General features: G+C 47.2%; 1 protein-coding gene and 1 pseudogene across 3 annotated transcripts; one reads left to right on the top strand and one right to left on the bottom strand.

Annotated features, from left to right (window-relative positions):
- Positions 1–10,513: 10,513 nt before the first annotated feature.
- LOC139266166 (interferon-inducible GTPase 5-like) lies at positions 10,514–11,698 on the top strand (annotated as a pseudogene).
- Positions 11,699–38,603: 26,905 nt separating this feature from the next.
- On the bottom strand, positions 38,604–71,724 carry LOC139265236 (interferon-inducible GTPase 5-like). Of its 3 annotated transcripts, XM_070882165.1 has the most exons (3): positions 71,307–71,724; positions 50,640–50,872; positions 38,604–40,519 (listed from the first exon to the last, which is right to left on the bottom strand). In XM_070882165.1, exon 3 carries the CDS (start codon positions 40,318–40,320, stop codon positions 39,328–39,330), a length of 993 nt encoding a protein of 330 aa, XP_070738266.1. In that variant the 5' UTR covers positions 40,321–40,519; positions 50,640–50,872; positions 71,307–71,724; the 3' UTR covers positions 38,604–39,327. The 3 variants fall into 3 exon arrangements, with proteins under 3 accessions (XP_070738266.1, XP_070738264.1, XP_070738267.1); XM_070882163.1 differs by lacking the exon at positions 50,640–50,872; XM_070882166.1 differs by lacking the exon at positions 50,640–50,872 and having other exon boundaries at positions 71,466–71,724.
- Between the last annotated feature and the right edge of the window lie 365 nt (positions 71,725–72,089).

Below are 72,089 nucleotides of genomic sequence, written 5' to 3'. Positions count from 1 at the left end.
TGTCTCTCTCCGCCTTAAATATATTCAATGACCCAGCCTCCACAGCTCTCTGGGGCAGAGAATTCCATAGATTTACAACCCTCAGAGCACAAATTCCTTTTCATCTCAGTTTTAAATGGGTGGCCCCTTATTCTGTGATTATGTCCCATAGTTTTAGTTTCCCCAATGAGTGGAAATATCCTTTCTGCATCCACCTTGTCGAGCCTACTCATTACCTTATATGTTTTGAAAAGTTCACCTCTCATTCTTCTGAACTCCAATGAACAGAGGGCCAGCCTACTCAACCTATTTTCAACCTAGTGAACCTTCTCTGAACAGACTTCAATGCAAGTATATCCTTCCTTAAATACAGAGACCAAAACTGTGCGCAGTACTCCAGGTGTGGCCTTACCAATACCCTGTACAGTTGTAGCAGGACTTATCTGCTTTTATACTCTATCCCCCTTGCAATAAAGGCCAACGTCCCATTTACCTTCCTGATTACTTGCTGTACCTGTATGCTAACCCTTTGTGTTTCATGCACAAGGACCCCAGCTCCCTCTGTACTGCAACACTTTGCAATTTTTCTCCATTTAAATTGTAATTTACTTTTCTATTTTTTTTTCCAACGTGGACGACCTCACATTTTTCCACATTATATGTCATCTGCAAGTTTATTGCCCACTCACTTATCCTGTCTATATCCCTCTGCAGATTTTTCATGTCCTCCTCACAATTTGCTTTCCCACCTATCTTTATCATCAGCAAACTTGGCTACATTACACTTAGTCCCTTCATCCAAGTCATTAATACAGGTTGTAAATAGTTGAGGACCCAGCACCGATCCCTGCGGCACCCCACTAGCCACTGTTTTCCAACCAGAAAATGACCCATTAATCCTGACTCTGTTTTCCGTTCATTAGCCAATCCTCCAGCCATGCTAACATATTATCCCCAACCCCATCAACTTTTATCTTGTACAGTAACCTTTTATGTGGCACCTTATCAAATACCTTCAGGACCTAATACTGAGCCCAGTGGAACCCCACTGGTAACAGTCTGCCAGTCACAACAACACTCATCAAACATTACCCGCTGCTTCCTGATTCTGTGCCAATTTTGGATCCAACAGGCCACTTTGCCCTGGATCCCATGGGCTTTTACTTTTGTGACCAGTCTGCCATGTGGGCAGCAGGGTGCCTAATATGACAGATGATGCTCATGTTGCCTGGAAGGAGGCTGAGCCATAAACCTTTAGCACCACGAGTTGCTGAGTGAGTTTATCACCTGGCGAATCAGGGACTGGGACAGCCCAATTTACAGAAGTGTAGGACCCTTATTTAAATATGTTAATGAGGTTTTTAAATAACTAAGGAGCCCAATCCAATCAGATTGAGAGCACAGACACACCCTGCTGGGTGTAGATTTCTCAGTGCTTTTGATTTGGAGACTTTCAAACATGGGAATGGGTTTCTGTGTTTGGCCGATACTCAAGAGAATGCTGAGGATGACGTGAATCGCACGTTTAGTGAGTTGGTCTCACCACAGGTAAAGGGTACACAGCCAGATAGCGAATGGAAGACCAGCAGGAAGAGCAGTGCAAGGAAGGTAGTGCAGGGATCCCCTGTGGTCACCCCCCTGCAAAACAGATACACCGCTTTGGGTACTGTTGAGGGGGATGACTCATCAGGGGAGGGCAGCAGCAGCCAGGTTCAAGGCACCATGGGTGGCACTGCTGCACAGGAGGGCAGGAAAAAGAGTGGGAGTGCTATAGTGGTAGGAAATTCAATTGTAAGGGGAATAGATAGGCGTTTCTGCGGCCGTAACCGAGACTCCAGGATGGTATGTTGCCTCCCTGGTGCAAGGGTCAAGGATGTCTTGGAGCGGGTGCAGGACATTCTGAAAAGGGAGGGTGAACAGCCAGTTGTCATGGTGCACATAGGTACCAACGATATAGGTAAAAAATGGGATGAGGTCCTACGAGAGGAATTTAGGAGCTAGGAGCTAAATTAAAAAGTAGGACCTCAAAAATAGTAATCTCAGGATTGCTACCAGTGCGAGTGCTAGTCAGAGTAGGAATCACAGGGTAGCTGAGATGAATATGTGGCTTGAGCAGTGGTGCAGAAGGGAGGGATTCAAATGCCTGGGGCATTGGAACCGGTTCTGGGGAAGATGGGACCAGTGCAAACCGGACGGTCCGCACCTGGGCAGGACCAGAACCAATGTCCTGGCGGGAGTGTTTGCTAGTGCTGTTGGGGAGGAGTTAAACTAATATGGCAGGGAGATGGGAACCTATGCAGGGAGGCATAGGGAAGCAAGAGGGAGACAGAGGCAAAAGATAGAAAGAAGAATAGTAAAATTGGAAGGCAGAAAATCCCAAGGCAAAAAACAAAAAGGGCCACATTGCAGCAAAATTCTCAAGGGGCAAGGTGTGTTAAAAAGACATGCCTGATGGCTCTGTGCCTCAATGCGAGGAGCATTCGGAAAAGGTGGACGAATTAACTGCGCAGATAGCAGTTAATGGATATGATGTAATTGGCATCACAGCGACATGGCTCCAGGGTGACCAAGGCTGGGAACTCAACATCCAAGGGTATTCAACATTTAGGAAGGATAGACAGAGAGGAAAAGGAGGTGGGGTGGCGTTGCTGGTTAAAGAGGAAATTAATGCATTAGTAAGGAAAGACATTGGCTTGGATGAACTGGAATCGGTATGGGTGGAGCTGCGGAATACCAAATGGCAGAAAACACTGGTGGGAGTTGTGTACAGGCCACCAAACAGTAGTAGTGAGGTTGGGGACAGCATCAAACAAGAAATAAGGGATGTGTGCAATAAAGGTACAGCAGTTATCCTGGGCGACTTTAACTTACATATAGTTTGGGCTAACCAAACTGGTAGCAATGTGGTGGAGGAGCATTTCCTTGAGTGTATTAGGGATGGTTTTCTTGTCCAATATGTCGAGGAACCAACTAGAGAGCTGGCCATCCTAGACTGGGTGATGTGTAATGAAAGGGACTAATTAGCAATCTTGTTGTGCGAGGCCCCTTGGGGAAGAGTGACCATAATATGGTAGAATTCTTTATTAAGATGGAGAGTGACACAGTTAATTCAGAAACCAGAGTCCTAAACTTAACTAAAGCTAACTTCGACGGCATGAGGTGCGAATTTGCTAGAATAGACTGCCAAATGATACTTAAAGGGTGGACGGGTGGATAGGCAATAGCAAACATTTATAGATCACGTGGATGAACTTGAACAGTTGTACATCCCTGTCTGGAGTAAAAATAAAACAGGGAAGGTGGCTCAACTGTGGCTAACAAGGGAAACTAGGGAGAGTGTTAAATCCAGGAAGAGGCATATAAATTGGCCAGAAATCGCAGTAAACCTGAGGACTGGGAGAAATTTAGAATTCAGCAGAGGAGGACAAAGGGTTTAATTAGGAGGGGGAAAATAGAGTACGAGAGGAAGTTTTCCGGGAACATAAAAACTGACTGCAAAACCTTCTCTAGATATGTGAAGAGAAAAAGATTAGTGAAGACAAACAGAAGTTCCTTGCAGTCGGACTCGGGTGAATTAATAATGGGGAACAAAGAAATGGCAGACTAATTGATCAAATACTTTGGTTCTGTCTTCACAAAGGAAGACACAAATGACCTTCCGGATGTACTAGGGGACTGAGGGTCTAGTGAGAAGGAGGAACTGAACGATATCCTTATTAGGTGGGAAATCGTGTTGGGGAAATTGATGGAATTGAAGGCCGATAAATACCCGGGGCCTGATTATCTGCATCCCAGAGTACTTAAGGAGGTGGTCCTAGAAATAGTGGATGCATTGGTGATCATTTTCCAACAGTCTATCGACTCTGGATCAGTTCCTATGGACTGGAGGGTAGGAAATGTAACACCACTTTTTAAAACAGGTAGGAGAGAGAAAACGGGTAATTATAGATCGGTTAGCCTGACATCAGTAGTGGGGAAAATGTTGGAATCAATTATTAAGGACGAAATAGCAGCGCATTTGGAAAGCAGTGAGAGCACCGGTCCAAGTCAGCATGGATTTGTGAAAGGGAAATCATGCTTGACAAATCTTCTGGAATTTTTTGAGGATGTAACTAGAAGAGTGGACAAGGGAGAACCAGTGGATGTGGTATATTTGGACTTTCAAAAGGCCTTTGACAAGGTCGCATGTAAGAGATTGGTGTGCAAAATCAAAGCACGTGGCATTGGGGGCTAATGTACTGACGTGGATAGAGAACTGGTTGGCAGACAGGAAGCAGAGAGTCGGGATAAACGGGTCATTTTCAGAATGGGAGGCAGTGACGAGTGGGGTGCAGCAGGGCTCAGTGCTGCGACCCCAGCTCTTTACAATATACATTAATGAGTTAAATGTAGGAGTTAAGTGTAATATATCCAAGTTTGCAGGTGACACTAAACTGGGTGGCGGTGTGAGCTGTGAGGAGGATGCTAAGAGGCTGCAGGGTGACTTGGACAGGTTAGGTGAGTGGGCAAATACATGGCAGATGCAGTACAATGTGAATAAATGTGAGGTTATCCACGTTGGGGGCAAAAACACGAAGGCAGAATATTATCTGAATGGCGGCAGATTAGGAAAAGGGGAGGTGCAATGAGACCTGGGTGTCATTGTTCATCAGTCATTGAAAGTTGGCATGCAGGTACAGCAGGTGGTGAAGAAGGCAAATGATATGTTGGCCTTCATATCTTGGAGATTTGAGTATAGGAGCAGGGATGTCTTACTACAGTTGTACAGGGCCTTGGTGAGGCCTCACCTGGAATATTATGTTCAGTTTTGGTGCCCTAATCTGAGGAAGGACGTTCTTGCTATCGAGGGAGTGCAGCGAAGGTTCACCAGGCTGATCCCGGGATGGCTGGACTGACATATAAGGAGAGACTGGATCAACTGGGCCTTTATTCACTGGAGATTAGAAGGATGATAGGGGATCTCATGGAAACATATAAGATTCTGACAGGACTGGACAGGTGATGTGGAAAGAATGTTCCCAATGTTGGGGAAGTCCAGAACCAGGGGACACAGTCTTAGGACAAGGGGTAGGCAATTTAGGACTGAGATGAGGAGAAACTTCTTCACTCAGAGAGTTGTTAACTTGTGGAATTCCCGACCGCAGAGAATTGTTGATGCCAGTTCATTGGATATATTCAAAAGTGAGTTAGATATGGCCCTTATGGCTAAAGGTATCAAGGGGTATGGAGAGAAAGCAGGAAAGGGATACTGAGAGAATGATCAGCCATGATCTTATTGAATTGTGGTGCAGGCTCGAAGGGCCGAATGGCCTACTCCTGCAACTATTTTGTATGTTTCTATGTTTATCCCATATCCACTCTACTAGTTACATCCTCAAAAAATTCTGGAAGATTTGTCAAGCATGATTTCCCTTTCATAAATCCATGCTGACTTGGGTCCTGTGACTGCTTTCCAAATGTGCTGCTATTAAATCTTTAATAATTGATTCCAGCATTTTCCCCACTACCGATGTCAGGCTAACCGGTCTATAATTCCCTGTTTTCTCTCTCCCTCCTTTTTTACAAAGTGGGGTTACATTAGCTACCCTCCAATCCATAGGAACTGATCCAGAGTCCATGGAATGTTGGAAAATAACCACCAATGCATCTATTATTTCCAGGACCACTTCCTTAAGTACTCTGGGATGCAGACTATAAGGGCCCTGTGGAATTACCGGCCTTCAATCCTATCAATTTCCTGAACACCATTTAGTGACTAATAAGGATTTCCCTCAGTTCCTCCTTCTCACTAGACCCTCGGTCCCCTAATATTTTCGGGAGGTTATTTGTGTCTTCCTTCGTGAAGACAGAACCAAAGTATTTGTTCAATTAGTCTGCCATTTCCTTGTTCCCCATTATTAATTCATCTGATTCTGACTGCAAGGGAGCTATATTAGTCGTCACTAATCTTTTTCTCTTCACATATCTTCAGAAGCTTTTGCAGTCAGTTTTTATGTTCCCTGCAAGCTTACTCTCATACTTTATTTTCCTCCTCCTAATTAAACCCTTAGTCCTCCTCTGCTGAATTCTAAATTTCTCCCAGTCCTCAGGTTTGCTGCTTTTTCTGGCCAATGTATATGCCTCTTCCTTGGATTTCACACTCTCCCTAATTTCCCTTGTTAGCCATGGTTGAGCCACCTTCCCCGTTTTATTTTTACGCCAGACAGGGATGTACAATTGTTGTTGTTCATCCATGTGATCTTTAAATGTCTGCTATTGCCTATCAATCGTCAACCTTTTAAGTATAATTAGCCAGGCTATCCTAGCCAATTCACGTCTCATACCATGGAAGTTACCTTGCTTTAAGTTCAGGACCCTAGTCTCTGAATTAAATGTGTCACTCTTCATCTTAATGAAGAATTCTACCATATTATGGTCACTGTTCACCAAGGGGCCCCGCGAGACCAGATTGCTAATTAATCCTCTCTCATGACACAAGACCCAGTCTTGGATGGCCTGCTCTCTGCTTGGTTCCTCGAAATATTAGTTTAGAAAACCATCCCGAATACACTCCAGGAAATCCTCCTCCACCGTATTGCTACCAGTTTGGTTAGCCCAATCTATATGTAGATTAAAGTCACCTATGATAACTGCTGTACCTTTATTGCACGCATCCCTAATTTCCTGTTTGATGCCATCCCCAACTGCACTATTACTGTTTGCTGGTCTGTACACAAATCCCACTGGCGCTTTCTGCCCTTTGGTGTTGCGCAGTTCTACCCATATAGATTCCACATCATCCAAGCTAATGTCCTTCCTTACTATTGCATTAATCTCCTCTTTCACCAGCAACACTACCCCACCTCCTTTTCCTTTCTGTCTGTCCTTCCTGAATATTGAATTATCCTGGATGTTGAGTTCCCAGCCTTGGTTACCCTGAAGCCATGTCTCCGTAATCCCAATTACATCATATCCGTTAACAGCTATCTGCCCAGTTAATTCATTACAAATGCTCCTCGCATTGAGACTCAGAGCCTTCAGGCTTGTTTTTTTAACACTCTTTGTCCTTTTAGAATTATGTTGTAATGTGGCCTTTTTTGATTTTATGCCCTTGATTTCTCTGCCCGCCACTGTTACTTTTCTTCTTCCTATTTTTTGCTTCTGCCCCCTTTTTACTTCCCTCTGCTTCCCTGCATAGATTCCCATCCCCCTGCCATATTAGTTTAAACCCTCCCCAACAGCACTAGCAAACATTCTACCTAGAACATTGGTTCCGGTCCTGCCCAGGTGCAGACTGTTCGGTTTGTCCTGGTCCCACCTCCCCCAGAACCGGTTACAATGTCCCAGGAATTTGAATCACTCCTCCATGCACCATTCCTCAAGCCACATATTCATCTGAACAATCCTGCTATTCCTATTCTGATAAGCAGATGACACTGGTAGCAATCCTGAGATTATGAACTTTGAGGTCCTACTTTTTAATTTAACTCCTAGCTCCCTAAATTCAGCTTGTAGGACCTCATTCCATTTTTTACCTAGATCTTTGGTACCTTTATGCGTCACGACAGCTGGCTGTTCACCCTCCCCCTCCAGAATGCCCTGCAGCCGCTCCGTGACATCCTTGACCCTTGCACCAGGGAGGCAACATACCATCCTGGAGTCTCGTTTGTGGCTGCAGAAATGCCTAACTATTCCCCTTACAATAGAATCCCCTATTACTATAGCTCTCCTACTCTTTTTCCTGTCCTTCTGTGCAGCAGAGTCGCCCCTAGTGCCATGAACTTGGCTGCTGCTGCCTTCCTCTGATAAGCCATCTCCCTCAACAGTATCCAAAATGGTGTATCTGTTTTGGAGGGAGGTGACCACAGGAGACCCTGCACTACCTTCCTTCCCTTGCTCTTCCTCAGCATTGCAGGTGCTCCAGAGTGAGTCCATGCGCAGCTCCAATGCCGCAATGTGAGCTGACAGGAGCTGCAGCTGGACACACTTCCCACACACATAGTAGCCAGGGATACTGGAAGTATGCCTGACTTCCCACATAGCACAAGAGGAGCATGACATGGGTCTGGGCTCTCCTGTCATGACTTAACCCTTAGATTAACTTAATTTGCAACAATGCCAAAGGTTTCCTGCTGATATGGAAAAAAAAGGAAAAATAAAAAGAAAAAATACTCACCAATCAACCAGCCAATCACTTACCCATTTGGCTGTGACATCACACTTCGATTTCTTTTGACTTCTATTTTGCTTTCTGACCCTGCACCAGCTCGCTGCTCCCGACTGCTCCTCCACCGACTGCCACTGGCCTTGTATTGGCCTTGAGCCTCCCGCTCTTGCATTATCGGTTCCTACTCGTCTACAAAAACTGCTCACTATTGCAGGATCATTCTGGATTGCAAAAATAACCCCCACTCCTATTTTCTACTGCTAACCATCTCCTTAAACCCCTCTCCCCTGTCTCCACCACACTCACCTCCAACAACAAGTGTGAGGAGCTCATGGACTTCTTTGTTTCAAAGATTAAGACCATTCGATCAGCTGCCTCTGCGAGTTCCCTTCCTTCCCCGAGCCCATTGGGCCAAACTTCATCTGAGGCTCCCACATGCCCTAGCCCTAAACTCCCATCTTTCTCTAGTTTCTCTTTGCTCTCCGCTCTGGATCTCTCTAAGCTCATCTTGTCCATAAGACCGACTTCCTGCTCCCTTGAATCTATTCCCACTATACTGCTGACTTCCCAACTTCTTTTTCTGGCTCCCATGTTAGCCGACATTGTTAACGGTTCTCTTTACTCAGGTACTGTTCCCCTCTCCTTCAAACCTGCTGTCATCACCCCTTTCCACAAAAAAAACAACATTTGACCCCACTTTGCATGCTAGCTATCGCCCCATCGCCAAACTCCTTTCCTGTCCAAAGTACTCCCAAATCTGTGACCATCTTTCCATGAATTCAATGTTTGAATCCCTTCAATCTGGTTTCCGCCCTTGCCACAGTACCGAAACGGCTCTCTTCAAAGTCACAAATGACATCCTTTGTGACTGTGACAAAGGTAAACTATCCCTCCTCATCCTTCTGGACCTATCTGCAGCCTTTGACACATTTGACCACTCCATCCTCCTCCAATGCCTCTCCACCATCGTTCAACTGGGTGGGACTGCACTCGCCTGGTTCCATTCTTATCTATCTAATCGTAGCCAGAAAATCTCCTGCAATGGCTTCCCTTCCCACCCTCTCATCATTACCTCTGGTGTTCCCCTCCTATTTCTCATCTCCATGTTGCTCCTTGGCTATATTATCCAAAAGTCAGATTCCAAATGTACACTGATGAAACCCAACTCTACCACTTCTCTCGACCCCTGCCTGGTATCTAAATTGTCAGATTGCTTGTCCGACATCCAGTACTTAATGAGCAGAAATTTTCTCCAATAAAATATTGGGAAAACCAAAGCCATTATCTTTGGTCCTCGCCACAAACTGCGTTCCCTAACCACTGGCTCCATCCCTCTCCCTCGCATCAAGCTGAGGGTGAAATAGACTGTTTGCAACCTTGATGTCAAATTTGACCCTGAAATGAGTTTCCAGCCATGTAGCCGCAGCATAACTAAAACCGCCTGTTTTCACCTCCGTAACATTGCCCGCCTCAGCCTCAACCTCAGCTCTTCTGCTGCTGAAAACCCTCATTCATGACTGTTAGCTCTAGACTTGACTATTCCAAATAACTCCTGGCTGGTCTCCCATTTTCTACACGATGTAAACTTGAGGTCATCCAAAACTCAGCAGCCCGTGTCCTATCTCACACCAAGTCACGATTACCCATCACTCCTGAGCTTTCTGACCTACGTTGGCTCCCGATTAAACAACGCCTCAATTTCAAAATTCTCATCCTTCTTTATAAATAACTCCATGGCTTTGCCCCTCCCTATCCTGTAATCTTTGTCAGCCTCACAACTCCCCGAGATGTCTGTGCTCCTCAAATTCTGCCCTCTTGAACATCCCTCATTATATTTGCCCAACCCTCTAGCCTGCTCCAACATTCAATAAGATCATGGCTGATCATTGACCTCAACTCCACTTTCCCGCCCGATCTCCATATCCCCCTGATTGCCCTAGACTCCAAAAATCTATCCATCTTGGCCTTAAAAATATTCAGAGATTCAGCATCCACAGCCCTCTGGGGCAGATAATTCCAAAGATTCACAACCTTCAGTGAAGCAATTCCTCCTTACCTCTGTCCTAAATGGCCTACCCCTTATCCTGAGACTGTGCCCCCTGGTTCTAAACATTCCAGCCTGGGGAAACATCCTCTCAGCATCTACCCTGTCAATCCCCTTCAGAATCTTGTATGTTTCAATGAGATCACCTCTTATTCTTCTAAACTCCAGAGACTATAGACTCATTCTAACAATCTCTCATCAAAAGACAGCCCTCTCATCCCAGGAATCAATCCCCCATTGTACCGCCTCCAAGGCAAATATATCCTTCGTTAGATAAGGAAACCCAAACGGTGCACATTCCTGATGTTTAACATTTGTGCATTGATGTTATTTTCAGAGATCAAATGGCTACACTCTCCAAGTTCTTCACTGCTGAGGAGAGCAGGAACCTGTGATCTATGTATAGCGCTGGTGATTTGGAAGCAGTGATTCTTCAGATAAAGAGGAGGTCAGGCAATTTAGACAACATGCAGCTAAACATCGCAGTGATGGGTGATGTGGGCTCGGGGAAATCCACCTTCATCAATGCTATGAGAGATCTTCGGAGCGAAGATCAGGGAGCTGCTCCAACTGGGAATGAAGAAACCGGGATGGAGCCAACCAGATATCCCTATCGTGCTCTGTCTAATGTTCATCTCTGGGATCTTCCCGGAACAAATTCCTTTGGTTTTGAAATCAATAATTACCTAAAGAAGGTGAAGTTTGAAAGCGATGACTTTTTCATCGTTGTGTCCCAGTCACGATTCAGAGAGAATGACGCAGACCTTACCAAAAGGATTCAAGAACAGGGCAAGGAGTTGTACTATGTGCGTTCCAAGATAGACAATGATGCCCATGCACTGAGCATGCAAGGTGTTGACTTTAGTGAAGGGCGGAGGACAATCCTCAGGGACTGTGTCAGCAACTTCCAAAGTGTTGGAGTTACACCACCAGTCATTTTTCTGATCTCTAGTTTTGACCTGGACAAATATGACTTTCCTGACTTAAAGTCCAGCCTCGTCAGTAATCTCAGCAGTATAAAATCAAACGCTTTCCCGCTCTCACTCCCAAAGATGATGATGGAAATTAAAGAAGTCAAAATAAGGATGTTGAAGAAGAGAGTCTGGCTTATGGCTGTTCTCGCTGCAGCACTGGGTGCAGTGCCAGAGCCAATGTCAGGGTTGTCTTCCATTACAGGCTTTGTGTTGACAGTTGCTGGGCTGATCTACCTCCAGAAACAGGTGGGACTCAATAACAAGTTTCTGCAAAGCTTGGCCAGCAAAGTCAGTAAGCCCACTTTAGTTCTGAAAACTGAAATGAATCGTCGAGTGCCAAGCAAGATACCATCAGTAATTCCCAGGGTGCTGTTGGGTATCACCATCGTCACTTGCATGATAGCTGGGGTCAATCACACCTTCAGTCCGGTGACCCTCTCTATCTTTGGGGCAGTGTCGTCCTTTGCTTTTACTTACAAGTCACTGAAGGATTCACTGGAAGACCGTTCGGAAACTGTACAACAGCTGATGAAGAGTGCACTTGGATCAGATTGACATGATCCCCTGCACATCACGCCTGTCAACATTACTCCTCAGTTTGTAGAGACTGCAGTGATGTTTGATCTAGAATGTGACAGATTTACCTGCAGGGTGTCAAACTCATTCTCTATGGTGGGCCTGATCGGATATCCAGGCACAGTTATTGAAGTAGCAATAGGTGAAGATAAACAATTGATACTTGCTCGCATTTAGATTTTATTTACTGTTTACTGCTGCTCCCTGATACCTGCACCTCTCAAATCATTGCAGCAACATTTGGAGTAAATGACTGGGCTGAGGCCTGCCTTGGGTAAAAGCACAAGGACCACTTGTCACTACAGAACTTAGTGCCCCAACCACTAACCCTGGGAATGATTCCACAGCCTCACAACGCTCTGTGGAAAGACAGATTGTTCTAAATATCTTACATTCTTGTATCTCTGGCTCCTCATCTTGACCCTTCAACCCCTGGAAGCAGCCTGCTTCTATCTACCCAAACCATCTTTCACCATTTAAAACATTTCTATCATATCGCCCTGCAATATGTGTTGAATATGAGAAGGACGAGTCCCAACAGAAAGGGCACCAAGTCAGAATGGGCCTGAGACTGAGCCACCCACCTATCTGGACAGGAATACACCTGTCTTGTGTGACTTCCTGTATTCCTAACCTGGCTGTCTCAGATAAACCACAGGCACATCATACTCTCTGCAGCACACACAGTGTCAGCATTATTTCTGCATCCTGCACACTGGGGAGGAAAACTGCAAGAAGAGGGGAAAAGAGGAGCCCTTCCTTCCCACGGCAATCTGTGTGCTCCACTCTGTAACTTCACTGTTCAAGTAAAATGTCTCCCTTCTGGCTGTTATCACGGTTTGTTGGAGGACATTTCGTCCCCCACCCCGGCCCCCGTTCTGAGTGATTATTGACAACGCAAACAACCTGCATCATCGGTAACATCACAATGACTATTGACAACGCAACCAACCTGCATCATCAGTAAAATCACAATGACTATTGACACCACTGCCCGATCCTACTTCACCAACGGCAAGATGGCACCATGGCATGTCCGGATGGAAGATGAGGGACTTGTCCTCACAGTGTAATGGATCCCTGGATTTGGTCTCATAAGTTGAAAGGTTCTGTGAATGTTGGCTTAAAGTTGACCAAATCTAATTGACCAATATGCCTCACAAAAGGACATTGGGTACTGCTGCAGTCAAAAGGCAACCTGATCAGTTGCCAGTTAAAGAGCCACGTCTAGTCACCGCTGAACTGACCACTCGCTGGTGTTAGTACGTGGGTTTCTGTTGATGATCACTTGAGTTTTAAGTAATGTGATGGAGACATTACCTTTCAAGGAGGGGTGGGTACCGGTCATTATAGACAGTGATAATCCGGTTTGTGAGGCCGAACAGTGGACACAAGGGTCCATGCGCCAGTCCAGAAAAATGAAGGCTGTCTGGTTGTTAGCCTATCGGAGGAAAGTTAAGAATGTCGCGTGTACGAAGATTAGGTTGCGAAAGGAGATAGAAGATAGGAACGAGAAAATTAGTGAGAAGGAAGCGGCAATAAACTGACTTTTAAAGGAATCAGAGGAAGAGAGAGAGAGGAGTAAAAAGGATTATAGGAAGGAAAGGAAAGCAAGAGGAAGCTGGAGGAACAGTATGAGAAGGAGAAGGAGAGAAGGTGCAATAAAGAACAGTACCTCGAGAGTCAGTGTATTAATAATCAGAATCAGTGTGATATGTGGGCCATGAAGGAAGCAGATCAGAGGCATCGCACAGAACAGGCAGAAAGGTTTAATGAGGACCTGAAAGACACATATAAGGTTGTTCAGAAGCAGTTTTCAGAAGAACGAGCGCTAAGGAGCATTTCACAGGTTGCAAAAGGAAGAGTAAGGAGTTGGAGGATCAGGTGTGTGTACAAAGGGGCATTGTGCGTGCAATGACCCCCTCGGTCAGAAGGACAGGAAAATGGAGAAAGCGCTGAGGGATGTGATGAAGGTGAAGCGGAATTATACAAGGGTCCAGAACATGGCCCACCAGAGGGAATTCGGACTCCGCCTATCGTTGCGATGCATCAAAAATGATACCAGACGCCGGCTGATAGGACGGATGTAGGAATCCTGGGGGCACTGGATAGTGAACTTGTGGAAAATGGCCAGTGATGTGAAATGTTGGAGCAGGGGGCAGACCTCCAAAGGTGCTGCTTAGAGGTAGAATAGCTCCCTTGAACAGCTTGGATGATGAGGAAAAGAAAGGTCTGTTGCTTTTAACTCTCAGTCCAGGAGTGTTCGGCGGCCTTCCGATGGATAAAAAGGCAGCTGGAGGCAATTATGAGGCTTGAAAGTGTGAATTGCTCAAGCATTGTGGGCTGGTAAAAGGGATCCTTTTATGGCCATAGCAGACATAGAGCAGGGCCCCAATGAATTCCTGGCGGCTTTTACTGACAGACTGTGGCCCATCTATTCTGTGGCCATGAGAGGGGCAGTACAGTGGGTTCATTTAGAAGGGCAGCTGCACAACCATTGGTGACGCACCTAGATGTCCCACAGTCTGCCCCACCTACAGGCAGCTATGTCAGATATTTTAAAAGCTGTGTTCGATGGCAGATGGGGACAGAACATCTGGTTGTTAGTGCACGGGGTACACTCGATAAACAAATCCCTTTTAACTGAGATGAAGTTCCAGATTATTATTTACATGGAGAAAAATTGCAATACAGCAGGACCTGGGGGTACTTGTGCATGAAACACAAACGTTTAGTATGCAGGTACAGCAAGTGATCAGGAAGGCCAATGGAATCTTGGGCTTTATTGTAAAGGGGATGGAATACAAAAGCGGGGAAGTCTTGCTACAGCTATATAAGATATTGGTGAGGCCTAAACTGGAATACTGCGTGCAGTTTTGGTTTCCATATTTACGAAAGGATATACTTGCTTTGGAGGCAGTTCAGAGAAGGTTCACAAGTTGATTCCAGAGATGAGGGGGTTGACTTATGAGGAAAGGTTGAGTAGGTTGGGCCTCTACTCAATGAGAGGTGATCTTATCGAAACATATAAGATTATGAGGGGCCTTGAAAGGAGGATGCAGAGAGGATGTTCCCACTGATAGGGGAGACTAGAACTAGAGGGCATAATCTCAGAATAAGGGACTGCCATTTAAAACTGAGATGAGGAGAAATTTCTTCTCTGAGGGTTGGGGTGGTGCCAGAGGACTGGAGGATTGTACATGTTACACCCTGTTGACAAAAGGGCAGAGGGATAAATCCGGCAAGTACAGGCTAGTCAGCCTAACGTCAGTCAGGGGGAAACTTTTAGAGACAATAATCTGAGGTAAAATTAATTAGCACTTGGATTCAGTTAATTAAATAAATATGGATTAATATGTTTATATCAGTAATGGTGACCGTGAAACTGCCGATTGTCTTAAACCATCGTTCACTAATGTCCTTTAGGGAAGGAAATCGGCCTTTCTTACTGGTCTGGGCTATATGTGGCTCCAGACCACAGCAATGTGTTTGACTCTTAACTGCCCTCTGAAATGGCCAAGCAAGCCACTCAGTTGTAATAAATCGCTACAAAATACAATGATAATAAAACCGGATGGACATAGAAACATAGAAACATAGAAACATAGAAAATAGGTGCAGGAGTAGGCCATTCGGCCCTTCTAGCCTGCACCGCCATTCAATGAGTTCATGGCTGAACATGCAACTTCTGTACCCCATTCCTGCTTTCTCACCATACCCCTTGATTCCCCTAGTAATAAGGACTTCATCTAACTCCTTTTTGAATATATTTAGTGAATTGGCCTCAACAACTTTCTGTGGTAGAGAATTCCACAGGTTCACCACTCTCTGGGTGAAGAAATTCATCCTCATCTCGGTCCTAAATGGCTTCCCCCTTATGCTTAGACTGTGTCCCCTGGTTCTGGACTTCCCCAACATTGGGAACATTCTTCCTGCATCGAACCTGTCTAACCCCGTCAGAATTTTAAACGTTTCTATGAGGTCCCCTCTCATTCTTCTGAACTCCAGTGAATACAAGCCAGGTTGATCCAGTCTTTCTTCATAGGTCAGTCCCGCCATCCCGGGAATCAGTCTGGTAAACCTTCGCTGCACTCCCTCAATAGCAAGAATGTCCTTCCTCAGGTTAGGAGACCAAAACTGTACACAATACTCCAGGTGTGGCCTCACCAAGGCCCTGTACAATTGTAGCAACACCTCCCTGCCCTTGTACTCAAATCCCCTCGCTATGAAGGCCAACATGCCATTTGCTTTCTTAACCGCCTGCTGTACCTGCATGCCAACCTTCAATGACTGATGTACCATGACACCCAGGTCTCTTTGCACCTCCCCTTTTCCTAATCTGTCACCATTCAGATAATAGTCTGTCTCTCTGTTTTTACCACCATAGTGGATCACCTCACATTTATCCACATTATACTTCATCTGTCATGCATTTGCCCACTCACCTAACCTATCCAAGTCGCTCTGCAGCCTCATAGAATCCTCCTTGCAGCTCACACTGCCACCCAACTTAGTGTCATCCGCAAATTTGGAGATACTACATTTAATCCCCTCGTCTAAATCATTAATGTACAGTGTAAACAGCTGGGGCCCCAGCACAGAACCTTGCGGTACCCCACTAGTCACTGCCTGCCATTCTGAAAAGTCCCCTTTTACTCCTACTCTTTGCTTCCTGTCTGACAACCAGTTCTCAATCCATGTCAGCACACTACCTCCAATCCCATGTGCTTTAATTTTGCACATTAATCTCTTGTGTGGGACCTTGTCGAAAGCCTTCTGAAAGTCCAAATATACCACATCAACTGGTTCTCCCTTGTCCACTCTACTGGAAACATCCTCAAAGAATTCCAGAAGATTTGTCAAGCATGATTTCCCTTTCACAAATCCATGCTGACTTGGACCTATCATATTACCTCTTTCCAAATGCACTGCGATGACATCCTTAATAATTGATTCCATCATTTTACCCACTACCGATGTCAGGCTGACCGGTCTGTAATTCCCTGTTTTCTCTCTCCCTCCTTTTTTAAAAAGTGGGGTTACATTGGCTACCCTCCACTCCATAGAAACTGATCCAGAGTCAATGGAATGTTGGAAAATGACTGTCAATGTATCCACTATTTCCAAGGCCACCTCCTTAAGTACTCTGGGATGCAGTCCATCAGGCCCTGGGGATTTATCGTCCTTCAATCCCATCAATTTCCCCAACACAATTTCCCGACTAATAAGGATTTCCCTCAGTTCCTCCTCCTTACTAGACCCTCCGACCCCTTTTATATCCGGAAGGTTGTTTGTGTCCTCCTCAGTGAATACCGAACCAAAGTACTTGTTCAATTAGTCCGCCATTTCTTTGTTCCCCGTTATGACTTCCCCTGATTCTGACTGCAGGGGACCTACGTTTGTCTTTACTAACCTTTTTCTCTTTACATATCTATAGAAACTTTTGCAATCCGTCTTAATGTTCCCTGCAAGCTTCTTCTCGTACTCCATTTTCCCTGCCCTAATCAAACCCTTTGTCCTCCTCTGCTGAGTTCTAAATTTCTCCCAGTCCCCGGGTTCTCTGCTATTTCTGGCCAATTTGTATGCCACTTCCTTGGCTTTAATGCTATCCCTGATTTCCCTTGATAGCCACGGTTGAGCCACCTTCCCTTTTTTATTTTTACGACAGACAGGAATGTACAATTGTTGTAGTTCATCCATGCGGTCTCTAAATGTCTGCCATTGCCCATCCACAATCAACCCCTTCAGTATCATTCGCCAATCTATCCTAGCCAATTCACGCCTCATACCTTCAAAGTTACCCTTCTTTAACTTCTGGACCATGGTCTCTGAATTAACTGTTTCATTCTCCATCCTAATGCAGAATTCCACCATATTATGGTCACTCTTCCCCAAGGGGCCTCGCACAATGAGATTGCTAATTAATCCTCTCTCATTACACAACACCCAGTCTAAGATGGCCTCCCCCCTAGTTGGTTCCTCGACATATTGGTCTAAAAAACCATCCCTTATGCACTCCAGGAAATCCTCCTCTACCGTATTGCTTCCAGTTTGGTTAACCCAATCTATGTGCATATTAAAGTCACCCATTATAACTGCTGCACCTTTATTGCACGCACCCCTAATTTCATGTTTGATGCCCTCCCCAACATCACTACTACTGTTTGGAGGTCTGTACACAACTCCCACTAACGTTTTTTGTCCTTTGGTATTCTGCAGCTCTACCCATATAGATTCCACATCATCCAAGCTAATGTCCTTCCGAACTATTGCCTTAATTTGCTCCTTAACCAGCAATGCTACCCCACCTCCTTTTCCTTTTATTCTATCTTTCCTGAATGTTGAATACCCCTGGATGTTGAGTTCCCAGCCCTGATCATCCTGGAGCCACGTCTCCGTAATCCCAATCACATCATATTTGTTAACATCTATTTGCACAGTTAATTCATCCACTTTATTGCGGATACTCCTTGCATTAAGACACAAAGCCTTCAGGCTTGTTCTTTTAACACCCTTTGTCCTTTTAGAATTTTGCTGTACAGTGGCCCTTTTTGTTCTTTGCCTTGGGTTTCTCTGCCCTCCACTTTTCCTCATCTCCTTTCTGTCTTTTGCTTTTGCCTCCTTTTTGTTTCCCTCTGTCTCCCTGCATTGGTTCCCATCCCCCTGCCATATCAGTTTAAATCCTCCCCAACAGCACTAGCAAACACTCCCCTTAGGACATTGGTTCCGGTCCTGCCCAGGTGCAGACCGTCCGGTTTGTACTGGTCCCACCTCCCCCAGAACCGGCCCCAGGAATTTGAATCCCTCCCTGTTGCACCACTGCTCAAGCCACGTATTCATCTGCGCTATCCTGCGATTCCTACTCTGACTATCACGTGGCACTGGTAGCAATCCCGAGATTACTACTTTTGAGGTCCTACTTTTTAATTTAGCTCCTAGCTCCTTAAATTCGTTTCGTAGGACCTCATCCCTCTTTTTACCTATGTCGTTGGTACCAATGTGCACCACGACAACTGGCTGTTCTCCCTCCCTTTTTAGAATGTCCTGCACCCGCTCCGAGACATCCTTGACCCTTGCACCAGGGAGGCAACATACCATCCTGGAGTCTCGGTTGCGGCCGCAGAAACGCCTATCTATTCCCCTCACCATTGAATCCCCAATCACTATTGCTCTCCCACTCTTTTTCCTGCCCTCCTGTGCAGCAGAGCCAGCCACGGTGCCATGAACTTGGCTGCTGCTGCCCTCCCCTGATGAGTTATCCCCCTCAACAGTACCCAAAGCTGTGTATCTGTTTTGCAGAAGGATGACCACAGGGGACTCCTGCACTACCTTCCTTGCACTGCTCTTCCTGTTGGTCTTCCATTCCCTATCTGGCTGTGGACCCTTTCCCTGTGGTACGACCAACTCGCTACACGTGATACTCACGTCATTCTCAGCATCGTGGATGCTCCAGAGTGAATCCACCCTCAGCTCCAACTCCGCAACGCGGTCTGTCAGGAGCTGGAGGCGGATACACTTCCCGCACACGTAATCGTCAGGGACACCGGAAGTGTCCCTGAGTTCCCACATGGTACAGGAGGAGCATAACACCCGACCGAGCTCTCCTGCCATGACTTAACCCTTATATACACTTAAATTGGCAACAATGTTAAAAGTTACTCACTGATATAGAAGAGAAAAAAGAAAAACTACTTACCAATCACCAGCCAATCACTTACCCTCTTGGCTGTGACGTCACCTTTACATTTCTTTCTACTTCTTTTTTGCCTTCTCCCTGTAGCTGCACAAGTCACACCTTTTATAGGCCTCTCCACGCACCTCCTCGACGCTGCTCCCGACTGCCGCCGACGCTGGGCCCCGGACTGCCTGCTGTGCCTTTTATAGGCCTCACCACGCACCTCCTCGACGCTGCTCCCGACTGCCGCCGACGCTGGGCCCCGGACTCACTGCTGTGCCTTTTATAGGCCTCACCACACACCTCCGACGCTGCTCCCGACTGCCGCCGACGCTGGGCCCCGGACTCCCTGCTGTGCCTTTTATAGGCCTCACCACACACCTCCGACGCTGCTCCCGACTGCCGCCGACGCTGGGCCCCGGACTCCCTGCTGTGCCTTTTATAGGCCTCTCCACGCACCTCCTTGACGCTGCTCCCGACTGCCGCCGACTATCCGACATCGACCTAGGCACTCGATTCGGTAACGAGATAGGCACATTTGGCCCTGCAACATCCTTCTCACTAACCTCTGGGGACTTCTGCCAAAATTGGGAGAGCTGTCCCACAGCCTCGTCAAGCAACAGCCTGATATCGTCATACTCACAGAATCATACCGACAAAGCCTTGGCAAGTTTCTGCAGTGCATCTTGTACATGGTACGCACTTCAGCCACGGTGCGCCGGTGGTGGAGGGAGTGAATGTTTAAGGTGGTGGATGGGATGCTTTGTCCAGGATGGTGTTGAGCTTCTTCAGTGATGTTGGAGCTGCACTCAACCAGTGCAGAACATTCAATCACACTCCTGACTTGTGCCTTGTAGATGGTGAAAGGCTTTGGGGAGTGAGGAGATGAGACACTTGCTGCAGAATATCCAGCCTCTGACCTGCTCTTGTTGCCACAGTATTTATGTGGCTGGTCCAGTTAAGCTTCTGGTCAATGGTGAACCCCAGGATGTTGATGGGGTATTTGGTGATGGTAATGCCGTTGAATGTCAAGAGACAGTGTTTAGACTCTCATTTGTTGGAGATAGTCATTGCCTGGTCCTTGTGTGGCACGAATGGTACTTGCCACTTATCAGCCCAAGCCTGAATGTTGACCAGGTCTCGCTGCATGTGGGCATGGACTGCTTCATTATCTGAGGAGTTGTGAATGGAACTGAACACTGCAATCATCAGTGAACATTCCCACTTCTGACCTTATGATGGAGGGAAGGTCATTGATGAAGCAGCTGAAGATGGTTGGGCCTAGGACACTGCCCTGAGGAACTCCTCCAGCGATGTCCTGGGGTTGGGATGATTGACCTCCAACAACCACAACAATCTTCTTTTGTGCTAGCTATGACTCCAGCCAGTGGAGAGTTTTCCTCCTGATTCCCATTGACTTCAGTTTTACATTGACTCCTTGATGCCCCACTCAGTCAAATGCTGCCTTGAAATCAATAGCTGTCATTCTCACCTCACCTCTGGAATTCAGCTCTTTTGTCCATGTTTGGACCAAGGCTGTAATGAGGTCTGGAGCCAATTTGTCCTGGCGGAACCCAAACTGAGCATCGGTGAGCAGATTATTGGTGAGTAAGTGCTTGGAAGGCGTCATCGAGTGAGGGATAGCATGGGCCATGGTCCCCTGGTTTGATGGTAATGATGGAGTGAGGGATAGGACGGGCCATGAGGTTACAGATTGTGGTGGGATATCGTGTGCCATAGTCACAAACTACTAAAATATCCTGGTGTCCTCGTGCTGCCCTCTCCATAGGTCCCTCTAGGTCCATAGCGGTCCTTTCAAAGGGCTGCTAAATTATTGGGAGAAGGACTAATAGAGTGCAATAGTGAGGCATGGGTCCACACAGCTGACCCTCTGGATAGGAAATACAGAACCAGAGTACTTCTTCATACAGTCCTGGCCAGAGGAATCGCCTCAACAGTCGCTCCAGGGTCTTCTGCGATCCTCCGAAGAGGTGCTTGTGGGCCAAATCAATGACTGGGCACCTATGTGTTCATGGCACCAACAATTGTTCCACTTCCTCACATTGCCACCGAGTCACTCTGTATAAAGGTCATTCTTTCCTATGTTAAACGGCCGCCGACATTTCGTTTTACACTCAACGGGTGCCCACTAATCACCATTTCCTCTTGTTTCACATTTTGTAACACTGGATCATTTATCTGGGCCAAGAGAAGGAGTATTGCCTCTTTAAGAACCTCCCCTTTACAGAGAGTTGTACAGTATAGTATTAGGCAGCCTCTTGTGTCACGTGTGACCCATTTCCACACCAAAAACGGATGAATTCACATTTGTTTATTTCCATTCCAGATCTCGAACTACATCCTGAAGAGTGGAAAATGGCTGTGCGTGAATTATTTTAATGTGGAGTGGCCGTTGCACAGCAGCCATCACACGGGCTTAACAGAGCAAGGCCTTGGTCCAGTGGCAAGGGTTGACCAAGACGACTGGAGACCAAGCTCTGCTGCACGGACCTAAAATACACAAACTCCTACTGTCCATAGATCGCAGTGTGGGCTGGCTCGTGCTGCACCTTCCCTGGACCCCGACACCGCTTTTGTTTTACAGTGCGCCGCTTCACGACCCCGCCACTCCTGGGCCTCGACCCCGCCACTCCCGGGCCATGACCCCGCCGCTCTCGGGCCACGACCCCGCCGCTCCCGGGCCTCGACCCCGCCGCTCTCGGGCCACGACCACGCCGCTCCCGGGCCATGACCCCGCCACTCCCGGGCCATGACCCCGCCGCTCCCGGGCCTCGACCCCGCCGCTCTCGGGCCACGACCACGCCGCTCCCGGGCCATGACCCCGCCGCTCTCGGGCCACGACCCCGCCGCTCCCGGGCCATGACCCCGCCACTCCCGGGCCATGACACCGCCACTCGCGGGCCTCGACCCCGCCGCTCCCGGGCCATGACCCCGCCACTCTCGGGCCATGACCCCGCCGCTCCACAACCCCGCCGCTCCCAGGCCACGACCCCGCCGCTCTCGGGCCACGACCCCACTGCTCCCGGGCCATGACCCTGCCACTGCCGGGCCTCGAACCTGCCGTTCCCGGGCCTCGACCCTGCCGCTCCCGGGTCATGACCCCGCCGCTCCTCAACCCCGCCTCTCCCGGGCCACGACCCCACCGCTCCTCGACTCTAACCCCGCCACTCCTCAACCCCGCCGTTCCCGAGCCATGACCCCGCCACTCCCGGGCCTCGATCCCGCCGCTCCCGGGCCACGACCCCGCCGCTCCCGGGCCTCGATCCCTCCGCTCCCGGGCCACGACCCCGCCGCTCCCGGGCCTCGACCCCGCCGCTCCCGAGCCTCGACCCCGCCGTTCCCGGGCCATGACCCCGCCGCTCCCGGGCCATGACCCCGCCGCTCCCGGGCCATGACCACACCGCTCCCAGGCCTCGACCCCGCCGCTCCCGGGCCACGACCCCGCCGCTCCCAGGCCACGACCCCGCCGCTCCCGGGCCTCGAGCCCGCCGCTCCCAGGTCACGACCCCGCCGCTCCCGGGCCACGACCCCGCCGCTCCCAGGCCACGACCCCGCCGCTCCCGGGCCTCGACCCCGCCGTTCCTGGGCCATGACCCCGCCGCTCCCGGGCCTCGACCCCGCCGTTCCCGGGCCATGACCCCACCGCTCCCGGGCCTCGACCCCGCCGCTCCCGGGCCTCGACCCCGCCGCTCCTCAAACCCGCCGCTCCCGGGCCATTACCCCGCCGCTCTCGGGCCACGACCCCGCCGCTCCCGGGCCATGACCCCGCCACTCCCGGGCCATGACACCGCCAATCCCGGGCCTCGACCCCGCCGCTCCCGGGCCACGACCCCGCCGCTCCACAACCCCGCCGCTCCCGGGCCATGACACCGCCAATCCCGCTCCAAAACCCCGCCGCTCCCGGGCCATGACACCGCCAATCCCGCTCCACAACCCCGCCGCTCCCGGGCAATGACACCGCCAATTCCACTCCACAACCCCGCCGCTCCCGGGCCACGACCCTGCCGCTCTCGGGCCACGACCCTGCCACTGCCGGGCCTCGAACCTGCCGTTCCCGGGCCACGACCCCACCGCTCCCGGGCCATGACACCGCCAATCCCGCTCCACAACCCCGCCGCTCCCGGGCCACGACCCTGCCGCTCTCGGGCCACGACCCTGCCACTGCCGGGCCTCGAACCTGCCGTCCCCGGGCCACGACCCCACCGCTCCCGGGCCATGACACCGCCAATCCCGCTCCACAACCCCGCCGCTCCCGGGCCACGACCCTGCCGCTCTCGGGCCACGACCCTGCCACTGCCGGGCCTCGAACCTGCCGTTCCCGGGCCACGACCCCACCGCTCCCGGGCCATGACCCTGCCACTGCCGGGCCTCGAACCTGCCGTTCCCAGGCCACGACCCCGCCGCTCTCGGGCCACGACCCCACCGCTCCCGGGCCATGACCCTGCCACTGCCGGGCCTCGAACCTGCCGTTCCCGGGCCTCGACACCGCCGCTCCCGGGTCATGACCCCGCCGCTCCTCAACCCCGCCTCTCCCGGGCCACGACCCCACCGCTCCTCGACTCTAACCCCGCCACTCCTCAACCCCGCCGTTCCCGTGCCATGACCCCGCCGCTTCTCGACTTCGCCACTCCCCAGCCACGACCTCGCTTCGCTCGTCGACTCATCGACTCCAACTCGCCGCTCCTCCACCACGATCTCTCGCCGCTCCTCCACCACGATCTCTCGCCGCTCCTCCACCACGATCTCTCGCCGCTCCTCCACCACGATCTCTCGCCGCTCCTCCACCACGATCTCTCGCCACTCCTCCACCACGATCTCTCGCCGCTCCTCCACCACGATCTTTCGCCACTCCTCCTCCCCGACCTCTCTGCTGCTCGCTCCCTCTCCTCCTGCACCTGGCCCGACCACGCCGATGGTCCCGCCCACGCTCCAATGGATTTTGAAGACGTCAATCTAATCGCCCACCTCGAATCTGTTGCCCTCCTGGAATGCCTCGTGCTGGGTCCAGGGCCACTCCAGCTCTATTTATAGCCCTGACCTGCCGATGGTGTTCTCTCACAGGTCGGGCGTGGCAGGGAGCTGCCGACAGTACCTTGAGTGGGAGCCCCTGGAGTTGTGGGGGGGCGGGAGGGGGAAAACGGGGGAGGGGGAGAGACACTTTCCTCAGGCAGCTGAGCATAAAATGGGAGGTTCAGGAGAAACATAGAAACATAGAAAATAGGTGCAGGAGTAGGCCATTCAGCCCTTCGAGCCTGCACCGCCATTCAATGAGTTCATGGCTGAACATGCAACTTCAGTACCCCATTCCTGCTTTCTCGCCATACCCCTTGATCCTCTAGTAGTAAGGACTTCATCGAACTCCTTTTTGAATATATGTAGTGAATTGGCCTCAACAACTTTCTGTGGTAGAGAATTCCACAGGTTCACCACTCTCTGGGTGAAGAAGTTTCTTCTCATCTCGGTCCTAAATGGCTTCCCCCTTATCCTTAGACTGTGTCCCCTGGTTCTGGACTTCCCCAACATTGGGAACATTCTTCCTGCATCGAACCTGTCTGAACCCATCAGAATTTTAAACATTTCTATGAGGTCCCCTCTCATTCTTCTGAACTCCAGTAATACAAGCCCAGTTGATCCAGTCTTTCTTCATATGTCAGTCCCGCCATCCCGGGTATCAGTCTGGTGAACCTTCGCTGCACTCCCTCAATAGCAAGAATGTCCTTCCTCAAGTTAGGAGACCAAAACTGTACACAATACTCCAGGTGTGGCCTCACCAAGGCCCTATATAACTGTAGCAACACCTCCCTGCCCCTGTACTCAAATCCCCTCACTATGAAGGCCAACTTGCCATTTGCTTTCTTAACCGCCTGCTGTACCTGCATGCCAACCTTCAATGACTGATGTACCATGACACCCAGGTCTCTTTGCACCTCCCCTTTTCCTAATAATAGGAATAATAGTCTGTCTCTCTGTTTTTACCACCAAAGTGGATAACCTCACATTTATCCACATTATACTTCATCTGCCATGCATTTGCCCACTCACCTAACCTATCCAAGTCGCTCTGCAGCCTCATAGCATCCTCCTCGCAGCTCACACTGCCACCCAACTTAGTGTCATCCGCAAATTTGGAGATACTACATTTAATCCCCTCGTCTAAATCATTAATGTACAGTGTAAACAGCTGGGGCCCCAGCACAGAACCTTGCGGTACCCCACTAGTCACTGCCTGCCATTCTGAAAAGTCCCCATTTACTCCTACTCTTTGCTTCCTGTCTGACAACCAGTTCTCAATCCATGTCCACATTATACTTCATCTGCCATGCATTTGCCCACTCACCTAACCTATCCAAGTCATCCCGCAGCCTCATAGCATAGAAGTAGGGGACAGAAAGAGGCTGGGAGTTGGAGCTGAAAGATGTACAGTGCAGTTTTGCTTTGTGTTATATGCATTAAAAGAAGGTATTTGAAATTTGAATTGTTCGAGGATTACTGTTTGTAAAGGAAAAGAAGGCTCGAGACAGTAGGACCCTGTAATAAGTGGTGTCAGAAGTGGGATCTGTGTCTCCAATGGAGGAAGAAAGAGACCAACCATGATGGATGGAATGTTTAGAGAACTGTTGTGGACCTTGCAAGCTCTGAGCATCCACAGCCTTCTCACTAACTGCAACGTCCTTCTCACTAACCTCTGGGGCCTTGTGCCAAAATTGGGGAGAGCTGTCCCACAGCCGAGTCAAGCAACAGCCTGACATCGTCATACTCACAGAATCATAACTTTCAGCAAATGTCCCAGACTCCTCTATCACCATCCCTCGGTGTGTCCTCTCCCACCGGCAGGACTGTCCCACCCAAGGTGACGGTTCAGTGGTGTACATTCGGAAGGTAGAGATCCTGGGATCCCTCAACATTGGCTCTGGGCCCCACTGGTTTCTGAAAAGGTTGGCAGTGTTCAATGCAGGAAAGTGCCCCCTGAATGTCTACGGACTTACAGGGGAGGATAAAGAAAAAAATGGATGCTTATGTCATATATCAACGACTAAATACTACAGAATCTTTAAAGGAATATAGAAAGTTAAGAGGCAAAATTAAAAAGGATATTAGGAAAGCTAAGAGAAAGCACGAGAAATTCTTAGCCAGTAAAATTATGGAAAACTTAAGATGTTCTATAAATATATTAAGAGTAAGAGGGTAACTAAGGAAAGGGAAGGGCCGATTCGAGACCATGAGGGTAATCTTTGTGTGGAGGCAGAAGATGTTGGTAAGGTTCTTAACGAATACTTTGCATCTGTTTTCACAAAGGAAAGAGGCAATGAAGATACTGCAATCGAGGAGGAGTGTGATATTCTGGATGAAATAAATATGAGAGAGGAAGTATTAAGGGGTTTAGCAGCTTTGAAAATAGTTAATTCCCCAGGCCAGGATGAAATACATTCCAGGTTGTCGAGCAAAGTAAAAGAGGAAATAGCAGAGGCTCTGACCATCATTTTCCAGTCCTCTTTGGATTTGGGCATGGTGCCGGAGGATTGGAGGACTGCTAATGTAGTACCCTTGTTTTAGAAGGAAGAAAGGGACAGACCGAGTAATTACAGACCTGTCAGCCTAACCTCAGTGGTGGGAAAATTATTGGAAAAAATCCTGAAAGACAGGATAAATCTGCATTTGGAAAGGCAAGGATTAATTCGGGACAGTCCACGGATTTGTTAAGGAAAGATCGTGTCTGACTAACCTGATTGAATTTTTTGAGGTGGTAACCAAGAGGGTCGATGAGGGTAGTGCATACGACGTAGTGTATATGAACATTAGCAAAGCTTTTAATAAAGTCTCACATGGTAGACTGGTCATGAAGTTAAAGCCCAGGGGATACAGGGCAAAGTGTCAAGTTGGATCCAAAAATTTGCTTGGAGGCAGGAAGCAAAGGTAATGGTTGATGGATGTTTTTGTGACTGGAAGGATGTTTCCAGTGGGGTTCTGCAGGGCTCAGTACTGGGTCCCTTGCTTTTTGCGGTACATATCAACGATTTAGATTTGAAAATATGGAGTATGGTTAAGAAGTTTGCAGACGACACTAAAATTGGCTGTTTGGTTAATAATGAAGAGGAAAGTCATGGGCTGCAGGAATATATCAATCTACTGGTCAGATGGGCAGAGCAGTGGCAAATGGAATTTAATTCAGAGAAGTGCGAGGTAATGCACTTTGGGAGGGCAAATAAGGAAAGGGTATACACATTAAGCGGTAGGCCACTTAATAGTGTAGATGAACAAAGGGACCTTGGAGTGCTTGTCCACAGATCCCTGAAAGTAGCAGGCCAGGTGGATAAGGTGGTTAAGAAGGCATACGGAATGTTTGCCTTTATTGTTCGGAGGAGAGGCTTGGAAGTTGCATGGAGGGACCTATAAAGACCCAACGCGTCGCTGAGGCTCGGGAGTTTGAAGGAGAGGCTCAGGAGGTGTGTGGAGAGGCCTATAAAGGCCCAACGTGTCGCTGAGGCTCGGGAGTTCGGAGGAGAGGCTCGGGAGGTGTGTGGAGGGACCTATAAAGGCCCAACGTGTCGCTGAGGCTCGGGAGTTCGGAGGAGAGGCTCGGGAGGTGTGTGGAGGGACCTATAAAGGTCCAACGTGTCGCTGAGGCTCGGGAGTTCGGAGGAGAGGCTCGGGAGGTGTGTGGAGGGACCTATAAAGGCTCAGCTGGTGCAGCTGCAGCAGGGAGAGAAGGCAAAAAGGAAGTAGAAAGAAATCGAAAGGTGATGTCACAGCCAAGGTGGGGTAAGTGTTTGGCTGGTGATTGGTAAGTAGATTTTGTTTTTCTTTTCTTTATCAGCAAGTAACATTTCGCACTGTTGTTGCCAAATTAAGCTAATCTAAGGGTTAAGTCATGGCAGGACAGCTCAGACACATGTTATGCTCGTGCTTGGCTCTGCTGCACAGGAGGAGAGGAAAAAGAGTGGGAGAGCTACGGTGATAGGGGATTCGATTGTAAGGGGAATAGATAGGTGTTTCTGCGGCTACAACCGAAACTCCAGGATGGTATGTTGCCTCCCTGGTGCAAGGGTCAAGGATGTCTCGGAGCGGCTGCAGGACATTCCGAAAAGGGAGGGTGAACAGCACGTTGTAGTGGTGCATATAGGTACCAACAATATAGGTAAAAAACGGGATGAGGTCCTACGAGATGAATTTAGGAAGCAAGGAGCTAAATTTAAAAAGTAGGACCTCAAAAGTAGTAATCTCAGGATTGCTACCAGCGCCACGTGCTAGTCAGAGTAGGAAACACAGGATAGCTCAGATGAATACGTGGCTTGAGGAGTGGTGCAAAAGGAAGTGATTCAAATTCCTGGGACATTGGAACCGGTTGTGGGGGAGGTGGGACCAGTACAAACTGGACGGTCTGCACCTGGGCAGGACCGGAGCCAATGTCCTAGGGGGGGTGTTTGCTGGTGCAGTTGGGGAGGAGTTAAGCTAACATGGCAAGGGGATGGGAACCTATGTAGGGAGACAGAGGGAAATAAAATGGAGGCAGAAGCAAAAAACAGAAAGGAGAACAGTAAAAGTGGAGGGCAGAGAAACCCAAGGCAAAAAACAAAAAGGGCCACATTACAGAAAAATTCAAAATGGGCAAAATATGTTAAAAAGACAAGCCTGAAGGCTTTGTACCTCAATGCGAGAAGTATTCGAAATAAGGTGGACAAATTAACTGCGTCACGGAGACATGGTTCCAGGCTGACCAAGGCTGGGAACTCAACATCCAGGGGTATTCAAAATTTAGGAAGGATAGGCAGAGAGGGAAAAGAGGCGGGGTGGAATTGCTGGTTAAAGAGGAAATTCATGCAATAGTAAGGAGTGATGTTAGTCTGGATGATGTGGAATCGGTATAGGTGGAGCTACGGAATTCCAAAGGGCAGAAAACGTTAGTGAGAGTTGTGTACAGACCACCAAACAGTAGTAGTGAGGTTGGGGACAGCATCAAACAAAAAATAAGGGATGTGTGCAATAAAGGTACAGCAGTTATCATGGGCGACTTTAATCCACATATTGATTGGGTTCACCAAACTGGTAGCAATGCGGTGAAGGAGGATTTCCTGGAGTGTATTAGGGATGGTTTTCTAGACCAATATGTCGAGGAACCAACTAGAGAGGTGGCCATCCTAGACTGGGTGATGTGTATTGAGAAGGGATTGATTGCCAATCTTATTGTGCAAGGCCCCTTGGGGAAGAGTGACCATAATATGGTAGAATTCTTTATTAAGATGAAGAGTGACACAGTTAATTCGGAAACTAGGGTCCTGAACTTAGGGAAAGGTAACTTTGATGGTATGAGATTTGAATTGGCTAGAATAGACTGGCAAAGGATACTTAAAGGGTCGACGGTGGACAAGCAATGGCAAACATTTAAAGATCACATGGATGAACTTCAGCAATTGTACATCACTGTCTGGAGTAAAAATAAAATGGGGAAGGTGGCTCAACCATGGCTAACAAGGGAAATTAAGGATAGTGTTAAAGCCAAGGATGAGGCATATAAATCTGCTAGAAAAAGCAACAAACCTGAGGACTGGGAGAAATTTAGAAGTCAACAGAGGAGGACAAAGGGTTTAATTAAGAGGGGGAAAATAGAATATGAGAGGAAGCTTGCCAGGAACATAAAAACTGACTGCAAAAGCTTCTAAAGATATGTGAAGAGAAAACGATTAGTGAAGACAAACGTAGGTCCCTTGCATTCGGATTGAGGTAAATTTATAATGGGGAACAAAGAAATGGCAGACCAATTGAACAAATACGTCAGTTCTGTCTTCACGAAGGAAGACATAAATAACCTTCCAAATGAACTAGGGGACACTGGGTCTTATGAGAAGGAGGAACTGAAGGATATCCTTATTCGGTGTGAAATTGTATTTGGGAAATTGATGGGACTGAAAGGTGATAAATCCCCGGGGCCTGATCGTCTGCATCCCAGAGTATTTAAGGAAGTGGCACTGGAAATAGTGGATGCATTGGTGATCATTTTCCAACAGTCTATCGACTCTGGATCAGTTCCTATGGACTGGAGGGTAGCTAATGTAACACCACTTTTTAAAAAAGGAGGGAGAGAAAAAACTAATAATTGTAGACCGGTTAGCCTGACACCAGTTGGGGGAAAATGTTGGAATCAATCATTAAGGATGAAATAGCAGCACATTTGGAAAGCAGTGACAGGATCATACCAAGTCAGCATGGATTTATGAAAGGGAAAACATGCTTGACGAATCTTCTGGAATTTTTTGAGGATGTCACTTGCAGAGTGGACAAGGGAGAACCAGTAGATATGGTGTATTTGGACTTTCAAAAGGCTTTTGACAAGGTCCCGCACAAGAGATTGCTGTGCAAAATCAAAGCGCATGGTATTGGGGGTAATGTACTGACGTGGATAGAGAACTGGTTGGCAGACAGGAAGCAGAGAGTCGGGATAAATGGGTCCTTTTTAGAATGGCAGGCAGTGACTAGTGGAGTGCTGCAGGGCTCAGTGCTGGGACCCCACCTCTTTTCAATGTACATTAATGATTTAGATGAAGGAATTGAGTGTAATATCTCCAAGTTTGCAGATGACACTAAACTGCGTGGCGGTGTGAGCTCTGAGGAGGACACTAAGAGGCTGCAGGGTGACTTGGACAGGTTAGGTGAGTGGACAAATGCATGGCAGATGCAGTATAATGTGGATAAATGTGAGGTTATCTACTTTGGGGGCAAAAACACGAAGACAGGATATTATCTGAATAGCGGCAGATTAGGAAAAGGGGAGGTGCAACGAGACCTGGGTGTCATGGTTCATCAGTCACTGAAAGTTGGCATGCAGGTACAGCAGGCGGTGAAGTAGGCAAATGTTGTCCTTCATACCTCGGGGATTTGCGTATAGGAGCAGGGAGGTCTTACTGCAGTGCCTTAGTGAGGCCTCACCTGGAATATTGTGTTCAGTTTTGGTGTCCTAATCTGAGGAAGGACGTTCTTGCTATTGAGGGAGTGCAGCGAAGGTTCACCAGACTGATTCCAGGGATGGCTGGACTGTCATATGAGGAGAGACTGGATCAACTGGGCCTTTATTCACTGGAGTTTAGAAGGATGAGAGGGGATCTCATAGAAACGCATAAGATTCTGACGGGACTGGACAGGTTAGATGCGGGAAGAATGTTCCCGATGTTGGGGAAGTCCAGAACCAGGGGACATAGTCTTAGGATAACGGGTCGGCCATTTAGAACTGAGATGAGGAGAAACTTCTTCACTCAGAGAGTTGTTAACCTATGGAATTCCCTGCTGCAGAGAGTTGTTGATGCCAGTTGATTAGATATATTCAAGAGGGAGTTAGATATGACCCTTACGGCTAAGGGGATCAAGGGGTTTGGAGAGAAAGCAGGAAAGAGGTACTGAGGGAATGATCAACCATGATCTTAACGAATGGCGGTGTAGGCTCGAAGGGCTATCCTCTCTGTTTCTATGTTTCTATTGGCCGAGGCATAGAATATAAGAGCAAGGAGGTTATGCTTAAATTGAATAATACTTTGGTTCGGCCACAGTATTGCGTGCAGTTCTGGCCGCCATATTATAGGAAGGACGTGATTGCACTAGAGTGGGTGCAGAGGAGATTTGCTCGGATGCTGCCTGGAATGGAGAATCTTAATTATGAGGACAGAGTGAATAGGCTGGGTTTGTTCTCATTGGAACAGAAGAGGTTAAGAGGAGACCTCATTGAGGTGTACAAAATATTGAGGGGCCTGGACATAGTGGATAATAAGGGTCTATTTCCATTGGTGGAGGGGTCTATTATGAGGGGCCATAGTTTTAAGGTGATTGGTGGAAGATTTAGAGGGGATTTGAGGGGGATGGCTTCTTTACACAGAGGGTTGTGGGGATCTGGAACTCGCAGAAACCCTCACCACTTTTAAGAGATGGTTGGATGGGCACTTAAAGTGCAGGAACATGCAGGGTTACGGACCTCGAGCTGGTAATTGGGATTAGACTGGATGACCTTTAGTTGGACGGAGCAGATATAATGGTAAGTACTGCAGGGAATAGAATACGGCCAGTGTGATCTCCTGGACTAGTTTTGATCGCCTGGATGGATCGGAGAGGAATTTTCCGAGATTTTTTCTCCTTAAATTGGCCTGGGTTTTTATCTGGTTTTTGCCTTTCCTAGGAGATCACATGACTCCAGTTGGAGTGGAGTGTAGAATGTTTTAGTATAAGGAGTGTCTAGTTGTGATGAGGCGGACTGGTTGGGCTGGGTGTTCTTTGCCTTTCCGTCATTGTTCATAGGTTTATATGTAAGCTTTAGGGCTGCTGACCAAGGGCTGTGTGGCTCTTGGTCGGCCGGTGCGAACACGATGGGCCGAAATGGCCTCCTGCGCTGTAAATGTCTATGTTTCTAATATCTAGGGTGATACTCCAATGCAGTACTGAGGGAGTGCTCCATTTCGGAAGTGCTGTCTTTCAGTTGGGTTGTTGAACCCTCTCCAGTGGATTCAAAAGTTCAAAGAAGAGCAGGGGAGTTGTTTGTGCGGTTTTAGCCAAAGTTTATCCCTCAACCAACATCAATAAAAATTGATTATCTGATCATTGACACCTTGCTGCTGTGGGAGCTTGCTGTGCACAAATTGACTGCCGTGTTTTCTACGTTATAATAGTAACGACACCTCAAAAGTACTTCATTATCTGTAAATCAATTTGGGACATCCTGAAGTGGTGAAAGGCGGTGTAGAAATACAAGCGGGTTTGTTTGATGTTTTTTTTGTGGTGAAAGCAGGAATGCTGCTGCTGGAGATGTGGATCATTGGGGCTGTGAATGAAGGAAATCACCAGCAGGGGGCAGGCAAAACACAAAACCCTCCCAATGCACAACGTTCAGTTAATCAACGCAACAACACCATCAGAATGTACGTCTCCTCATAGAAATCCTTGTGTGTAAGTGGTGGAGTTCATCAACAAACAGCTTGCAAGGCTCCAAGTGTTGGTTTTATGTGGTCGCTCAGCGGGTTTCGAGCTGTGCTGTAAAGCAGCACGGAGAATGTGGAGCAGGAGCACTGGCCTCGTGTGTGGCTGGTGGGGAAGCTGATCCCTGAATTCAGTAGCACGGGATAGGCCCGAATGTTCCTTATCATTCACTGCTTGTCGTATGATGCTACACTCCCGAGCTCATTTACGGCCAATCTCTATATTCGCCAGAGTTTAGAAGAATGAGAGATGTCTCATTGAAACTTACAAAATGCTTACAGGGCTTGATGGTAGATGCAGGGAGGATGTTTCCTCTGGCTGGGGAGTCTAGAACCAAGGGACACAGTCTCAGAATAAGGGCATTTAGGTCTGAGATGAGGAGAAATTTCTTCATTCAGAGGGTGGTGAATCTTTTAAATTCTCTGCCCCTGAGGGCTGTGGAGGCTCAGTCAGTGAGTATATTCAAGGCTGAAATCGATTAATTTGAGGATATTAAGGGAATCAAGGGATATGGGGAGAGTGCAGGAAAGTGGAGTTGAGGTCGAAGATCAGCCATGATATTATTAAATGGCGGAGCAGGCTCGAGGGGTCGAATGGCCGGCTCCTGCTCCTAATTCTTATGTTCTAATCTCACTGTTATTAGATTTCTAACATCAATAAACACCTTTTATAATTGGCTGCCGACATTTTTAAGATCAATGTTTTGAGGTTTATGTTGGTTTCATGAATAAAGTCGGCTTCTATGATTGGTGCTCGGTGTCAGTGAGGTAGCATACTATTGGCTACACACTAGCCAATAGAAAGAAATGAAATTGGGGAGGAATCCTGCAGCTGCTCCACTCGAGCCCCAGTCACATTCTTTGCGGAAGAATGAATCTACCTTCCCGACTAGTGTTCCCTGGTGACCCAGTGCTCCCTGGTGACCCCCAGTATTCCCCTGCGACCCGGTGCACCCCGGTGATCCAGTGCTCCCCAGTCATCCAGTACACCCCGGGGATCCAGTGTTCCAGTGTTCCCCGGTGATCCAGCGTTCCCCAGTGATCCAGTGCTCCCCAGCCATCCAGTGCTCTCTGGGGATCCAGTGCTCCCCGGTGACCCAGTGCTCCCCAGCCATCCAGTACTCCCTGGGGATCCAGTGTTCCCCAGTGGCTCAGTGCTCCCCAGTGAACCAGTGCTCCCCAGTCATCCAGTACTCCCTGGGTATCCAGCGCTCCCCGGTGACCCAGCGCTCCCCGGTGACCCATCGCTCCCTGGTGACCCAACGTTCCACGGTGACCCAGCGTTCCCCGGTGACCCAGTGTTCTCCAGTGACCCAGTGCTCCCCGGTGATCCAGTGTATCCGCTGTCTGAGAAAATGGGAGCGATGATTATGATCTGGCAGCTTCTCAGACTGTAGGTGCTGGTAATAGTTATTCTGTAAACATTTACACCTCCTGCAGACCCATCTTTTGTTTCTTTATTGTCCCATTACCATCTGCCTTTCCCTTGCACCATCATCCCTTGTGTCATTGAATCACTCCTGCCTTCCACCCAATCACAGACCTTGCCTTTAGCTTCCCCCAACCCTTTCACTCGATCTGCACTTGCTTATAAACTGTTAAATCACTAACTTCTTCTGGTTCTGAGGAAAGGTTGACTCGGTTTCTCTCTCCACAGATACTGCCGGACCTGCTCAGTGTTCCAGCATTTTCTGTATTGTATTTTAGGATGCACCTCACAAGAAGATTTAACGTCGGATCCAAATGCAACACACTTAGAAACCCAGCTGAGCAAACCATCACTGGGGCTGTGATCCACTGAGAACAAATAGGGAACCATCTGACCACCAGATTGGGGTCTGTCAGTGATATTGGGGGTTTAGAAGAATCCTAAATTATCTGGGCTGTGGACTGTCCCACAAACCCAGTCCAAAAGGTATTAACCAATTAACCGGCTTCAAAGACTGAGTCAGACACAGATGTGCTTTATTTAACAAATCTATACTAATACAGTTACTACCATCACAGGGTTAAGTACTGATGATTGTAATAAAGTAGTTCATTATTTAATATCAATCCAACAATCTAAACCATCACAGGTGGAACAGTAATCAAATGCATCACATGACCCGGGGTGTCACTGGCTTTAACTCAGTAACAGTAAAACACAATTACGTTCAATGGCCAAGATTACTCCACCGTTGTTTCTTTAACATTCGTTGATGGGATGTGGGCGTCACTGGCAAGGCCGGCATTTATTTCCCATCCCTAGTTTCCCTTGAGAAGGTGGTGATGGGCCGCCTTGTTGAACCGTTGCAGTCCATGAGGTGAAGTTACTCCCACTGTGCTGTTAGGGAGGGAGTGCATGATTTTTGACCCAGTGACAATGAAGGAAGGGTGATATATTTCCAAGACAGGATGCTTCATGACTTGGAGAGGAACTTGGAGGTGGTGGTGTTCCCATGTGCCTGCTGCCCTTGTCCTATTAGGTGGTGGGGATTGTGGGTTTAGGAAGTCCTATTGAAGAAGCCTTGGTGAGTTGCTGCAGTGCATCGTGTCGATGGTACACGTAGCGCCGGTGGTGGAGGGACAAGGTGTTTAATGTGGTGGATGCCGGGCCATTCAAGCAGCATGGCCTAGATGGTGTTGAGCTGTTTGAGTGTTGGTGCAGCTGCACTTGGTAAACTCCAAGGACAGGACATCATGTAGGGGAGGGGCGAGGCTATGGAGGGATTTGAAAACAAGGATGAGAATTTTTTCAATAGAGGCATTGATCAACCGGGAGTCAATGTAGGTCAGTGAACACAGCTGTGATGGTGAACGGGTTTGGTGTGAGTTAGTATACGGGCAGCAGAGTTTTGGATGACCTCAGGTTAATTAAGGGTGGAAGATTGGAGGCCAGGTGTGCATTTGAATAGTCAGGTCGAGAGGTAACAAGGGCCTGGGTGCGGGATTCAGCAGCGGATGAGGTGAGGCAGGGATGGAGTTGGGCGATGTTACCGAGATGGAAGCAGTTGGTCTGAGTGATGGTGTAGCTCTGTGGACAGAATCTCTCGGGGTCAAATACAACACCAAGGTTGTGATCAGTGTGGTTAAGACTCAGACAGGTAACAGGGAGAGGGGTGGAATCGTTGGCTGGGGAACACAATTTGTGATGGGGACAGAAGGCAATGCCTTCGGTCTTCCCAATATTTATTTGCAGGAAATTTCTGCTCATCCAGTACTGGATGTCGGACAAGCAGTGTGGCAATTTGGAGAGTGTAGAGGGATGGAGAGTGCCTTGGGATGTTTTACGATGTTAAAGGCTCTGTATAAAGTGGTGGTTGTTAAGGCTCAGGGGCATCTTGCCCACCCGACAAATGTAACACAGTGCAGGAAGTGGTTTAATGGCCTCATGGGATTGGCCGCAGTACGTGAAGTCACATGTACCCATGCACACCCTGAGAGAATGCTGGAAGCCTGACTCACCTCCATACCATCCCTGCCCTCACTGTTGAGAGATGTATGTGACCATAATATTCACAAAGGAACCTGATGCCAAACACACACGCACTCCTTTCCCACCATTCCAGTATGTGTTATCCCAGAGCCTGATACACGGCTGGTGGGATTTGATTCAATAGAGAACAGATTGCTGCATAGCCTGTACCTGAAAGCATCCTCCCTGTGCAATGTCTGCACACTCCTGGCTGTAATTCAATCTTGTGTTAATCAGGGCCTTCCTCACATTGCAGAGGGATAGTTCCCACAATCAGTGGGTCAAACACATGTTGTCAGAGAGGAAGTGCATCCATCCCCCCACACGCACGAGGAGGAAGCTCCTCAATTCCTCGGGAACACACTGGGGAGGCGGTGGGAGATGGGGACATTGGAGGTGAGCTGCTGAGAACACATGGTAATAGAAGGGATCGTTCTCAGTCCAGTGAGCTGGTACAGTCTCCTGACATTCACCTCAATTGTAAGCTCTTCTGTTGTTGCTCACTGACTTCCTCAAAGTCACATAAGAGTGGTCACTCTCCTAAACCCTTCCCGTTGCAACCCTCACAGATGATGCACAGCCTGATGCCTGGTCTGAAGAGCAGGCTGGCAGCTCCAGAGTGAAGAGCCACTCACCTGACTCACCAACTCTGTCCTGGTACCTTCCTCATTGAAGCAGCAGCCCCAATACATCACTCAGGTCACAGGGTGTAAGAGCTGGTGAGGCACCGAGCACCAGTGAGCAGGAGGGGCTGGAAGGGGAGGAGGGGCAGACAGCACTGCCTCAGCATGGGGAGAAATGACTGCCTTGGGCTGCGGAGCCTGATTGCAGGGCCCCAGTACCTGAGGGATCAATGATCCTGGAGTATTGAACCCATGTGCTGCTGGGTCTGTTTCGGTGAATGTGCGAGGGTCTCACGCTCCAGGCTTGCAGCTTGGTCGCACTCTGGTGCTTTTATCCGTGAAGCCAGTGAAGATGTGAGTGAGCCAAAGACTTTCCATTGTAAGATCCAAATGTGATGTGTGTCCAATGGGTAAACAGGGTCAGCAATGAACGAGCTGTATCGTGTGCAGACTTCACATGGCTCAGCAGGAAGTGAGTAACAGGTTGTTCAGCAACGCATTGTGGGATGGATACCTGGGCCATGAACCTGGCAACTGGTCCCATTGGGTAATCACCATGGAAACTACCTTAAGGACATCTCCCGGTCTGTTCCCATATCTTGCAGGAAGTGCAAGCTGCATCGATCGTGACAGCCTCCTCCAGCCCGGCCTGTGGCCCTGCTCGACCCAGGGGAACGGGCCCTGGGGAACGTTCATTCCTTTAAGGGCTCCGACAAGTGATTCTCTTTCTCCCTCTGGTGATCACCGAGTGCCAGACCCTGGTTAGCTGGGACCTCACCACCTGATTAACCTGAGACTGAGTCCGGAAGACCCAGTGAGACCAACGCTCCTCCAACTGGTCACATTCTATTACAACTATAGCCACCTCTCACAGATCCTGTAAGTGGTTCTGAAATGGACACTGACAGTGAGATGCTGCTTTTCCAATGTGAAAACACACAGAATATTACAGAGTGTGGGAGATATTGAATAGGATCTGGGTTTGTATCCAAGGCATGTTGTGAAGCTTAATTTGGTTCTCAAGGTAATTATACCAATTAATTTAATTTAACCTGCAAAGCCACAGCCTGAGCAGCAGGAATGAGTCCAGCACGGGTAGGATTACCTCCAACACTGAGCTCCCGGACAGACATCATGAACTGGACAGGACACAATTCAGTGTGATGCTAATGGCAACTTTATTTCATTGCTTCTCCCATTCAAGGAAACTCCAATGGTCAAATCACTGAAAACATAGCAAGAAATTAACATTCAGAATTACAGTCAAACATATTACATTATACTGCAATTGTCTCTATACTGTTAGATTATACTGCAATTGTCACTATACTATCAGATTATGCTGCAATTGTCTCCATACTATTAGATTATACTGCAATTGTCTCTATACTGTTAGATTATACTGCAATTGTCTCTATACTATTGCATTATACTACAATTGTCACTATACTATCAGATTATGCTGCAATTGTCTCGAAACTATTAGATTATACTACAATTGTATCTATACTGTTAGATTATACTGCAATTGTCTCTGTACTATTGCATTATACTGCAATTGTCTCTATACTATTGGATTATACTGCAATTGCCTCTATACTGTTAGATTATACTGCAATTGTCTCTATACTATTACAGAATGTGATGTACATGGAGTAAATTTCCGAAGCTTTCTCTCGCTTGTTCGTCATAACTTCACCGCAGGTTCTGTGAAAACTCCGGAAAATATCAACCATGTTGATGTGGGTTTTCTGGAGTTTCCACTGGTCTTCGGGATGTCCTAAGGATGTGGAAGATGCCACATCCACACTGCTTTCTGTTTTATTCTTGAACTTTTAATGATGTACAGGAGCGCGATGTGCTGATGTTTTAGTGCACTCCATTTAATCAGTCTCAAATGCAGCCTTCACCACTCTCTGCGCATTCTCCACAAGCTCATTCAGTACATCATTCAGCAGCTTGTAGGTCATTCCAAATGATGATCCTGCTCCAAAGATGGAACCAACGACTGGTACAAGGTCGAGGCCGATCTCAATGGCTGAAATGGTAACAAAGGCGCAACTCAGCAACATTCTTATCACAAATTCCTTGTTTATTTCACCCACCAGAGGAGTTTTCACGATTGCTTTCAGATCTCTCACAGATTTCCCTGTCACATTAGCCAGTCTTTGAAGAGAGGCATCATCCAGACCCATATATTGACGGAACTGTATTATTGCTGAAACCAGTATCCCAATGTCACATGCAAAGGACTGGCCAGGAATGGGCACTGCTCCCACTGCTCCTGAAAGTGTTGCCAACATCCAGACTCGTGTTTTTAGCTCTTTTCTTTTATTCTCAACAATCTCCAACGTTGTGTTTGGCAGTGACAGCAAGAAAACATCCTTCTTTATATCATCAAGGTTATTCGCGAAGGTTTCCTTTAATGTTGGGAAATCAAACTCATTCACCCTACGGCTTGATGTCAGGAAAACAGTGGGTGATGGAAACCCGAACTGATTCAACTTGTCAACACAATAAGTTCTGATCTTTTCCATTTCTGTAGATTTTCCACCATCCGTTTGAAAACGACGGAGATCATCATCCATTTTAGATCGAGCAAAGTAAACATTCTTCCCCAGCCGCTTAATCTCTTCGCCGAGTTTTGCATCATGCTCTTTGACTCGACAGCCTAAGATAATGATGAAGAAATCGTATCTTTCAAAGTTCATTTCCCTCAGGTATGTCGCCGCAGGAAAATTAAAAGTTCCAATTCCTGGTAGATCCCAGAAGCAAACATTAGGCAGGCTGGGATGTGAGTATGGAGCTTGCTCCATTGTGGTTTCTGTGTTACCAACTTCAGCTGCTCCCTCATCATCATCCTGAAGCCCTCTCATAGCATTGATGAAGCTGGATTTCCCTGCGCCTGCCTCTCCCGTCACGGCAATGTCAAGCTTTACATTGTTGAGGTTTTCTACCTTCTTCTGTATCAGAGACACAGCCCCCTCCAGCCCGCCTGTTTCATACTCAGACTTGAGTTAATTCAGCTCTTCCTGACTGAAGAATGTAGATTTCGAAGACTGAGCCATCTGATCTCTGTAGAAAAGAATGAATATTTTACACTTTGTATAATTTCTCTAATCTGTGTGTATCTTTAGTCAAACATTGAAGGAAAACTACAATGGGAACATGTTGATTTAAAGCAGAAATCAGTGAGGCTGGAGCAATTCACTCACAGCTGCTGAAAGATGCAAAAAAAGGACCTTGTCATCCTGAAACATCACTGATCCCTCTATCCCCATCCTTCATTCCTGCTCTCCGTGCTCCTGGGGCATGTGCTACACAGGTACTTCTGGCATTGAATATCCTGTGTTCACTTTGCAGTTTGTTGTATTAAAATAGAATGTGGACTGAATGTTTGTTATTCAGGAAGATTAGAGTCAAACAGGACAGTGCAGGTATATAGTGCTGACTGTCAATCAGGTGATTATTACTAGCACTCTCATGTCGGGGCAAAGAGCACTGGCGCATTGGCATGTTGTTGGATGTTGCAGCCCAAACACCAACTGACCTGAAGACAAGAAGTAGAAAGAACTAAAATCAAAGGGTGACATCACAGGAAAGAAGGGAAGAGGTTGTTTGGTGAGTTTTTCTCTCTTTTCTGGGGCATTGGTTTGAATTACAAACTGGGATTAAAAACAAAACTTGATAACTTAATTAACTAAATACATTAGAGATGGCAGGACAGGCGATATGTTTCTGTTGTTACATCTGGGAGCTGGTTGCCCCCATTGAGGTCCACGTCGACCACATCTGCAGCAAGTGTCTGCAGCTCGAGGAACATCGGCTCCGCTTTGATGAGCTGGAGTCCGAGCTGCAAACACTGTGATACATCAGGCGGGGGAGAGTTACCTGGACACACTGTGTTCCAGGAGGCAGTCACACCCCTTAGATTAATTAGTTTGAATTCGATCCGTGGTCAGGGACAGGAAGGTGTGACTATGAGTGAGGAAGGTATGGGGACTCAGGAGGTAGTGATGGAGGAGCCTCGGCCCTTGCTCTTGTCCATCAGGTACGAGATTCTTGCTCCCTGTGTGGACAACAGCAGGGACTGCAGGGAGGATAAGTAAACTGACCACAGCACCATGGTACAGGGGGCCATTCAAGTTGGGGAAGGAAAAAGAAACGTTGTAGTGATAGGGGACAGGATCATTAGGGGGATAGATACTGTTCTCTGCAGCCGAGAGCGTGAGTCCCGAAGGCTGTGTTGTCTGCCTGGTGTCAGGGTTAAGGACATCTCCTCTGGGCAGGAGAGGAACTTGGAGTGGGAGGGGGAAGATCCAGTTGTCGTGGTCCACGTGGGTACCAACAACATAGGAGGACAAAGAAAGAAGTTCTGCTGAGCAGCTAGGGGCCAAATTAAAAAGCAGAACCAGAAAGGTAATAATCTCTGGATTACTACCTGAGCCACGAGCAAATTTGCTTCGGGTAAATAAGATCAGAGAGTTAAACACGTGGCTCAAAGACAAGTGTGGGAGAAATGGGTTTGGTTCCTGGGGCACTGGCACCAGGACTGGGGAAAGAGGGAGCTGTTTCATTGGGACAGGCTCCACTTAGACCGTGCTGGGACTAGGGTCCTGGCAAATCAAATCACTAGAGAGGGCTTTAAACTAATTAATTGGCGGTGGGGGGCGGGGGCGGGGTGGGGTTCAGCTGAATGAAAATTTAAGAAGTCAAAGAATAAGGAGAAGACAATAGAGCACTGGGGAAAATGAAAACCAGAGCGTGACAGGAAGGGACAGAATGTATAAACATAAAGGTGAATCATCATCATAGGCAGACCCTTGGAATCAAGGAAGACTTGCTTCCACTCCCAAAGTCAGTTCTTTGATGGCTGAATAGTCCAACATGAGGGCCACAGACCGTGTCGCACGTGGGACAGACATTCGTCGAGGGAGGCGGTCATTAGGGCTGGTTTGCCGTGCGTTCCTTCTGATGCCTGCGCTTGGCCTCTTCATGCACTTTGCGTTGAGACTTTCTCCAACTCGGGCGGTCTGTGGACAGGGTCTCCCTGGTGTCAGTGGTGATGTCGCACTTTACCAGGGAGGCTTTGAGGGTGTCCTTATAATGTTTCCGCTGTCCTCCTTTGCCTCGTTTACCATGAAGGAGCTCCGCATAAAGCATTTGCTGAGGGAGTCTCGTATCTGGCATGCGTACTATGTGGCCTGCCCAGCAAAGCTGATCGAGTGTGGTCAGTGCTTCAATACTGGGGATGTTAGCCTGGTCGAGGACACTGATGTTGGTGTACCCGTCTTCTCGGGGGATTTGCAGGATCTTGCGGAGACATCGTTGGTGATATATCTCCAGCGACTTGAGGTGCATTCTATATATCATCTATATCTCACATCCATACAGGAGAGTGGGTATTACTGCAGCCCTGTAGACCATGAGTTTGGTGGTAGATTTGAGGGCCTGTTCTTCAAACACTCTTTTCCTCAGACGGTCGAAGGCTGCGCTGGCGCACTGGAGACGATGCTGAATCTCCGCATCAATGTCTGCCTTTGTTGATAAGAGACTCCTGAGATATGGGAAATGGTCCACGTTGTCCAGGGCCGCGCCGTGGATCTTGATGACTGGAGGGCAGTGCTGTGCAGCGGTGACAGGCTGGTGGGGGACTTTTGTGTTACAGATGTTAAGCGTAAGGCCCATGCTTTCATATGCCTCAGTGACTACATCTGGCGTGCCTTGCTGACCCTGAGATGCTGAATCTCCATAGCGCTTGGTCTGCCCTCCAATCCTCTATAACCAGTGCCTGTGAAGAGACACTTGGTCACTCAACCAGAAACCATCAGGACTGGTTTGAGGAAAATGATCAGGAGATCGAAGAACTAATAGATCGCAAGCACAAAGCATTTCTGAGCCTCAAGCAACAGCCCAACTCGGGAGTTGCAAAACAACTTTACAGATGGCTCAAGGTTCAGGTCCAACAAAAAACTCGGGACCTAAAGAACAAGTGGTGGATGGAGAAAGCACAGGAGATACAACAACTGGTTAAAGCCACGATATACGAGGATTCTTTGCTGCAGTCAAGGCCACCTACCGTCCAAACTCCCAAGGCCCCACCCCACTCCTGGAAAAGAACGGAGAAACACTCATCAAGGACACCGAGGCTGTTAGGGCTCGATGGAAGAAGCACTTTGAAGATCTCCTCAATCGAGATTCTGCCTTTGACTTGAGTGTTCTGAACTCCATCCCACAGCATGTGACCCGCCACCGCTTCAGTGAAACTCTAACATCGCCTGAGTTAGGCAAAGCCATAAAAGGTGAATCAGAAAGTGGGGTCAAAACAGGAAAAAAGGGTAAAAAAATAAATGTAAAAGCTCTTTATCCGAATGCACACAGCATTCAAAACAAAATAGATGAGTTGACGGCACAAATAGATATGATTTGACAGCCATTAAAGAGATGTGGTTGCAAGGCGACCAAGGCTGGGAACTAAATATTCAGGGGTATTTTACAATTCAGACTCTGACATAAACGAAAAGGAGTGGGATAGCTCTGTTAATAAAGGATGAGATCAGTGCGTTAGTGAGAAATGATAATGGCTTAGAAAATCAAAATGTTGAATCAGTTTGGTTGGAAATAAGGAATAATAAGGGGAAAAAGTCATTGGTGGGCGTAGTTTATAGACCCCCTAACAGTAGCTACACTGTTGGATGGAGTATAAATCAAGAAATAAAGGAGTCTTCTAAAAAAGGAACGGCAATAATTATGGGAGATTTTAGCCTTCACATTAATTGGACAAAACAAGTTGGCCAGGGTAGCCTTAAGGAAGAGTTCATACAGTGTATCCGGGATAGTTTCCTACAAACAGTACGTTGCAGAAACAACCAGGGAGCAGGCTATCTTAGATCTGGTACTGTGTAATGAGACAGGATTAATAAATGATCTTGTAGTAAAGGATCCTCTAGGAATAAATGACCATAACATGGTTGAATTTCAAATTCAGTTGGAGGGTGAGAAATTTGGATCTCAAACCAGTGTCCTAAGCTTAAATAAAGGAGACTACAAAGGTATGAGAGCAGAGTTGGCTAAAGTGGACTGGGGAAATAAACTTAAGAATGGGACGGTTGATGAGCAGTGGCAGATATTTAAGGAGATATTTCATAACTCGCAACAAAAATATATCCCAATGAGAAGTAAGAGAAGGGATAACCGTCCATGACTAACTAAGGAAATAAGGGATGGTATCAAATTGAAAACAAAGGCATACAATATGGCCAAGACTAGTGGGAGGCCAGAGGATTGGGAAACTTTTAAAAGCCAGCAAAGAATGACAAAAAAATAATAAAGAGAGGGAAGATAGAGTATAAAAGTAAACTAGCATGAAATATAAAAACAGATAGTAAGGGTTTCTACAGATACCTAAAAAGGAAAAGAGTGGCTAAAGTAAATGTTGGTCCCCTGGAGGATGAGACTGGGGAATTAATAATGGGAAACAGGGAAATGGCAGAGAAGTTGAACAAATATTTTGTATTGGTTTTCACAGTAGAAGATACTAAAAACATCTCAATAGTTGGGAAAATGTTGGAATCAATGACTAAAGATGAAATAGCAGCGCATTTGGAAAGCAGTGACAGGATTGGTCCAAGTCAGCATGGATTTATGAAAGGGAAATCATGCTTGATAAATCTTCTAGAATTTTTTGAGAATGTAACTAGTAGAGTGGACAGGGGAGAACCACTGGATGTGGTGTATTTAGACTTTCAATAGGATTTGACAAGGTCCCACACAAGAGATCAGTGTGCAAAATTAAGGCACATGGTATTGGGGGTAATGGACTGACGTGGATAGAGTACTGGCTGGCAAAGAGTCAGGATGAACAGGTCCTTTTCAGAATGGCAGGCAGTGACTAGTGGCTGTTGCAGGGCTCAGTGCTGGGATCCCAGCTATTTACAATATACATGAATGATTTAGATGAAGGAATTGAGTGTAATACCTCCACGTTTGTGGATGACACGAAGCTGAGTGGCGGTGTGAGCTGTGAGGAGAACGCTAAGAGGCTGCAGGGTGATTTGGACAGGTTAGGTGAGTGGGCAAATGCATGGCAGATGCAGTATAATGTGGATAAATGTGAGGTTATCTACTTTGGGGGCAAAAATACGAAGGCAGAATATTATCTGAATGGTAGCAGATTAGGAAATGGGGAGGTGCAATGAGATCTGGGTGTCATGGTACATCAGTCATTGAAAGTTGGCATGCAGGTACAGCAGGCGGTGAAGAAGGCAAATGGTATGTTGGCCTTCTTGGCTAGGGAATTTGTGTATAGGAGCAGGGAGGTCTAACTGCAGTTTTACAGGGCCTTGGTGAGGCCTCACCTGGAATATTGTGTTCAGTTTGGTCTCCTAATCTGAGGAAGGACATTCTTGCTATTGAGGGAGTGCAGCGAAGGTTCACCAGACTGATTCCCGGGAAGGCAGGACATATGATGAGAGACTGGATCGACTGGGCGTGTATTGACTGGAGTTTAGAAGGATGAGAGGCGATCTCATAGAAACATATAAAATTCTGATGGGACTGGACAGGTTCAATGCAGGAAGAATGTTCCCAATATTGGGGAAGTTAAGAACAAGGGGACACAGTCTAAGAATAAGTTGTAATCCATTTAAGCCTGAGATAAGGAGAAACTTCTTCACGCAGAGAGTTGTTAACCAGTGAAATTCCCTACCGCAGAGAGTTGATGATGCCAGTTAATTGGATATATTTAAGAGGGAGTTAGATATGGCCCTTATGGCTGAAGAGATCAAGTGGAATGGGGAGAAAGCAGGAAAGGGGTACTGAGGTGAATGATCAGCCATGATCTTATTGAATGGTGGTGCAGGCTCGAAGGTCTGAATGGCCTACTCCTGCACCTTTTTCTATGTTTCTGTGTAACATCCAGGTGTTCTAAGGAGGGAGGAACTTAATACAATCACTAAAGAAGTAGTACTCGGTAAAATAATGGGATTAAAAGCGAACAAGTCACCTGGACATGATGGTTTGAATCCTCAGGTCTTTAAAGAAGTGGCTGCAGAGATAATGGATGTATTGGTTGTAATCTACCAAAATTCCCTGGATTCTGGGAGGTCCCAGTGGATTGGAAAACTGCAACTGTAACGCCCCAGTTTAAAAAAGGAGACAGACAAAAAGAAGGAAACTATAGCCCGGTTAGTCGCACATCTGTCGTTTGGAAAATGCTGGAGTCCATTATTAAGGAAGCAATAGTAGGACATTTGGAAAAGTATAATTCATTCAAGCAGAGTCAGCCTGGTTTTATGAAAGGGAAATCATGTTTGACAAATTTGCTGGAGTTCTTTGAGGATGTAACGAACAAGGTGGATAAGGGGCAAACAGTGGATGTGGTGTATTTGGATTTCCAGAAGGCATTTGATAAGGTGCCACGTAAAAGGTTATTGCACAAGATAAAAGTTTGGGGGTAATATATTTGCATGTATTGAGGATTGACTAACTAATAGAAAACAGAGAGTCGGGAAAAATGATCATTTTTCAGTTGGCAAACAGTGACTAGTGGGGTGCCGCAGGGATCGGTGCTGGGGCCTCAACTATTTACAATCTATATTAATGACTTGGATGAAGGGACCGAGTGTAATGTAACCAAGTTTTCTGATAGTACAAAGATTGGTGGGAAAGCAAATTGCGAGGAGGATACAAAAAAAGCTGCAAAGGATATAGACAGGCTAAGTGAGTGGGCAAACATTTATCAGCTGGAGTATAATGTAGGAAAATGTGAGATTATCCAATTTGGCAGAAAAAATAGAAAATCAGATTATAATTTAAATGGAGAAAAATTGCAAAGTGTTGCAGTACAGAGTGACCTGGGGGTCCTTGTGCACAAAAAATTAGTAGGCAGGTACAGCAAGTAAACAGGAAGGGCTTTTATTGCAAGGGGGATGAAGTATAAAAGCAGAGAAGTCCTGCTACAACTGTACAGGTTATTGGTGAGGCCACACCTCGAGTACTGTGTATAGTTTTGTTCTCCGTATTTAAAGAAGGATATACTTGCATTGGAGGCTGTTCAGAGTAGGTCGGAGAGAAGGAGTTAAGGCAGTGGTGACAAAGGTCGACTGCAGGGGCAGGAATTGCTGAACGGTTAATACCTGAAGTATACAGTGACTTCCATTGGTGGCAGTGCTCTGATAGGAATGGGACTGAAAGAAAAGTGAATTTTAATCTTGTTTCCTTTTACATTGAAGTATATTCTTTTCAGTTTAGATGGAAGGTGGTCAATATATGAATTGATTTTTACAAAAACTATGAACAACACACAATGCATTAGCTTGTCTCAATAATCAATGAACACCTGACACCCACTGTGTGTGGATCTTTGATCTGAGTGTGAACAATGAGAGGTGAAGGAGGGAGATACAGAAACCAGCAGGGTGGCAGCACTTTGAAACCAGAAGTAGTGGAGCAGAGGCTGCTCAGTGTGATGGGTGCAATGCCGAACTGTTCTTTAAGCCAAGCAAGGTGACTCACGGAATATGGGAAAGCATAGCATGTTCATTATTTTATATTATTGCACGGATTGAAATAAAAATATAATTTCTTCGATTCTATAACTGTTGCTGTGCCGATTGAGAAATAAAGCAGCTTAATAATTCATACCCAGCCGCATCTCACCAGGCGTTTGCTGGCACCAACAAGTAACTATTACAAGTGTGGAGTCTCATTCCTTCAGAATTTCAATTTTTTGGAGAGATTTTAAAAATGTCAAATCTTAAATTTAAAAAATAAATCCTTACATTTCCGATCTGACTCTCTCTTTTAATCCAATCTTTCTCTATTTCTCTTACTGTACCTGCTTTGACATTGAATTCATGGCATTTAATTCACTCTCATTCTCAGTCCTTTCTCTGCTTATTTCCCAATCACAAATCTCATTGGTTATGGAGATACCAACAACAACAATAACTTGTGTTTATATATCGCCTTTAGCTACATGAGGAGCTATTAGGACAAGTGACCAAAAGCTTGGTCAAAGAGGTAGGTTTGAAGGAGCATCTTACAGGAGGAGGAAGAGGTAGAGGCGGAGATGTTTAGGGAGGCAATTCCAGAGCCTAGGGACAAAGCAGCTGAAGGCACGGCCACCGATGGTGGGTGATTAAAGTGGGAACTGCACAAGAGACCAGAATTGGAGGAGTGCAGAAATTTCGGAGGGATGCAGGGCTGGAGGCGGTTATAGAGGTAGGGAGGTATGAGGCGATGGAGGGATTTGAAAACAAGGGCTGGAATTTTCCTGATGCCAAGTGTGTAGGTTGTGGGATGGATCGACGGTAAAAATCCTGGAAATAGCGAGTGCATCGGGAACAAGCCATCATTCCGCCCCATTGCTCATTTACCTCCCGCGGCTGTGAGGGCGCGACACGGACCCAATCAACAGAGGCGGCGACTTCTTTAAAATCATTAACTTCTTGTTGAGAGACCCTGGAGAGTGACTTTAACGGCAGCTTTAAGTTTTACTGCAGGAGCACAGGATTCACGGAGGTGGGGGGTCTCGCCTGTGAAGGGGAGGTGGAAGCTCAGTGGTCATTGGTGAGTTCATTCATTGACCACTGGGAGAAGCCCATTAATACCCCAACATTACACCTCATTACTTGTCTCATGGAAAGGCTCTTGCTCACTCCATCTGGGCCACAGCTTGCAGACCTCGGAAGTCTCTCTCACCACATTGCTACTCACTATCATTATACTGAGGGATTGGCTCTCTGATCTCCACTTTACCTACCATCTATTACATCAGCATGGGTGTTGTTTATACTGTCTCACCTTGGTCCTCAGAATCCGACCAATACGATCCCCACCAGCCACAACACCAGCAGCAGCAGCAACCACAACACCAGACTCCTGCTCAAGGACCTGATGCCCCACAGTGGAGTGGGGAGTGGGGTGGGGTGGGGGGGTGGGCGGAAGGAACCACGGTTGCACCATGCCACAGGTGATACCACCAACACAGGGTATACAGGCAGAGGATAAGCTTCCTGGACATGACTGAGTAGCAAGAGGCTCAGGCTATCATGCCAGGATGTTGCAGACATTTGTAACTTGCTGGAACAAGACATGCTGCCCAGAGGTGGACACTAATTGCCAGTAACTGTCAAAGTCACCAGCATCCTCAACTTCTTCTCCTCAGGCTCCTTCCAGGGATCTGCAGCAGACATTTGAAGGATCTTGCTGTTGGCTGCATCACCCAGGTCACTGATACCCTGTTTCACAAGGCAGCCAGTTATATACACTGTGCCACTGATGGAGCCAGTGTTACTGAGTGGGCGCTCGACTTTACAGCTCTGGCTGGATTCCCGCCAGTGCAGGGCATCATCGACTGCACAAATGGCCATCAGGGCACCCCATCATCATCCAGGAATATCTGAACCGCAAAGGCTTCCACTCCCTCAATGTGTAGCTTGTCTGCAACCATAAAACAATGATTATGCATGTGTGGGTCAGATTCTCTGGCAGCTGACATGACACTTGCATGCTGGGGCAGTCCACCTTCCCTTAGCTCTTCATACCTCCAATCACAGTTACTAGCTGGCTGCTTGGAGACAAGGGCTATCCACTGAGGACGTGGCACATGACACCCCCGGGGAGGGTTATAATGACAGCCACATGTCCATCAGATGTGCCATAGAGCAAGTAATAGCCACGCTGAAGATGCGCTTCAGATGCCTTGACAGATCTGGAGGAGTCCTTCAGTATACACCAGCCCAGCCAGGATCTCCAGAATCATCGTCGTCTGCTGGGCACTGCACAACATAGCGCAGCAGCGAGGATTGGAACTGCAGGAGGAGCATGGCACACAGCACACAGCCTCTTAGGTTCCTCCTCCTCATCTTCCTTCACGTCCTTGGTGCCCAAGAGGCCGGGGTTGGCCTCATCATGGCCAGATGTACTGAACTTGGCCCAATGCAGTCATATCGCTGCCACATGCTGTACTAAGTACCCCCACCCCACAACACCCCACAACAGAAGTGGGAATGCTTTGAGAGGAGCCTCAATTTCCATGTCCTCTTTCACCATCAACCTTCTCAGGAACCACCCGCACTTCCCTGCTAGCAAGGAGCTGGAGAGCAGTGGGGCGATGAAGACCCAAGTCTACGTTTACATCCCTCCTGGAGAAGAGGTCTATAAGCTCCTGCCATCTGTTGTTCACAGCTACCTTGTGCTCATGTGAGTGGTGCATTTGCTGCTCCATCAGGTGGCCATCCTTTCCATGGAACAGCACATGGTCACCATCGCCTGTGAGATGCTGGTGCTCACGTTGGAGATGGACTCCTCCATTCTCTGAACATTTGCAGACTTCATGGCTGAAAAATACGGCAGAGCTTCATGCATTTGTTGTTGCCCCTCCAAGATCACCCTCTTTCTCCGTTTTTTCTGGGCTCTTTTCTCCTGAAAGGATGGAGAAGAGAAGTATGAGTGCGAGTGATGGAATGAGTGTAAGGACCTGACGGGTTACATCTTTAGAGGGTGACTATGAGGGAGTGGGGTGCCAATGGCCTCCTTCTGGTGTTACTTGGTATGATTGGGTTAGGATGAGGATGAGTGGTGGTGATTCAGACGGGGAAGTGAGTATATACATCGAGAGAGAGGGATGGGTGGACTTGGAAGGTATGTGGTGTGAGAACTGAGGTGCAGGTGTAGGCTTGGGAAGGCAGAGTGATGAAGATGTGGTCACAGGCACATCAGGATAAATCATAGAATCATAGAAATTTACAGCACGGAAGGAGGCCATTCGGCCCATCGTGTCCGCGCCGGCCAACAGAGCTATCCAGCCTAATCCCACTTTCCAGCTCTTGGTCCATAGCCCTGTAGGTTACAGCACTTCAAGTACACATCCAATTTTTAAATGTGGTGAGGGTTTCTGCCTCTACCACCCTTTCAGGCAGTGAGTTCCAGACAATTAATATCCTCAGTGAAGAAGTTTTCCCTTATATCCCCGCTAAACCTTTTACAAATTACTTTAAATCTAAGCTCCCTGGTTGTTGACCACTCTGCTTCGGGAAATAGGTACGTCCTATCCACTCTATCTTGGCCCCTCATAATTTTCTACACCTCAATTAAATCTCCCCTCAGCTCCTCTGCTCCATTTAAAAAAAACAATCCCAGCCTATCCATTCTTTCCTCATAGTGAATATTCTCCAGCGCAGGCAACATCCTTGTAAATCTCCTCTGTACCCTCTCAAATGTAATCACATCTTTCCTGTAATGTGGTGACCAGAACTGTATGCATTTATATAGCTGTGGCCTAACCAGTGTTTTATGCAGTTCAAGCATAAACTCCCTGCTCTTGTATTCTATGCCTGGGGTAATAAAGGCAAGTATTCCATATGACTTCCAAACCAACTTATCTACCTGGTCTGCTGTCTTCAGGGATCTGTGGACATGGACTCCAAGGTCCCTTTGTTCCTCTATACTTCTCAGTGTCCAACCATTTAATGTGTATTCCCTTGCCTTGTTAGCCCTCCGCAAAAGCATTACCTCACAATTCTCCAGATTGAATTCCATTTGCCACAGTTCTGCCCACCTGACCAGTTCATTGCTGGCCCTGAAATTCTGATCAGAGGCTTCCTTCGGACGAATGCCTCCGCCCCAAAATGTTTCCACAAATGTACCTGGTGGTCCCTGACGTGCCTTCGATTCCGGTCGGAAGCCTTCTTTCCACACGCATCACGATGCAGTATTCTCATTGATGATAATGGGAACTCCGTTTCCCCGAGTTCCCATTACTATCAATGAAAAAACCCTCTAAAACACCCAAACACAACATAATAAATTAAAAAAACATCTCACTTATTTAAAATTAATTGAAATTAAAGTGCTTTAAATGTTTTAGAGAAACAAAATGACTTAATGTGTTTTAATAGGGTTTAAAGTAAACTTACTTTAGTGGACAGGGTTTTTAACATATGATTAAATTTAATTTTTATACGTTTTATAACTCTTCCACTGGTAAAAGCTATGCACCTGCTTTTACCAGGAGTAAAATTTCAAGGACATTCGCTGGGCAAGAGATGGGCAAATCTCACTTGCTGTGGGAATGTGGAACATCTGTCAAGAGATACCTTGACAAATCGGAAAAGCCGTTTTTTAGCACATGAGCGTTGGGCGCCATTAACCGGCTTTTGCGAGGCCTAGCCGGGTCCGTGTACATTCTGTGCGTATCTGGTCAGGCTGGGATTTTACGGCCATTATCTTCCTGCAGTCCAAAGCTTTCTTCTACATTACCAACCACACAGCCTATTTTAGTATCATCTGCAAACTTCTTAATCATACCCTCTGCATTCAAGGCTAAATCATTGATATATACCACAAAAGGCAAGGGGCCTAGTACTGAGCCTTGCGGAATCCCACTGGAAACAGCCTTCCAGTCACAAAAACAGTCATCAAAAATTACCCATTGCTTCCTGCCATTGAGTCAAATTTGGATCCAACTTGCCACTTTGCCCTGGATCCCATTGGCTTTTACTTTTGTGACCAGTCTACCATATAGGACCTTATCAAAGCCTTGCTAAAATCCATGTACACTACATCAAATTCACTACCCTCATCAACCCTCCGTGTCACCTCCTCACAAAATTCAATCAAGTTAGTCAGACACGACCTTCCCTTATCAAATCCATGCTGACTGTCCTTGATTAATCCGTGTCTTTCTAAATAAAGATTTATCCTGTCTCTCAGAATTTTCCCCAATAATTTTCCCACCACGCGGTTAGGCTGACTGACCTGTAGTTGTTCGCTCTGTCCCTTTATCCCTTTTTAAACAAAGGTACCACGTTAGCAACCTTTGTACTCACCTTTCCTGACTTCGTCAGATCATTGAATCTCTTCCTGCACTGGATCTAGATCCTCCTCACCACCTCCCTCCTGCTGATCTGTATATTTCCAGCCAGGCCCTTTTGATGTCTTGGGGACATCTTTGTTGGCCAGCTGCTTCAAAGCAGACATCCCTGCATGCTCTTATTGCCTTGACCAGAATATGCATCGAGACATCTGTAAAGCAGGCTTCCTGCCTTTCAGTATTGATATTTTTACCTTTGCACATTAACTCCGCCCTTTCCAATGCACCTTCCACGCTCCTTTACCAACTTTCCCATGAGTTGTGGGCAGATTGTTTTAAAATGTGGGCGCTGGAAATGAGTCATCAATGATGTCATCGTACCCGCACCCTTTCCTAGGTCCAGGAAAAGTGTATGGCTGGTTTAATGGGACCATTATGTTCAAGTCGCTCTGCAGAGCGAGCTGATCAAGACATCATGTTCTCGATCTGCTACACGGCCCACACACACCCGACTTGATTCAGCTGTAAAATTTCCGGCTCTGGATGGGAATTTTTAAATTGAGGTGTTGCCGGACCGCAAACCAATGTCGTCAGAGAGCACATGGGGAGGAGTTAAAGGAACTCGGAGTGAGTTTGGATAAGGGCAGCAGAGTTTTGGGTGAGTTCAAGTTTATGGAAAGTGGAAAGTGGGAGCCAGGCCAGCAGTGCATTTCAATAGTCCAGTCTAGAGGTAACAAAAGCATGGATGAGGGTTTCAGCAACAGATGAGCTGAGGCAGTGGCGGAGTCGGGCGATGTTACGGAGAGGGAAGTGGGTGGTCTTGGTGATGGACTGGATATGGGATTGGACCCTTATCTCAGGGTCAGGTAAGATGCAAATGTTCAGCCTCAGACTGTGGCCAGGGGGAGGGATGCAGTCGATGGTGAGGGAATGGGGTTTGTGGTGGGGACTGAAGACAATGAAGGGGAACTTGGGCAGTGTAGCGCTCGTTTTGTTGGTGCGATGCGGTCTCCTAACAATCAAAATTGGCATCCGAGATACGCGCGCACACTGCTGACGGGAATTGTGACGGACAAAAGCTGGGTAACGGGCTTTGCACGTGTGCACAACTAACAGCCACCGATAGCATGCAGAGTGAGTAGTTCATGACGTCAATCAGTGTGCAATACTGATGTGATGGTGTGGGATTTGGCCAGTGCCAACATCAGTGTGTGTATGGGCCGGAAGTATTTATGGGCTTTAAAAATGAATCTGTACCCTTTTAAAATGGAGATGCACTTGGGCTGCCTTTCAAAATGATATTTGAACATATGGACTTTAAAAAGGACCGATAGCAGGAGCAGCCTGTCTTTTGGGTTGCCATGGGACCAGTCTCAATGATGATGTCATGAAAGGCAAAGGCCTGTTCATTTGGAATTTTGTGTGATTTGACCTTTTGTCAATGGTCCGGGATGTATGGATGGCCAATGAGGTTTGCAGGCCAAATGTAACACCTCTGGACTCTTTCAATGAAGGAGCAGTCAAGAACTCAACAAACAGTTAGCACTTCGAGAACTGCTCATTTACAAAAATGGCCAACCATTGTGTTCATCGAGATGACCAATCCAGGACAGAGGTGTCACCAGGAAGACCAACTAGCATCTCTGCAACCATAGTAACCAGGAATCGCCCAGCCAGTTTTGTGTATTATACAGGGTATAAAGATGCTGAACTTTGGGGGATTCAGTGGCTTACTTTCTTCCCCCATCTGGAACGGGGTTCCCCACGTAGCTACGTGTCCATCAACTCTTCAGGAATGCCTGACGTGAGTACCTCGCTCTTACCATCTGAACGGAACTCACGAGGTCACATCACATTCCTCTGTTCGGCACGGTTTTGTTTTTAGAGTCGAACGGACCCAGGACCGCGTGAATCAACGACAAGAGCTGGTAATTATATCCAGCATACATCTCCGGAAATCCCCAAGACCATCAGCGTGTTCAGCTGCTGAGAAACTGCAAGTGTCCAAGACACAGGTAACGCGTGTATGTGTGAGGAGGCTTCCAAGTGTGAGTTCTGACCAAACCGGGAGAGAGGTTTAGTTGGAAGGGTTACCATTATCTAGGCTTGGATTCTGGGAAGTGGGTTGGTTCGGTGTAACCGACAGGGTGGTATTTAGTCTAAGGTTTTAAGCTAGTGTCCACAGTCACCTGCTCTTTAAGCCGTAAGCAAGAGGAGTGGGATTGTCATTTTGTGAGAGTAATAAAAGGAATCGACCTTTGACCAACCTGAACCGTTTCGTTTTGTCTGAGTCAATTATAACCTATCCATAGTAACTCCTTGTGTCCGAACTTGGGGGTGTGGGGCTTGTGGTTCACGGTATAATTCGGAAGACCAACTGGGTGGCATACGCTCACGGCCGGGTTACACAGTAATCCCACTGGGGACGCTGTGCTTTGGGCATAGGAGAAGATCTATCTGACCTTGGTGTTTCTGTGTGGGATAACTCGCTAATCGACGGGCTAGGCAGGAACTATTGGCAAAAGCTCCTGCCATCCAAAGGGAAACAACCCGAACCAGGGAATATTAAAGCACGGGTCAACTCAAGGGAGAGTCGTAGAGACACGGGGCACACAAAACACCCGACAGAAATGACGACCGCGGCAGGACGTTCAAGGTTTAGAACAATAATTATGGACAGGGTTAAGGGCAAGAAACCCACGATGGAGAATAGGATATCCTCATATATATTTGGAAAAGTAAACCTTTCTGAACACTGGGTGCTATAACTGTTATACTCTGACTGTCCATATGAGAAAGCGATAGAGTGGACGGATAGTAGTGTACTTAAGAAATCGATGGAAAAAGCCATTTGGTTAATATGTATGCAGAAACAAATTCAGATGCTCACAGAGCAAGTTGAGTGTTTAGAAAAGGAGAAACAAGAATCAGAAAGTAGGGCAGGAGAGAGAGAGGAGAGTGAACTGGCTGATAGAAAGGCAGGAGAAAAAAGCACAGGAAGAAACGACTAGAAACACGATAGAGTACCTGCAATTTCAGGCCACCGAAAGTAGAAGCCAGTGTCACGCTCAGCGAGAGGAAGGAAATAGGAACTCAGAGAGAGCTGATAAGGCTGAGGGTCAGTTAAAAGTTATAAAGGTGGCAGACAGGGTAGCTCAAAATCGGGTATATGAGGAGGCCGATCACAGGCCCTGTAATGAAAAAATCAGTAAGCTGACCCTAGCATTATCCGGGGCCAGGGGTATGGCTTGTCTTATTACACCGGAGGAAGTTGGGGTAAACTGGGATGAAGAGAGAAAGGAGCCCGATGATGGGACCCAGTATAGTGAGGGTTGGCCAGCTACTGAAGCACCGAGACCGATCAATAACTGTGATGAGGAAGAATTGGCAGCATTGAGCCAGGATCTAGGCCCCATTAACTCCACGGATGATCCGCTGGATGTTAATAGATGCTGGGCAGATTTTTGGAGGATGTGAACTTGGGGGATGTGAACTTGAAGCAGATCCTCTTCAGTAACTGCAAAAGCAGTTTTAGAAATTTGAAAGCTGACAGTAAGGTGGTGCAGGCAAAGGTAAAACAAGGTGGGCAGAAGGTCCCTGCGGGATCCAAAAGAGAGTGCAAAGCATGGAAGGGAAGCATTGTGTTTACGGCAGTAAAACGTTTGTTAAAGAGATGAAAAAAATATAAAACATTTCTATGAATCTGAGAAGGTGAATCCGAAACTTAAGCTTCTAACTTTCATGCCGAGAGAAATAAAACATAGAATTTGCTGCCATGGATGTTTGGGAAGTCATGAAATGTGTTGTGTGTGAAAGCCTGTCTGTGCAAAAACCTTTGATGTTTTTAAAAAGGTATGTGGATGTTTATTTGTCTTTAAGTGTGTCTGTAGAGTTTTTCTCAACTGGCACTGGTTAGTTTGAGATTGGTTTCAATTAATTGGAGTTATTGAGGTTAATTAACCTGTTAAAATCAAACTTCTATTATGCCATGGTGAAATTATGGTTGGTTCAAATTGTGTGAAAAACCTCTAGTTCCGGACATGAGGCAATCACATATATTTGGTATTTAATAAATAAAAATTTCTGACCAATTTCAAGAATGTGTGACCAGGGGAGTAAAAGGGAGGGACTGCTATAATGCATGGAACACAAAATCATTGTAATGTGTAAGCTATTGGTATGTGTCGGGTATAGAATGTAATGCAACTTTTAAAATGCGGAATAAAGGACGGTAATTCACTGTACAAGACTTCAGACAGCAATACCTTTTGAAGAGTTGAATAAATATTTTGAGCATTTTTAAAATTTTAAAGAAAATTTTAAGTTTAGAATTTGAGCGGATGTTTCCCTCCGTAACAGAAAAGGAATCAGAATTTATGAATTAATCCATTGGGATGGCAGGAAAGTCACAATGGATGTTCTTTTTCTTTCCTTTTAAGCAGGAGTGCTGATTCCCGAGAGAGGTCCTTTAATATGGAACTGACCTCGAGGTGTTGCCGAACTTGAACTTTGATGGGACAGTGCTCTGTGAACTTTAGATTTTCTTTAGTGAAGGAAGAAAGATGAACGCGTTCTCAGCGACAGTACTTGTGGGAATCTTCAGGCTGTGCAGCATGGAGAGAGAGGAATCCTTCCTCTCCGGGTGCACAGGGGGAAAGGACGCACCGTGCTACCAGGATGTAGGACTGGGACACCGACGGGGTGGCAGCCTACTTCCACGAGGGAAGATGGCCAGGGTGGCTGGGGTCCAATTCCACGCGGTACTCCAGCAGCAAGGGTTTCACGTATGGTGAAGCTTCCAGACCGAACTGCAAGTCACGGCCACACGGGTTAGGGTGACCGAGGGGAGGTGCGTATGCTTGTGGGGCGAGGGATACATACCCACGGCGACGGTTGTGGCTCAGGAAATTGAGCCAAGATAAGGGCAATCGATCCATGGACTGGAAACGATGTGTACCGTTAGATTACAGGGACAAAGGGGGGGCGTTGAAGTGTGCTGGCACAAATGGTGGAAAGAAGAGGAAGGAATTTACGTGTGTATGTGGGGGTCTGAATGGGACTGCCCGACGGGCATGTCGGTTGTGTTTTCGCGATGGTGGCAAGACTCCCGGACCGGGATCGGTTGGGGATGGTGTATGGACTCCTGTGTGATCCCACACACTCCAGATACTGTAAATTCCATGCAGTTGCTAGCATGTGAGGCAGAGTCCCTTCCCATAGCCCACCGGTACAGGAGATGGAGGTTAGATGCCCCACCTCACCTCCTGGACCAAGGAATGGGTTGGTGCTAGTCCCCACCGGTAAGGTCTTATACCACGATGTACACTACTCGGTCGCCTCAGTGATTTTAAACTTGACCCAGGTACAAATGCCACGGTGGTGTCAGACAGAAACAGTGTGCTTGTATGAAGTACTGCTCAAGGAAATATTTCGAAAGTTTTATGAATTGAGTTACGGTGGCGTGGATCGGGATGGTTTATACAATGTACATCGCAGGGGTTTGGGGAGGTATAAGAGTGGGCTGGTAAATGATGTGGACAATGGCCTTCAGCACTGGCACGTCCTTTATTAACAGTATGGACGATGCTCAGTTGCAAATGCAGGTAAATACCTGAAGGGATCGACTGCGAAAGATACTGGGAGAGGGTAACACCATAGAGGGGTTGGAGTTGCAGGAAGACCAGGCCATGACCATTCACCTGAAGGAGGTCATAGCAGAGCTGGAGGCCCACGCTCAGACTGCCAACAGTCTGATTTGTGAAGATCGAAATACCTCAGCTCAGGCAGCACGAAATGATGTGTGTGTGTTGTACAGTGCTTGATTGCTGAATGAAGGACACAGTCATTTGGAGGACCTTCAACAAGGTCGTGTTCCTTCATGGGTCAGCAACAGGCATCTCACTGTGCTCAGCCTGTACAAGGGGTCGATGAGCCCATGCCAACTCCGACTGGTCTCAGAGGCGTACCCGGTCCCGGTTGATTGTGGCCGGTCCAATTTTACTGTGATAGGGATTGTGCTTAGGATGCCGGTGATGAGCGGTTTACCACAGCCATCTCCGGTATACCAGGTACAAAATATTGGGGTGATAAGGGATGGCGTACACATGTGGCACCATGGGGCTCTGCCATTCATCGTTAAATGGGGGTCCACGATAGCAGGCACAGACCTGAATGGATGCCAACACCGGGGAGCACATGTTGGCCTTGGCTCTATATCATTTAATAACCTTGGCCAGAAAATATCTGTCAATCTCAGAGTTAACATTATTCATTGAGCTGGCACCTACTGCTTTATGTGGGAGAGAGTTCCACACTTCTACCACCCTTTGTGTGAGGAAGTGTTCCCTAACTTCTCTCCTGAACGGCCTGGCTCTGATTTCAAGGTTTTATCCCCTCGTCCTCGACTCCCCTACCTACCCTATCAATTCCTTTCCATATCCTAAAAACATCCAACAAATCACCCCTTAACCTTCTGTATTCTCGGGAATACAAGCCGAGTTGGTGTAATCTCTCCTCACAATGTAACCTTTGGAACCCCGGTAACATTCTGGTGAATCCGCACTGCACTCCTTCCAAGGCCAGTCAATCCTTTCTAAGGTACGGTGCCAGAACTGTGCTCCAGATGTGGTCTAACCAGGGCTTTGTACAGCTGCAGCAAAACTTCCTCCCCTTTATATTCCAGCCCTCTGGTTATAAAGGCTAACAATCCAACAGACCTTCTGATTATTTTTGTACCGTACTACTACATTTTAATGATCTGTCCACACGAAACCCGAAATCTTTTGAACTGGCACTGTTCCTAGCTTTTCACCATTTAAATAATACTCAGATCTATCCTTTTTGTGCAAAATGGATGACCCCACACTTACCTACGTTGATATCCATCTGCCAGAGTTTTGCCCACTCACTGAATCTATCAATGTGTCTGTAATCTGATGCTCCCATCTACATAAATTACTATATCACCAACTTTTGTGTCACTGGCAAACGTGGATATATGGCTCCCTATTGTGTTATCGAAGTCATTGATAAATATAGTGAATAGTTGAGGCCCCAGCACAGATCCTTGTGGGACACCACTAGTTCATTCCTTCCAATTTGAGTACATACCCAGTATCCCTACTCTGTCTTCTACTGCCTAACCAATCCCCTAACCAGATCACTAATCTGCCTTCAATTCCAGGAGCTTTAATTTAAGCTAACAATCCCTTTGTGGATCCTGATCTAATACCTTCGGGAAATCCACATAAGCAACATAGACATTCCCCTTTAATTCTCTGCTCCACTCCCACTCTGACCTCTCTGTCCTCAGCCTCCTACACTGTTCCAATGAAGCTCAACGTAAGGTCGAGGAACAGCATCTCAACTTTTCATTAGACACTTCTGGACTCAACATTGAGTTGAACAATTTCAGATCATAAACTCTTCCCTCATTTTCAGAACCCAGCTGTTGATGATTCAGTTATTCCCATCTATTGCAGCTTTACTCCTCTCATTACCATCTCCTTTGGCCTTGCATCATCATCCCACTGTGTCATTTAATCTTTCCTGCCTTTCACCCTATCACAGACCTTCCCTTTTGTTCTTTCCTCCCCTCCTCCCTTTCACTGCCTCTGCACTTGCTTCAAACCTGTAACATCTCCAACCTTTTCCAGTTCTGACGAAGGGTCATCGACCTGAATCGTTAACTCTGTTTCTCGCTATACAGATGCTGTCTGACCCTCTGAGTATTTCCAGCACTTTCTGCTTTTATTTCAGATTTCCAGTGTCCGCAGTATTTAGCATTTGTATAGACATTCCACTGTCTACTACTTTAGTTACTGGCCCAAAAAAATCAATTAAGTTTGTTAGACATGACCAACCCTTTACATATCCACACTGACTCCCCCTTTACATAGCCACACTGACTCCCCCTTTACATATCCACACTGACTCCCCCTTTACATATCCACACTGACTCCCCCTTTACATATCCACACTGACTCCCCCTTTACATATCCACACTGACTCCCCCTTTACATATCCACACTGACTCTCCCCCTTTACATATCCACACTGACTCTCCCCCTTTACATATCCACACTGACTCCCCCTTTACATATCCATACTGACTCCTCCTTTACATATCCACACTGACTCCCCCTTTACATATCCACACTGACTCCCCCTTTACATATCCACACTGACCCCCCCTTTACATATCCACACTGACTCCCCCTTTACATATCCACACTGACTCCCCCTTTACATATCCACACTGATTCTCCCTAAATCAGCTCAAATTTCTCCAAGTGCTAAGTCACTCTGGCCTTAATTATTGATTCCAATAGCTGCCCCACAACAAATGTTAGACTCACGGTCTATAATTTCCTGGTTTCTCTCTCACACCTTTCGAAGTGGTGAGTTACATTTGCAATTTTCCAACCTAAAGGAATAATTCCTGAATCGAGAGAACTTTGAAAGTTTATGACTAAAGTATCTGTATTTTCTTCTCCTTCCTCTTTTAAAACTCGAGGCTGGAAACCACCAGGTCCTGGGGATTGGTCAGTCTTCAGTGCCATTATTGTTTCTCATACTGTTTTCTTGCTTCGGTTAACTTTAGTCAATTCCAGTCCGTGATTCATTATTAGTTTCCCTGGAATATCAGGAATATTATCCTCTTCCTGTATTGTGAAGTCTGACACAAAGTCGTTGTTCAACAAGTCTGCCATTTCCTTATCTTCATTTGTAATATTACCCACATTGTCTCTAAAGTCCCACACTACCCCTGACTACCTTTTTCCATCTAATATAATTATTAAAACTTTGTGTTAATCTAATATCCCTGGCAAGTTTCTTTCTGCATTCCTTTTTGCAGCTCTGATTATCTTTTATAATCTTCCTTTGCTGTTGTTTATCTCTCTCCCAGACCCCTGGATCGACCCCTTGTTTATGCTCTTTCATTTAATTTTATATTATCTCTCACCACTTTGTTGACCACGGCTGTTTTATTTGATCAGTAGAGCTCTTGCCCCTTCGGGATATTTACTGGTTCTGGATGAAGCTAAATTCTTTCCTGAACACCTCATCTGTAGTTTTACCCGATTACAGTTTGACCAGTTTGCTGTGGTCAGTCTCTGTCCCATCGTGTTAAAGTTAGCCGAACCAAAGTCTAGAGTCGTGTTATGTTTCCCCTTTCAATCTAACATTGAATGCGACCATATTACAATCACTGTTGTGTAAATCTTCCCTTGCTGTTAGATTATTAACTAAGTCTGGCTCATTCCTCATTACTAAACCGAGTACAGCCTGGCCTTATCTTGGTTCTCAAACATATTGCTCCAGGAAACTATCTTCAATGCACTCAAGAAAATTCACTACATTTCTGACATGAGCTACAATGCTCTTCCCAATCTTTATGAAAAATAAAGTTTCTCATTAAAACAATTCTGATGTTGCTACAAACCTCTCTAATCTCTGAATTTATCCATTTTGCCATGTTATTGCTGCTATGAGGAGGCCAGTTGCAATCGGTATCCTGTAACAGGTACAGGACCCCATATTGCATTTGTTTAAACAGACACCAGGCTGGGAGTGCTGGGCGATCCAGGCAGGTGTTTGGTGCACATGGTCCCCACCCGGTTTTAAACTATCCATGGCCCATATTTCAGGAAACAGTCGGCAAGTTAAGTGTCTCCCTCAGTCTCCACAGCTGCTTCTGTCAGTAACCATTAGCTGTAATTCAGGTCAAACCTGTTGTGTACAATTCACCCTCATTATTTGGCTAACTGTAATCATGTTTGTCCCATTTCTTGTCCTTTCCTGCAGTGGTTCCCTGTGGAGAGTCTATCAGTGAAGTGGATGCTGCTACTGACACAACACCTCGATCCAGTGACGATGCTGCTTCAGTGTTGGACCTGCACTGGGGGAAACAGTCGCACTCTTTACCTGTCTGATAGCACACACTTCAATCGGGTGAGACAGAATCCTGTAGACCATACAATGAGAGTCAGGGATGAATTGGTCACTTTCTAGTTCAGTGATGCCACCTTTAATCAGAGTAATGTTCGCTCCCTGGGCCTTTTGGGGCAGCTCTGTTCATGGGATGAAAGTTACATCCTGTGACATTGTAAAGGCATTTCTGCAGTTTCCGTTCCTATGGTGAGAGTTTCATCGATGCCCGATCCCATTACAGTCGCCAAACTGTCAGACTTGTCACATTTTAAGATTGTGTACTTTTTACAATTGAGTTGATATTCTGAAATGATTTAGGCTTGGGAACCTGCAGTGACATACGCCATGACATAAAATTTCTATAAAGAAAAACAGGTCATACATTACCTAACTGAGAGCGACCAGTAGTGGTAGCCTGGGTCTTGCTGTTAGATTGTCTCTTCCCGGGAATGGGCTCACGGAGAGACTCGCAATCTCGATACTTAAGCTCAAACCCACAAATAAACGTGACCAGCGGTTTCCTGTTAACACTGAATGTACATTTCCCCAGAACATTGTTCTATCGAGCAGAAACACACTCCATGTAAGTAATAAATCAGGAAGCTCGGTGTGACCACATCTCTCACTGAAAGTGGAAGGTATTTGTTCCAATTCTGCTGTTTTTTTGCTTAGCTTGCCCTGGGTCACAGCTAAGTTGCAAAGTTCTTATTATTTTTATAACCTGTCTGGGTTGTAACCACAACTGTTATCACATAACATTCACCCTTGAAGTTCTGCTGCCCTTCTCAACACTCGGCAAAGTTTCCTATTTTGAGGAATTTGTGCTTTAAACACATCAGAATCCGATGAGAAAATGAGAATGGGATTGTGTAGTGACAACACTCTGGTATCTGTATCTCATCAACTGCCTCTGTCCCTGACAATTAACTTAATTCGGGTTAAATCCATAGGCCGGAATTTTACTGGCGCTGCGAGTGCGAGTTTGGAGGTGGACCATCTGTTAAAATGACAATGATTGACAGCGGGCCGGGAACCCGCTCTGAACCCGCCTCTACCTCAGTTCCCCAAGTGCCGGGTCTGTCTGCGCTTTACAACTATTTTGTAAAACCCATAAATCAAGTGTCCCCTTATTAACTGGGGCAGGGGGGCAATAAAACCGAAAATTTACCAGAACTTCAATCAAATTAAAATTTGGTTGCCAGGGGTGATGATGCACTCCAGTCTCTCCAGTCCCTCCGGCGCCCACCTCAAGACCGCGTGCTCCATCTCCAGGGATACCCTGGCTCGGATGTAACTGTGGAAGAGAGGCAGGCAGTCAGGCTGAAAGACCCCCTCGACCACCCGCTGCCTGGACCGGTTAATGGCCACCTTGGCCATGCCCAGGAGCAGGCCCATGAGGAAGCCTTCCGACCTGCCCGCTCCCCTCCGCACAGGATGCCTAACGATCAGGAGTGTGGGACTGAAGCGCAACCAGAATTTGAGCTGCGGCCCCTTCAAATATTGAAAGAGGGGCTGCAACCTCTCACATTCAACGTACACATGGAACACGGACTCCTCTAGACCACAGAAATTCTGCGCTTTACAGACGCGACACCAAACGACTGGGGAGCCAATTGACATAGTTAGCAGCTTGGTCAAAGGCACTTAATCAGCATTTTACCAGGTACTTACCATTTTTCCAACTTTATGAGGTTCCTGGTGCTTGGAGATCACAGCAGATAAGTAGGTCGGGTTTTCAATGACTCTCCATTGTTCTGAATAGGTGGCAGCAGCAAATGTGGCATAAAAGCTACCATTTCACAACTGTTCACTTTCCATTCCTAGAAGTTGCAGCTTTCAGGATTTGAAATTCACTTTTCAGCTTTATGCCTGTTTGAAGCATTTGGAGTAATCTCTCTATTTACTGTCACCGACTTGGAGCAAGCTCTCCCACCATTGACAGATCGCTTCTGTCATCTTGACTTCAGCTGCCATCTATTCCATCAGCATTGGTGCCCTTGAAAATGATCTCAGAATGCCACCACAATCAGCCCCAACACCAACATCACCAGTCACACCAGAATCATCAACAACAACACTAACCTTCTCCGCAATCACCTGGTGCTGCACAGGTCACAGAGCATCAGCAGCCGACCACATTGCTGCCTGGGAGGCCAGGGATGGCCTTACCATGGCTACATTTATTTCAATTGATGCTGTATACCCTGGCTACCACATGATGTGCCAAGTTGGCACCAGCCCACACCACCACCATAAAGCATCTCTGCAATACCCAAGCCATTCCTTTCACTGGGGGGGAGGGAGGGGCGCTGACCGATATGTCTCATCATTCACTGCAACTCACGAGGATGCTTCCAAAGGTGCACACAAATCTGTCCAAGAACGCAAAGTGTCGAAAATAAAGATTTCAATGTTTGACAGCACATTAACACAAACTTCACGTGAACATTGGCTAAAACACACAAATCGCTACCCTTGTATGTTGTTAGTTGGTATGATTGAACGAGGATGAGGGTAAGTGTCAGGGGTGGCTAGTGAGATGCTGGTGAGATACAGAAGGATGGGTGGAGGTGCAGGGTAAGTTGGTGTGAGTAAGGATGTGCAGGGGTAGGGTAGGGAAGGCGGAGTGATCATCATCATCATCATAGGCAGTCCCTCAAAATCGAGGAAGACTTGCTTCCACTCTAAAAGTGAGTTCTCAGGTGACTAAATGGTCCAATATGGTAATTATAGTCTCTGTCACAGGTGGGACAGACAGTGGTTGAAGGACAGGGTAGGTGGGGAGACTAGTTTGCTGCACGCTCCTTCCGCTGCCTGCGCTTGTTTTCTGCATGCTCTTGGCAACGAGTTTCGAGGTACTCAGCGCCCTCTCCGATGCTCTTCCTCCACTTAGGGCGGTCTTTGGCCAGGGATTCCCAGGTGCCAGTGGGGTTGTTGCAGCTTACCAAGGAGGCTTTGAGGGTGTCCTTGAAATGTTTCCTCTGCCTACCTGGAGCTCGCTTGCCGTATAGGAGTTCTGAGTAGAGCGCTTGCTTTGGGAGTCTCGTGTCGGGCAAGCAGATGATGTGGTCGAGTGTGGTCAGTACTTCAATGCTGGAGATGTTGGCCTGATCGAGAACACTGACATTGGTGTATCTGTCTCCCAGTGGATTTGCAGGATCTTGCGGAGACATCGCGGGTGGTACTTCTCCAGCGCTTTGAGGTGTCAACTCCATATAGTCCCTGTCTCTGAGCCATATAGGAGGATGGGTATCATTACTGCTCTGTAGAACTGAAGCTTGGTGCTAGATTTGAAGTCCTGATCCTCGAATACTTTCTTCCTCAGGCGACCGAAGGCTGCACTGGTGCACTGGAGGCGGTGTTGGATCTTGTCATCGATGTCTGCCCTTGCTGATAGTAAACTCCTGAGGTATGGAAAGTGGTCCACATTGTCCAAGGCCGTGCCGTAGATTATGATGACCAGGGGGCAGTGCTGTGAGGTGGGGTCAGGTTGGTTGAGGACCTTTGTCTTACAGATGTTTGGTGTAAGGCCCATGCTTTCGTACACCTCAGTTAAGATGCTGACGATGGTTTGGAGTTCATTCTCTGAATGTGTGCAGATACAAGCATCGTCCACGTATTGTAGTTCGATGACAGAGGATGGGACGACCTTGGATAAAGCCTGGAGGCGACGAAGGTTGAACAGGTTTCCATTGGTTCTATATTAGTTCCATTCCAGCGGTGAGCTTGTTGAATGTGTAAGGGATAAATTGTAAGAGTTGCAAATAGGTGGTCAGAATTATGCTGAAGGTAGTGAACTAATAATGCATTAAACTATAACTTAACCTTAGTAACACTTAAACAACTGAAGTCAGCAGTTTTGTTTAAAGTCCCTGAGGAAGAGATAAGGAAGCCAGTACAGCCACCCTAGGCGTCGAATAGACTGGGGTCGAGGGCAAAACCCAACAACACAATGATGAGAGATGGACAGTTGCATGTACCACTCAGAGCCCGTCGGATAAGAGTCGACAAATCAATGTAACTTCACTGATAGCAATATACCTATCGATGATTTTGTAGGATAGCTCTTCTCCAAAACCTGTATAATTGTACTTGAAACCTCTTGTATTTCGCAGGTTTTAGACTGAACCTTCCCGTGCATTGCTCGTAATAAAACTGGTAAACCTGAGGCTTCGTTTGTTTACTTCCGAGGTCGTTATACAGTGGGAGCTGGGCGAGGTGTCAATTAACTATATCAGTTAGTCCACCTTGAGGGAGAGAAGCCTCCTTTTTAACCCCTACACATTGCAGCAAGGAAGATCAAGAAGAGTGTTGGTGCGACGGCGCAGCCCTGCTTGACACCGGTCCGGACATGGATTGTGTCTGTAGTAGATCCATTGGTCATCGTGGAGTAGTGGTGCCTGGCAGTGTGATGGGGATGTGATGAAAGGCACAGCAGAATATGGTTGAGTGTGGCTTTGCAGTAACGTTTCGTGATCTAGAGATCATTGAAAGGTTTGCGTCACTGCAGCCTAACCACATCCCTGCTTGTGCCCACCTGTACAATGTGCAACCAGGCTGCGTTAGTGTCCTGGGAAGGTGTCTTCCAGCCATGGGAAGGAAAGAGAACGTCCCTGCATGCTGTGACTCCCTCTATAAGCATATGGAAGGTGTCATGGGAGAACCTGGGTGCAGCCTCTGTGCAATGCTTGTCAGTGTTTGCAGCACCTTAATGCTGTAAAACACTGACAGCACAACTATCAATGTGGCCATGGTCCCTTTAAGGAAACTGGCTGATAATGAATCATCAGATGACATCATCCGACCCGCTTCCTTTCAATTAGCTGGGAGCCGAGCAGGGCAGGTTTAACAAGTCCCATCAATGTAAAATTACTTGTAGAGAGCAGGATGAAGCGGGAGTGGGGATTTGAAGCCGCCACCATTTCGACCGTACGGACTCGCCATGGTTGGTGAAATTGCAGCCATAGAATGCTCTTCACCCTGATAATAGAAATCTAGGGCTAGAAATGGCTCTTTGCCATTATTGTGGACACTAATATTATGTCTCCGGTGCTCCGCTTCCTTTGAGGGGCACTCCCGGGGCGGTAGCATGGTGCTGGCCAGCGCTACGTAGATGCTCTGCGTAGCTCGCCACAATACCCCTCCCCATCCAATAAAGGGGAGGAGCGCTGTGCACTCTGCAGGCCCTTTGGTGACAGCCACTGAGCCACCAGAGATGGGATTGACTGGGCCAGCAGCTCGGCTCCCAAAATGAAATGCCGGACTGCACAATGGCGATCCAGTCAATGCGAGGGCTACCATTGTCGGGCCAATGCAAGAGTCTGCCGACAAATAAAGATGGTGGCCCAGGTTGCTAAAGGCCTCCCCTTCAAGGGGCGCCCCAGCGGTGGATGTCCTCAGTGCTAGACCTTTCATGGTTTTGAACATCCCTATCAAGTCTCCTCTCCACGTTCTCTGCTCTGAGGAGAACAACCCTAGCTTCGCCAGTCTATCCAATCCAAATAACTCAAATCTTTCATCCCAGGACCTAATCTCGTAAATCTTTCCCCATCTAATCTAGAGAGATAATAGGGAGATACTGTTCCCATTGGTGGAAGGGTCAAAGGTGATCGGCAGAAGAACCAAAGGCAACATGTGGATAAAACATTTTTACGCAACAAGTGGAATGCACTGGCTGAATGAGTTGTGGAGACAGATTCAAAAGGCAATTGGTTAAGTACCTGAAGGAAGAAAATTGGCAGGGCTACGGGGAAAGGAAGGGGAGTGGGATTAGCTGAAGTGCTCTTGCAGAGAACCAGCACGGGCTTGACGGGCTGAACGACTGTAACCATTCTATGATCTTATACAAAATATAGCAATATGCAATAATAGAAGAATTAGGATACTGGAGGGATGGGCCTGGATAGGAGTTAGGGTACTGGATGGATGGGCCTGAATAGGAGTTAGGGTACTGGAGGGATGGGCTTTGATAGGAGTTAGGGTACAGGAAGGATGGGCTTTGATAGGAGTTAGGGTACTGGAGGAATGGGCCCGGATAGGAGTTAGGGTACTGGAGGGATGGGCTTTGATAGGAGTTAGGGTACAGGAAGGATGGGCTTTGATAGGAGTTAGGGTACAGGAGGGATGGGCTTTGATAGGAGTTCGGGTACTGGAGGGAAGGGCTTTGATAGGAGTTAGGGTACTGGAGGGATGAGCTGCGATAGGAATTCGTGTACTTTAGGGAGGGTGTCAGCAGCAGCTACCAGTTCACTGGTCGACTCTCCACAGGGAGCCACTTCAGGGAAGGACCAAGAAATGTAACAACAAATGGATTGTATTTTATCCAAATTATCCGGGTGAAGCACACTCTATGGATTAACCTGAATTAAGTTAATTGTCAGGGACAGAGGCAGTTGTGGAGATACAGATACCAGAGTGTTGTCACTACACATTCCCACTCTCATTTTCTCATTGGATTCTGATGTGTTTAAAGCACAAACTCCTCAAAATAGGAAACTTTACCGGGTGTTCAGAAGAACAGCAGAAATCAAGGGTTAATGCTATGTGATAACAGTTGTGGTTACAAACCAGACAGATTATAAAAATAAGAACTTTGCGACTTAGCTGTGACCCAGGGCAAGTTAACCAAAAAAAACCTGCAGAATTGGAACAAGTACCTTCTGCTCTCAGTGAGAGACGTGGACGTACGTAGTTTCCTGTTTTGGTACATCCATTCGTCTTACATGGAGTGTGTTTCTGCTTGATAGACCAATGTGCTGGGGAAATGTACATTCAATGTTAACATGAAACCACTGGTTACGTACATTTGTGGTTTTGAGCTTAAATATCGAGATTGTGAGTCTCTCCGTGAGCCCATCGCTGGGAAGAGACAATCTGACAGTAAGGCCCAGCTTACCACTGCTGGTCGCTCTCAGTTAGGTAATTGTTGCAGGGTGATTGAGGGCCGGAATGCCAGCCATGGGCTGATAAGGGCTCTGGTCCCCAAGTAAGGGTGTGGCCCCATTAACAAGCTCCCCTTTAAAGATAAGTCAGTGAAGTGGGAGCACCTGGAGTGGGAGTTGACATTCCCCAGCAAGCTGAGCATTATTTCAGGAGAAGTAGTGGACTGAAAGATGTACGGTGTGGGCTGGGTTTGTGTTATGTGCATTAAACTTGGATTGTTGAAGGAGCACTGTTTGTAACAGAAAGGAGGCTCTGAGATGGTAGGACCTGTCATGTAATGTCGGGCCAGTTTTTCTCTGTGGAATAAAGTGTGTAAAGAAACTTTATATCATGGAGCGTCTCACTGCAGGTTCCCAAGCCTAAATCATTTCAGTCTATAAACTACATTTTAAAAAGAGTCATAACTAAACTCGACAAGTCTTACAGTTCGACGACTGTAATGGGATCGAGCGTTGATGAAACTCTCACCATAGGAACGGAAACTGCAGAAATGCCTTTACAATGTCACAGGATGTAACTCTCATCCCATGAACAGAACTGCCCCATAAGGCCCAGGGAGTGAACATTACTCTGATGAAAGGTGGCCTCAGTGAACTAGAAAGTGACCAATTCATCCCTGACATCATTGTATGGTCTACAGGATTCTGTCTCACTCTATTGAAGTGTGTAGTATCAGACAGGTAAAGAGTGCGACTGTTTCCCCCAGTGCAGGTCCAACACTGAAGCAGCATCGTCACTGGATCGAGGTGTTGTGTCAGTAGCAGCATCCACTTCACTGATAGACTCTCCACAGGGAACCACTGCAGGTAAGGACAAGAAATATAACAACCAACTGATATATTTATCCACATTCTGTAATGTGGGGTGTGAGGTGTGGGGTGTGGTTGGGAGAATTAAAACAAGATATTCAGGGGGCTTTTGAAAGCAGGAAGGGAGCTGACACACTGGAGGTAGGAGGCTGGGTTCACAATGATTAGGGTACAACAGGGTATGTGGATCCTTAATTCAGAGGCAATGGCTGGAGAGGTAAGCCTTCAACTTTCTGATGCATTGTGCAACCCACACCACAGCCTACAAGACATTGAGAAGGGTCAGATCCATCAAAGACTTCACATAGTGTCTGACATTCATGTTGGAAGGATAGCAGGCATACATAAATGTGAAGGGTACCTGACGACCCCCGAAAGGTCGTTGAACTTTTTGCGTTATTGGGTGCCAGTTCTGGCCACCGTGTCTGCCGCAGACACGCCCTCTGCAATATCACACCATAGCTGCTTAAATATGCTTGGCAGCGTTCTCCCTCCCCCAACCGGATGGAGTGATGACCACCTCCTCTCCACTGCATGGACTAAGGCCTCAGCCGCCTCCATTAAAAAACGCCTGGCACGCGGCCTGCTTTCCTGCTGCGTCAACTCTGCAGACGTCCCAGAAGTCGGCCGGGTCATTTGTTCATGCGCGCAGGAAGCCGCCACGCCTTGAAATACCGATTGCACCCGGGAAAACTAAAACGGGTTCTGTGCAAAATGGCTGCCTTTGTTAATGCCGCGATTTTCAGGTCGACGTAAAAAGTTCATTGTGTAACTCCTGATTAAATGTCCTGATCATAGGTCCACATTTTTTATCAAAAGTTCCAGTCGAGGGCACAAACTTTTTCCAGGTGGTATCGGGACTGCCGCACTGCCATTAATGCCCCGAAAATCCAGCCCTGGACCTTGTATATGATTGACACATGGCTCCTAAAGCAGGAATATTGAGGTTAACAGGCAGGTTAGCATTCACCAGAAAACCATTAGTAATACACTGAGAACCTCCAGTTCGTGCAGTTCCCGTGATTCCCAGCCTGTATTTACACATTCAATGTACCCAGTCATGGTAGTGAGACGAAAGATTGTGAGAAGAAATTAGTGAAAAGTACATTTAAAACAGAACTTCATTTCGAGAGATTTGGAATAA

This window comes from Pristiophorus japonicus, chromosome 6 (assembly GCF_044704955.1).
Source record: "Pristiophorus japonicus isolate sPriJap1 chromosome 6, sPriJap1.hap1, whole genome shotgun sequence".
NCBI lineage: Eukaryota > Metazoa > Chordata > Chondrichthyes > Pristiophoridae > Pristiophorus > Pristiophorus japonicus.
Note: the sequence above shows the minus strand (reverse complement) of the source record. Positions and strands in the feature narration are given on the sequence as shown.

Excerpts from the sequence above, each read along its gene's own strand:
- LOC139265236 (XM_070882165.1), bottom strand. The coding sequence starts at position 40,320 with ATGAGAGGGCTTCAGGATGATGATGAGGGAGCAGCTGAAGTTGGTAAC.